The sequence below is a fragment of the Mixophyes fleayi genome, chromosome 9 (genome assembly GCF_038048845.1).
Source record: "Mixophyes fleayi isolate aMixFle1 chromosome 9, aMixFle1.hap1, whole genome shotgun sequence".
Classification (NCBI taxonomy): domain Eukaryota; kingdom Metazoa; phylum Chordata; class Amphibia; order Anura; family Limnodynastidae; genus Mixophyes; species Mixophyes fleayi.
In genome coordinates, this window is record NC_134410.1 from 43,315,686 (window position 1) to 43,387,774 (window position 72,089).

The 72,089-nt window shown below is 40.6% G+C and overlaps 2 protein-coding genes across 6 annotated transcripts in view; both read left to right on the top strand.

The window, feature by feature from the left end:
- The window catches only part of AFF2 (ALF transcription elongation factor 2), a 422,546-nt gene extending 422,005 nt beyond the window's left edge, over positions 1–541 (top strand). For all 5 annotated transcript variants that reach the window (XM_075187324.1, XM_075187326.1, XM_075187329.1 and 2 more), the window contains one exon: positions 1–541. This exon is cut by the window's left edge and continues 1,050 nt beyond it. The gene's annotated coding sequence lies outside the window, so the exon portion shown is untranslated.
- A 13,414-nt stretch (positions 542–13,955) lies between these two features.
- On the top strand, positions 13,956–49,912 carry LOC142101822 (uncharacterized). Its single transcript, XM_075186262.1, has 3 exons — positions 13,956–15,913; positions 17,978–18,470; positions 49,698–49,912. The coding sequence occupies exons 1-3, from the start codon at positions 13,979–13,981 to the stop codon at positions 49,910–49,912; spliced, it is 2,643 nt and encodes an 880-aa protein (XP_075042363.1). The 5' UTR covers positions 13,956–13,978.
- The last annotated feature ends 22,177 nt before the right edge of the window (positions 49,913–72,089 follow it).

Below are 72,089 nucleotides of genomic sequence, written 5' to 3' on the forward strand. Positions count from 1 at the left end.
GTTGCAATAATTCAAACAATATCTATGAAAATACCACATTCTGCGCATTGATGGAGTAGAAGTTCACAGCCCCATTACATCTCAGCAAGCTTTTTCTTTGTATATTAATTATTTTCTAATGTATCATTTTGCCAAAGTGTCTCTAGAGATGTAGAAATCTGATGTGTTGATAATTTAAAACTAATTTATTAAAACAGTATTTTCTGCTATGTCAATAGTTTGCTACTGATTAAGGAAACAAAAAGAGGATCTGACTGGGTTTAGTTCAATGACACTTTCAATAGCGTGTTACATCTTGAATTCCTTGTAAGTTATTTAAGTCTTTTTATATTGGCTACCTCTCAGTAGAACATAAAAACAATGCAAGTGAAATAAATTAGTACAGTAATTGTGTATTCATAAATTACCTCAAACTTCAGTTTAAAAACCAAACGTTCTTGATCCCACATTTATGTCTGTTGTTTGTTATAATACCTTTTTAAAAGAGAATCATTATTGGATGTGTTATTGAAAAACAAATTACAAAGTGTTTAAGGGTTGACGTGGGCTTGTTATATATTCAGTTTTTACATTCATACTTATACTATCACAGTATGTATAATTCCGTTTGAATATTCAAATTATGAAGCCATACCTGTTTATACCAATTAATAGACATTTCTGCAGCTTCCAGATAAGTGTTTGTTTATTGTAGCAGTGTCACTTAATGTTTAACTCATGATTGTAGCAATGATGACATAAAAAGTCAATAAGGCTTAACTTTCTCTTTGACCAAGGGTCCTAAAAATCCACGGAGACCTGCACTAAACTCTGATGTCAGCAGGGCTGATGGGCAAGCCTTCACTGGGGCTGACTGCATACTGGCGCCTGTAGGCAAAGCATCAACAGGGCTGGATTTAAACTGTTGTCTCTACATAAGGTATCAGCAGGAACGGATTTACACTGGTGCTGATAGGCAAAGCATCAGCATGGCTGGATTTATAATGGGGTCTGTAGGCAAGGCATCACAGGGGCTAATTTATACTACTGCCACCAGACAAGGCATTAGCAGAGCTGGATTGACACTGGTGTTTCTAGGCAAGACATCAGCAGGGACTGATGAACATTGGTTCCTCGAAGCAAGACACCTCTGAACTCTGCACAGCTCTGCGTATGTACACACAATGAATTGAAAGCATTGATATTATTATAAAATGGACACAGAAGTAAAAAAATGAAGTCATGTAACTAAAGAGACTCAATTCTAAAGGAAAAATGTAAATAATATTCACAGATGTGTCTGCATAAGTTCCAGGAATCTATTCCTGATTCCGGATATTTGACATATCAGTCATAGCGGAGAAAGATTTGTTCCCTGTTTGGTATTGCACATTACACTTCCTGCTTGTAAGGCTATTAATGTTGTCTACACTTGGGGCCCAAAATTCCTACTGTCAGCTAGCTAATTATCGTGCATACAATGTCCAGTTCTGTGTTAATGTGATAATTTTACCTGCATGCTTGTTAATAGCCAGTCCCCAGCATGAGCAGTTCATTTCTAGGATGGAGTGTGACTTTCAAGTATATCTTCATCACTGGGTATCACAGTTAGGCACTGGGCTGGCTTGTTTCCGCCTGTGAAAATAAGAGATATGAGTTTTTGTTGTTGTCCCGGGTAGCATCATGTGGTAGTAAAATTTTAAATATGGTCTTGGGGAGAGTTCTACTGCAGTGATATAACGCAATACAGCGCATCACGTTTTAGTGAGGCCACTTCATTAAGAATCAATGGCACTGGTAAATTTGGTGATGTAAGAAAGTTCTTCTCCTGCAGACATTGTACTGTAGGTCCTTATGTGCCTCCACACACACATCTTGAGTTTCAGCTAAATGCGTTTGTCACCTCATGAAATATACTATTTGTATTAAGCTACACCAGAGTTAAGTGCATATCTTCTGTTGCATTACTGGCTACTGTGGTAACCAAAGAGATAATCACAGCAATAGTGACATTCTTAGAGACTGTTTGAGTAACTTGTTTAGTACAGGAAGTGCCTGTGCATGTAGAAGAAAATGAACCCCTAATCTGCTGGATAAGTTAACCATGTTTATTATGTATTCTATAAATAGCAGTTTTCATTATTTCATACATTTGAGGACTACAGAAATGTATTTCATATAAGCATGTATATACTTAGGTGTAATTCTGTACTGTATTCTGGTATATATCATGATGCAGATAGTACAACGGCGCTCTAACCCAGAGTAACCGATAAAATACTAGTTTGGTTCGGCCTTAGGTAACATAATGAAAGCAGGTATTTGAATTTCTGGAACAGGACTTTGCTCTAATTGTAGAATTTAAAGAAGCTTTTACTGTTTTATGGTTGCGTCATCAAGCATGTGAAAACTACGCTCCATACCTGGTTAGTGTTCATCATTGTGCTGATTACATGCTTGGTTAGTTACTATTTACCATGTTAGTAACTATTTAATATCTGTAGTATTTATGTCAGTATTAGGTATCTAGTATGAAACGTTCCCTTGCGAGATAGCAATATTACGGTTTATTTCTTCCATATTAATATAATAGTGGAACATAGTGGGCATATTGTGAAAATAAAACGGTGCCCATTATACTGCCATTAGGTATCTTTGTCACCTCTGAGAACTTGTCAAATCGTTTTATTGTGGAATAATTAACATGGAAATGACATGTTCTATGTATATTTGAATTGTTGGATTCTGGTGAGCTAAATCAAGAGACATCACTTTTAGGCCCGTATGAAGTTTTAATACCCAATGAAAGACAGCTTAACAATTTTTATGTATAAGATTCGCGTCCACTGAGCCCTTGCCTTCATCTGCCCAACCCTCTCCACATACTGTATACAGACAGAGAAGTTGATTGTTGGTAGAGAGGCCTTAATGAAGCCAACAGCCAATTTCAGTCCATTTCAGATCTAGGGGTAAATGTATCAATCTGCGGGTTCTTCAACACCCGCGTGTTCAGCCTCTTCCGCGATTAAATTTCAAGCGGCGCTGCATTGTAAAGGGAAGTTCTTGTACACAAGAATAAAACATGTGCTGGATTTCATACATATTTGCTACTGTAAAAATGTGTATATTATAATGCTTAGCTTTAAATAGCAATGGGTTAACTATAAACTGGAAATTAAAATTTTGTACCTATGACCCAATTTGGAAGCAATGAGGGACATTTATGAAAACTGCCGCAAAGAATAAAAGTATGTTTGCTGATAGCAACCAATGTGATTTCGGCTTTTATTTTCTAAACTTCACTATAAAATGATGTTTAGAATCGGTTTGGTTGTTATTGAGTACACTACCTTTTTTCTATTGCACCGTTATCAGTGCTGCGTCAATGATAGGTAAATTATTTAAAATTTACTGTAATCCACAGCACTTCTCATCTCACAATAACGCTATAACATAGGCAATTAGTCTGCGTTTATAAATGCAAGTATTATGCACCTGTGTTAGTCCTTAAAACCAAAAACTTTCAACTTGTAATTTAAATTTTATCACCTCATTTTTTACATAAACAAAATATACTGTACATTGTAGCACTCTCTACTGGCATACAAACAAATCACAATGAGTCGCATATTATCAATGTCTGACAGAACTATGGAAGAGCCACCAGTAAACTCCATTTACAAGGACCCCTGTACTAAATCAGGTATATACCATAAATGCACAATAATCTACAATATAGATCTATCTAGGAAGATAATAATCCACAACATGGATCTTGGAGGGTTCCCTACTCTCCTAGGAGTCCGGGAGGACTCCCCAAAAGTTGACAATCTTCCGGGGGTACCGGGAGAGAAGGCAAGTATTGCGTTATTCAGTATTATTATAAACGTTTTTAGTGAACTTTGTTTATGGTTTTGTGAACCTAAATCAGGTCTGAAATGGAGGGGCATGGTACAGGACAGAATTACTATGGTTGTAGTAGCGACAACCACGAGGGAGTATACTACGGGTTACGTGTATGCCAGGGAGGTGAGTCAAGAAGGGGAAGTGGGGTTATTGGCTGACAAAGCTCAATCTCCTGTTCTGCAGTTCATCACTGCAGGTCTGGAGAACAAGCGCTATCAGCCAATAGTTACAGCAGCTCATAGTAGCACTATCACCTGTCAGGAACACTTGCTTTCAGTATTGAATACTGGGCCTGTCTGCTTTATAAACTAAAAATCAGGATGGGCTCAGGTTTTTATAGTGACCACCAGATTGGGCTCAGCTTGATATATTGGTCAGGAGGTTAGGTTCAGCTTTATACTAACTACAAAATTGTGATTAGCTTTAAATTGTAGCTAGCAAAATGTCCTTTACTTTATCTACTAGCTAATATAATGGTTTCTAGTTTATATACTAGTCACCTAAGGTCTCTAGTTTATATAGTAGGCCCCGGAAGGTCTCTAGTTTATATAGTAGGCACCGGAAGGTTTCTAGTTTATATACTAGGCACCAGAAGGTCTCTAGTTTATATACTCAGCACCGAAAGGTCTCTAGTTTATATAGTAGGCACCGAAAGGTCTCTAGTTTATATACTAGTCTCTCAAAGGTCTATAGTTTATATACTATTTACCCGTAGATCTTTAGTTTATATTCTTGTCACCGCAATAGTCTCTAATTTAAATACTAGTAAACAGAATCAATGTAGTAAAGTATATGGAGGGGAGGCACAGTCCAAAACTTGCATTGGTCCTTGCACCTTTTGTTAAACCACTGGCTTAACATATGAAATCACATAGAAGACCACCCCACAGACTATATAACCTTTACTTTGTCATTTTTCAAAAGCTAACAAATAAACTAATATTTATTAAAAGAATGAAATGAGCACAGGATTCTGATAAACCTCCAAAAGTGCTGTTTAAAGCATAATTCCCATTAATTGATAACAGTTCACTAAACTATGCGAGCCCCGCCAAAATAGGTTTTCCCAGGGATATTTTGTTCCTGTGGTATAGCACCAGTAAATCTGTTTTTCTCACCACTTAAAAATGACTGCTGAAACGTGTGTGAGTGGGAGAACCAATAAGAAGTTGCAATCTCTGTGGTTGCGGTTTCTTATTGGTCTGTGTGGTCACACCCCCCTTCACAGCTATACATTGCTTTTCGACTGACTTTCCCCTCAGGCTGTGATATGACCAACTGAGACCCCCCCCCCCCCAAAAAGGGCTGCATACAGGGGGCTCATGTGAGGAGAGTGGCAGGTAGGGTGATTTTTTTTTTTTTTTTTTTACAGCCTACCTGATAGTGCAGTTTTAAGCTAACCTTTGTGTGAATTTAGTGTAATATAAACAGTTAGTTCTACTATGGTTTATGTGTCAACTTGCTTAATGTAGAGGGAAAGTGACTTCAGTCCCAGATGTTTTCTTTTTATACCTACGTAAATTCCCTTGCATATACCCAGTACAGTGTCTGCAATTCCTGGTCCTGCATTGGCAAAGTATATAGCCAAGTAATATAAATCACTAAGTATCTTAAAAAGTCATTGTTCCACAAGGAGCTTGTTATTTTGTTTTATGTATAGACATTCTTGAACATGGATTTAAAAAGATGAAAAGATTTATGGCAAGTTGAACAAATTGTACAACTACAAATACAGAGGCATACAGCACATTAGTGTGAAAATTGAGAAGTAACTGCATTTCTTCAAACTGATATTGTAGCTTGATTATATTTGTTACTTAATTACATAAATGTGCATGCTAGGATATAACACTTCTTTATATGAAGTTAATAAAAAGTAGAAATCCTGCACATTTAATAGAAAGAGATCCATACATAGTTTGCCCTAGTTGTATTATTGTTTAGGATGAACCTTCGGACACAGGTCATTAAAACTATTGGAAAATGGATTTCACTCCTGTAGATAGTTTTAGCAGTAATTGGAAAAAGGATATTAATTTTACTATTAAATCGTTTTGTTACACTTTTATTTTCCAAACGCTGTTTGAGTTTATAAACTTTTAGAGTATTTAACAATTAGATACAATTTGGTATTGTTTCCTGTTGAGGTGACACTTTGAGGTTAAATTATAGTTATATAATCTTGATTTCCATTCAGCAAGAAACAATTGTACTATGATTGAGTTTTACAAGAAAAAGATAGGTAGCATAGTAATAAGTCTTTTGTAGAACATGCTTTTTCGATATTTAAGAACAAATTACAATTTAGGTAATAACAGAGCTGTTTTGTGCTTTTTGTATATGAGGCCCTAAGAAGGGAAGTTTAACTTTGTGTTCATGTGTTAACATTGTGGAAATTAACTGTTACTTTTGTAGTTATACAATGACTTCCAGCATTACATACCGAGGGCTCATGTTGAGCGTGCGCACAAGCCACTAGTTTCGAAAGTAACACTTTGTGTGCTTGCGCAGAAGTAAAAAAATATTATATGCCAAAACACAATTTGTGTTCAACTCAACATGAACCCCTGAGTAAGTACCTTTAAAAAAAAAAGCCATAGTTCCTTTATTTAGCTCACAAGAAGTTTCACATAGTGTATATGAATAGTCCTTGTTTTAAAAAGATGACAAGGATTGGACAAGGGTAAAGAGAGGGACTGATGTGATTGGCTGATATAGGATGATAGCATCCAGCAGCTGGTATTACTACCTAAGCATTTACTACCCCAACCATAAGATTACGTTGCCTCCGCCTTCCTCCAAATTGGACCTTTCATTATCCTTATATTGAACAGGACCACGTGATGACTTTATTAATATAAGAAATGCTGATTTATCATGTTTTGTTGCAGCCTGGATGTTTTTGACATATAGGCAAAATAGTTATAAAATTGTTTTTACCAACCACCTATTTGGTCCAGTGAAAATAATATGAGGAGTGATTATTGACTCCCAGAAGGTAGACAACCTGTGACTGTCAAGCTGTTGTGAGACTTGTAGTTCTCCAACAGCTATAGCCACCGGTCCCTTAACCCAGCTCTATACCAAAATAGACAACATGTATCTCTATCTGTAGCTGGACAACATTAACAAGCTATATTTTGTGAGCTCTGCAACAGCTGAAGTATAAAATGCTACTCTTTTATATACTGTGTCTGCAAGAAATACTTTTTTGTTCTTTTCCTCCAGGTTTAAAGATACACTATACATTCATTTTTTTAAATTATGGTTTAGTTAAGTCTACATATCATGTTTCTCCTGCCATAGAATGTAAGCAAAAAGTATACCGAATAATTGAAGTTTACAAACTGCGAAAGGTTATGCTTCATATTTTTAACCAATGGCTCTGGTGACATAACCGGATAATTTTTAACAAAGAGAAGCAAAATTTGGGTTTGATAAAACATACATGTATAGGTAAGGTTTGCCATAAGCTATCCCCTCAGTAAATTTAAATAACATTTTTAGGTATGATTGTAAGCTTGCGAGCAGGGTCCACTAACCTCTTTGTTTGTTGTTACCCAGTCTTGTTTTGTTGCTGTGTTTGTGCCCAATTTTAAAGCACTGCAGAGTGGGCTGACTATATAATGAAATATTAAAAATAATAGTAATAATGTATTGTGCTATGCTTCCCCCTATCATTGGTATTTCAGCGCTATGTACCGCTAATTTCTCTGGTCTCTGGCTCCAAGCTCCTTGACAGCAGTTAAGTGTCTATGCACAGTATGTACTAAAACAATTGGTTACAGCTGTCAAAAAGTCAGAATATTCAACCCTTCAGCAGAGGGCAGGTGGCACTGGATTCCAGTAGCACTTAATGCCAGGTCACAGCAAAATCGATACAATGTCTTATTGCTTTGTTTTAACTAATGATGTCACCATCTGCGCATTTATGGTGGCATCACAAACTCCACATGCCTCAACTTCCAAACAGTTGAACGAAAAGTTCAAGGGCGGTCATTAGGCTTACAAGATATAAACCTGTACCCTTCCAAGAAGTGAAGGATGGTCATTTAGTAATGGCAAAAAATGTGTCACAATAGCTTTTCTTTTCCTTTTGCGTTGTGTTGCATCTGAGTTAGTTAGCTCTGTGTGCATACAAGCCCACGCACCCAAAATCGTTTTTTTAATTTTCGAAATTGGAATTATAACCTCTGCATGTTTTCCTGTAAAGAAAAGTTACGTTAAAGCGCTGCCTACTTGAGTTTGTATCAATACCAGTCTTAGTAGAGCAATTTTCATAAATGCCTACAGCTTCCCCAATCTCATTGGCCAGCCAAACTACATCTGTACTCTCAAAGCTGGCATCTTTACATGCAAAGCAGCCATCTTTTGGGCACCGCAAAAGCAGACACACAATGAAAACATGATGCATTCCTTCACAAACACAATAGCTCTCTTGTGTTGTGTGTGGCACAGTCTAGAACAGTTAGCAGAGCATCTTGAGGAATGTAGGTTTACAACAACAGAAGTTCTGAACTTAGATCTAAGAGTTAATATTTTTTACTAGAACTGTACAAAGCCATCTCAACTTTTATAGCTATATAAATGTTCATGTTTAAATAACGGATACAATAATACATTATCCGCTGAAGTAACTGTAGCTGTAGTAGTAGTGTTAGATACATACGGAGCTGGGAAAAATGTGATTTTCTAGAGAACTGTTTGCTTCATTTACCTGCCATTGAACTGAATGCACCTCAAATGTCCCTCAGTAATATATCTATGAAAGAAATTGTGGGCAATGCATGATGGGTCATAGGTCTAAACAATACTAAATTCAACCTGTATTGCTTTGAACACCTTTGTGTATGTCCCTTGGGATTTTAAAAGCCTCATTTCAGGTTGCATTCATGTTCTTGGTCATGCCAGGGGAATAGAATGGAGCAGTGTGGGGGAACTATCCATATGCATGTACAGTCTACAAGGCTGCATTAGCAAACTCATCTCTGGCTGCCTGCACAGACATGATTAGAGCATGTACAAGTGCAGATCATAGGTTTTGCATGCCAAAGAAATACTATTCTTTTTTTTTTTCTTTACAGATGTACACACATTTCAAATTTATATAATTGTTTGTCACTGTTAGTTGTTAATGACCTCTAACTGTACAAATAAATTTTAAATCACTTTGTCCTTATAAAAGAACACACCAGCGATTATAATAAGGTGAATTTTGTACATAGTATAAATATATATGTGTACATATGTGCATGATTGCAGAAGACATTGTCTAGTCATAATACTATTCATCAGTTTAATTGTGGGGCCATCAATAGGCCTATTGTATTTTTTTACATGATTGTAACACCTAATTTAGTTACAGCAAATTTGCTCAGTTACTTGGTAACATAACTGCAGTGTAAGAAGTAGTTACATGAACCAGCAATTACTGCTGATTCTTGTAAACAATGAAGAATGAGTACTCTGACAGGTACCAAAAATAGCTGCATATAATAATCAAACTAATGGAACTCTAAACTTTTTTGTAGTCATAATAATACTTAATGAATCTTTGAAGAGGTTTATGTTTTATTTTATTTTATTAAAGTGTTACTATTGCCACATTTTTTACTGTCACTTTTTTTCTTCCATTTATCTATTTCAATAAGAAAAAAACTTTGTATTTTTTTAAGCAGGATCCATATATACATACTCTAACAATTCCGCAAGGTATCCTTGTTTTAACGAGCATGTTATTCTTTGTAAAGGTTTCGTAAGTTAAAATGTTTTGTACAGACCTTAACTGTTACAATGTTGAAGCAATTAATACCATGCTGTGGTTCTAATGTATGAAGTTCCATTTTTATTTGCAATTATTTTTCTTTATTTTTGCTTTGAATGTATACAATTGTAACCTGCCTGATTTTTTTGCTTTGTATTTAATGTGTTGCACAAATTACATTTTAATCTTTTATTTTGTTCATGACAAAGAAAATCTGTAATTCCAATGTATAAAAATGTAATGTTTTAGAACAGGGAGGTGATACACCCTCATGTGCTAAATGGTCTTACCTTTCTGCTGCTGCAAAAGGATCCAGCAAAGCTTTTCCCAAATTAAGCGATGCCGACTCCTTTGGCAGTTGGGGGCTTAAGTGCAGTTCTGATGTTTTTAAATACAATGTCTATGTATAAATAATGTTGTCTCACCTGGTATGTCTAAATCTCTCATAGAGGGATTAATTATGCTACCGGAACAACAAATTATTTAAAAAAAAAATGGTCAAATAAAATTTTTATGAAAAAAAACAACCTGGTATTTAATTAATCATTTTCGGAATTTGGTTTATCACAGTCCAACTTGTAATTGAGTTTTGTAATTAGGCACCTAAAGCACCTTCCTTAAGGCACTTGTAGCAAGAGCTCCACACACTCTATCACTAGCACCACCAATTTGTAGCTAACTGTACATACTTTGCCACATCACCCTCCTGCCTGACCTCGGCTATTTGGATTTAGTATTGACACTAGTGCTTCCTGGAATGACTTGCCATGGCTCCATGCATTGAGGTTGGCAACGTTACTTGCCACATAACTAGAACTATCTGTAGTAGTAGTGACGAGTGCCGGATCAACACTGGGCTCATAATTGTACTCAGTATATAGGATTAAATGTTACACTACCCCTGAAGCACATAAGACACATATGACAATAAGATTTTGGGTGGAAATGGCAACATTACAAATGAAGTCACATTGTTAGAATGTTAAAAAATGGTCATAAATAAGTAATAAATAATTTTAAATAAATACAATACATTCAGAAGCACATTAATAACTTAAAGTAGCCCTGGAAAAAATTCTCAAAGTTGCCTCATGTAAGCTGGGCCAAATCAACTGTCGGAGAGGCCAATACAAAATTAGGCATAGTTAGCGAACCATTATCCCTGGCCACATTGGTAGTAGGCAAGGTCAATGCAGCAAGTTTTTAGCACAGACCCTACTAATTACCCTGCAGCTAATTTCTACTAGTCCGTTGACTAAATTCAAACACTGGTATTGTTTAATTTTGACCAGTTTCTGTGGTGAGAAATGAGCTGCAGGCTGTCACTGCAGCATGCACTGACAGACGTTTTCGGGATTTCTGTGCAAGTCTGGCATTTTAGGACCTATATACAATGCAGAGAGCATCCTGATGACCTATATACAAAACAATGAACATCCCAGAGACCGATATACAATGCAGAGAGCATCCTAGTATCCCCCATACAATACAGAGAGCATTCCATTGACCAATAACAATACAGATAGCATCCTGGTAACTGTCATACAATACAAAGAGAACATAAATTATATGTTAATACATCTAAGTGATCAGCATACAATACAGAGAGCGTTCTAGTACTGATATAGAATACAGAGAGCATCTAAGTGAGCTCCATACAATACACTTTACATACACACCAGGTAAGGGGTCGGTATTTTCATGTATGCATTGAGTAGAGTCTTGGTTATGAAGATGGCTATTGGTGTCAGAGACTTATATCTCAGCAAACATAATGATCAGGGTGTTGCAGGAGACATAACCCTTCTCTCAAACACTTATTTGAGGCCAAGGCCATGCAGATGCTGATGTTCTTCTCAGCCTGTTTCAGGCTCTTTCCTTTGAGGCCTAGTTGCACAGGGGCAATGGCGGAGGCCCCATTAGTGCTGAGGAACTGGCTTTAACTAAGCAACCTGTTAAGAGTGAGACAGTTCTTTGCTGGAGGATTTCCCTTTTGGGCTGCCAGGCAGGAGGAAGAGGGAACTCTGAGGCTCAAAAGTTATTCCATGGGTGAGGGGATGTTTGTCAGATGTGGGAGGTTGGAGAATGTGGAAACCAGTTACCTTGTCATCAGCGGCCATGGTTTATGACTAACGTAGGGAAGGATGGGGCTGGAGAGATATTTCTGTGCTATGCTCCTCCAGAGATCTTCAGCAGATCCAAGCAGCGGTTCCCAGTTCTCAGTCTGTCTCTCAGCTCTCATCCTGCCACTTAGAGCTGCTTATCTCTCAGCTGGTGTCTCTAACAGCTCTAAGCTCATTTCTCAGCTTTTCTGTCTCTCAGCCTGTTTTTATCACATAGGTCTCTCTCACAGCTGTCTCTCTCTCTCTCTCGACATGTCTCTCAAATCCACCTCTTTCTCAGCTCTCAGCCTGTCCCTCTCATAGCTGCCTCTCTCTCAGCCTGTCCCTCTCAAAGCTGCCTCTCTCTCAACCTGTCCCTCTCATAGCTGCCTCTCTCTCAGCCTGTCCCTCTCATAGCTGCCTCTCTCTCAGCCTGTCCCTCTCATAGCTGCCTCTCTCTCAGCCTGTCCCTCTCTTAGCTGGCTGATCCCTCTCAACCTGTCCCTCTCATAGCTGCCTCTCTCTCAGCCTGTCCATCTTATAGCTGCCTTTCTCTCAGCCTGTCCATCTGTCATGTGCAAGCTAATTTTTAGGCATAAATCTGCAAATATATGTTTGTGAATTACTTCCTAGAAATAGTGAGACATGGTTCTCTTAGGAGCTGTTAGATCAAGGGGTTTTGTGTATGTTAAACCACCCAGGGGGGCTGGTAGATAAGGGTAGCACCTTATACCATTTATGGCAGGATGGCAAATGTGAATGCCTTTGAGGAGATCTCTTGCAAGACAATGAAATCTCACACATGTTTGGGAGGCCCCAGACAGGCCGACTGCAGAGACTGGGTTGTATGTTAATGACAGATTTAAGCTGAATAAGGGCACAGGAGAAGATCATATCCTTTTCTCCAATATCATACATACCAGAGGCATGTGTGGTATGCAGATGAAGGGAAACTTAGGACCTGTTGTGTGAAGGTAAAATCATGTTCGTAAACCATACTGTTGAAAAGTTAGGACGGTGTAAAGAAAACTTGACTTAGAGGTATTCAAACAGCAAAGTCATAAGACCCTAATTTGCATTCTTCCATCCTGTTGGTTCTGACCTCACAGGGAAGGGGGCTGGGGGGCCCTGTAGCTTGACTTTAAAACTGTATTGAAAATGTAACCCTGGGTTCTTCTTCTGAGGGAGTTTAATTGAAGAGGTTCCATTTTTTCCTGCTCCTCCCGGCACCACAAACTTGATTCTAAGTGAGGTATCAATTCTGTGTTTTATCCTTTTTATTTTATAAGAAACAATTGCACTCTATTTGTATGTCATTTTATTATCTTTTTATCTTAAGCATTGTGGATGTATTTTCCATATTAAATTACACTTAATAAGTTCTAGTCTCTGTGTTCTTATGAATTCACGCGACAGTTTGGTCCAGACGCTACCTAATTGAAACTGTGCAAACCTTGTGGTTTAAGTAAACTCTGATTAAAGTAAATTGTGTTGGATTAATGCTAGGGAGAACCGAAGGCTTCCTAAATAAGAGTGTCAGCTCTTATCCGAAACAACCTTGGTGGTGGTAATTAGTATCGCAAAGCTAGTGTGTGGCATAGATAGGGAAGGATTTAATCATTTTAGACAGACCAGGTGGTTGTCTTTGTGGTTGACCCTGTGTCACATATGCGTCACGCAGACTCAGGTGAGTGCTGTTCGTGACAAATTGGTGGCAAGCTTGTGGGATATATTTTTAATTTTTTTTTAAGAATTTAAGTGAATTAGGGTTGTGTGATCCCTGAGAGAGGAAATACAGACTAATTCACCAGAGACTGAACTCAATGCTTAAAACATTATAAGACATACAGCAATTGTTTCTTTCCCTCCCCTTCTCTTTTTTTTCTTATCTTTTTTTATTTGGCATTAAGCGGAGGAGATGGCGGCTGCATATAAACGCTTGACAAAGGAGGCGCTGATTTCAGACTGTGAGGATGGAGGAATTCCCACCAGTGGCAAAAGCAAGGAGCAATTGATTGAAGCTCTTGTGCAGAGGGATCAGCAACTCACAGCTGTGTCCGAGGAAGAGAATAGCCAGAACTCAGAAGTGGACCTGACTGTGGGTATTCCTCAAAACCAGGGACTGTTAATTTCGGATGATTCTAATGGTTCATGTGTGGACACTGCTATGGATGTTTATTTGCAAACTGCCCTACAATATTTGGGCCCAGCGGACATTACAACTAAAATGCAACTCATACAGCAGTTCCAGGAGAAGGAAGCTGCTGACCGTCAGGAGAGAGAGAGACACGCTGCTATGGAGGCAGCAGAGAGGCGTGCTGCTATGGAGGCAGCAGAGAGGCACGCTGCTATGGAGGCAGCAGAGAGGCGCGCTGCTATGGAGGCAGCGGAGCGCCAAGCAGAGCGACAGGCAGAAAGAGAATCTGCCGAGCGAGAGGCAGAGAGGAGATATGAGCTGGAGCTTGTGAAGCTCAAACGCCAGCCAGAGACCAGAGATGCTGGTATTAGCAGGCCCCGTCCTGAGAATTTCCCTGTATTGGAAAAAGATGGGGATTTGGATACTTTTTTGCGGGGTTTTGAAAAGACATGCAGACAGTATGGACTGGCCAAAGATCAGTGGGCACAATATTTAACCCCTGGTTTGCGAGGTAAAGCATTAGAAGCCTTTGCAGATCTTCCACCTGAGATGGACGGAAATTATGAGGCAATCAAAAGTGCCCTGTTGCAACGCTTTAACATCACCCCAGAGGCGCATAGGCAGAAATTCAGAGATTTAAAACGCAGTGCCTCTGACACATATTCAGGACTTGTGGCCCAGCTGTGTGCTTCATTCAAACAGTGGGTTGGAGGGCTACAGATCACCACCTTTGATGCTCTGCAAGATTTGATGATCCAGGAGCAGTTTCTGACTTTGTGCCCAGCTGAAGTGAAGGAATGGGTAGTGGATCGTGACCCTGCATCATCTGCGGAAGCAGCTAGACTGGCTGACAAGTACACTGTCACCCGGGCCCCTGCAGCTAAAAGAGGAACTTTTGTGCCAGGACAGTCTGCCTGGAAAGGGGAGCGGCCCGGAGGAGCACCTTCACCTGCTGTTGTTTCTTCATCTTTTGGGAGGGTGGGGGCCAAGCCTGTTCAGGGAGATACCCGCCGTTGTTTTATTTGCAACAGGACAGGGCACCTCAGTGCCGCCTGTCCAGACCGAAAGACATCTACAGCCTCCACTGTGGGGCCACCTCCTCCCCGGTCTGCTCCAGCTGTCCTGTGTGTTGCGGGATCCCAAGTGAGCCGGAATGACAATCTGCAAACGGTCACTGTCGGTGACAAGGTAACTGTGGGGTTAAGAGACACGGGTGCTGATGTTACCCTGGTGCGTTCAGAGTTGGTGGGGTCATCGGATATAATTCCAGGGAAAACTATTGCTGTGCGCGGGGTGGGAGGGATACACCCTGCTGTGCCTATGGCCCGGGTCTATCTGGACTGGGGTGCTGGAAGAGGTCTAAGGGAAGTCGGGGTATCGGACAATATTCCTACAAATGTTTTGCTTGGAACTGATTTAGGCAGGATGTTATCTCGTTATGTTGCTAGTAGTGATGTTGTGGACTCTGAACGTAACCATGTTTTTTCCCAGGTATCAGGATGTGACAGGGAAAATGTTTGTTCAGTTGTATCTGAAGTCTGTAAACTAGGATGTGAGAAGGAAAATGATTGCTCAATTGTATCCGACCTAGGTCAACTGTCTGTATCCAAGGAGTTAGGGGATGTAACTATTTCCTCAGTGTCAGTGGTCACACGTAGGCAAGCAGAGAAGGATAGGTCCTCACAATTAACTCCTGAGAGAGAGGTAGAAAGTCCCTCTGACCCAGAAGCTCCCCCTCTAACCCCCCTCCCTCCAGCACCTGCAGTTACAGACGCCTTACCTTTATCACCAGACACTGAGCAGCAAGTGAGAAGCCAGGCTTTTCAACAAGCACAGCAGACTGACACTACACTGGAAACACTGAGGTGCCTAGCAGGCAGTCCTCCCACTGAGTCTGATAAAGAAAGAGTGTTTTGGGAACAGGGAAGGTTGTATAAGGAAAGTGTAGCCAGAGATGTACCTGAGGCGGGGGTGATGGAGAAACGGCTAGTGGTACCCCTTATGTATCGGGAAGGGTTACTCAGGGTAGCTCATGAGGTCCCGCTGGCAGGGCATTTAGGCATAAAGAAAACTAAGTCTCGCTTAAAGCAAAAGTTTTACTGGCCAGAAATGGGCAAAGATATTGCCAATTATTGTCGATCTTGTCATGCCTGTCAGATGGTGGGGAAGCCTGGTGATGTGGGACACGCCCCTCTAGTGCCCCTGCCAATAATAGCAGAACCCTTTGAGCGGGTAGCTGTGGACATTATAGGACCCCTTGCCATTCCCAGCAGCTCTGGAAAACAATTTATTCTCACTGTGGTGGACTATGCCACACGGTACCCCGAAGCGGTGGCCCTCTCCTCCATACGGGCTGACAAGGTGGCCGATGCCCTCATATCCATTTTCTCCAGGGTAGGATTCCCCAAGGAAATGTTAACTGATCAGGGCACACAGTTTATGTCTAATTTAATGCAAAGCCTTTGCAAAAAGATGCACGTGGAACACCTCATAGCCAGCCCCTACCACCCACAGACTAATGGCCTGTGTGAGCGTTTTAATGGTACTCTCAAACAGATGCTCAGAACCTTTGTGGAGTCCCAGGGGAGAGACTGGGAGAGGTTTCTGCCGCACCTCCTGTTTGCGTACAGGGAGGTGCCGCAGGAATCCACTGGCTTCTCCCCCTTTGAACTCCTGTATGGGCGCAGGGTGCGCGGTCCCTTAGATCTGATCAAAGAGGATTGGGAAGGGAAATTAATCACCCCCGAAACCTCCGTGGTCCACTATGTGGTGCAGTTCAGGGAGAGGATGCAATCCCTAATGGGGATGGTGCATAGTAATCTGAAGGCTGCCCAGACTAAGCAGAAGCAATGGTATGACCGCAGTGCTAGGGAGCGTATCTTTGAAGTGGGTCAGAAAGTTCTGGTATTGGTTCCTATGCGGCAGAATAAGTTACAGGCTGCTTGGGAGGGTCCCTACTTGATAGTTCAACGCATCAATGATGTCAATTATGTGGTAGCCAGGGATGAGGGACGGAAGAGGCACAAGGTATATCATGTGAACATGATCAAGGCCTACCACGAAAGGGGGGTCTCTGTATTAGCTGTATGTAGCTTACCTGAAGAGGACCAGGAGCCAGACCCCTTGTTAGACTTAGTAGCCTCTGCCAAGAGTGGGAGATCATTAGAGACCACCCAGCGTAGTGAGAGCTTGACAGAAGTACAGCTAGATCAGCTGTTTGTGACATTGAGGCCCTATCAGAATCATTTCACAGGGAAGCCAGGGCAAACACATCTAGTTGCTCATCATGTAAACACAGGCGATCAGCCTCCCCTCAGACAGACAGCTTATCGAGTTTCCCTGGAAGTGCAGACAGATATGAAAAGGGAGATTGAAGAAATGTTGGAGTTAGGGGTAATTAGAAAGTCCCACAGCTCCTGGGCTGCACCAGTAGTGCTGATCCCCAAAAAATGTGGTGGAACCCGGTTCTGTGTGGATTATAGAAGGTTAAATGAGGCTACTGTGTTTGATGCCTATCCCATGCCCAGGATAGATGAATTGCTAGAACGGTTAGCCCACGCTCGCTATATAACCATTATGGATCTGAGTAGGGGTTATTGGCAGATCCCTCTGACGCCTGAGGCTCAGGAGCGGTCCGCATTTATCACCCCGTTTGGTCTGTATGAGTTCCTGGTCATGCCCTTTGGGATGAAAAATGCCCCTGCCTCCTTCCAGCGACTTGTTGATAGCCTGCTAGAGGGCCAAGAGAGGTATGCTGTAGCCTACCTAGATGACATTGCTGTGTTTAGCCAGACCTGGGAAGAACATTTGATCCACTTGAGCAGTGTGCTAGCTAAAATAGCGGGGGCGGGTTTAACAATAAAACCTGAGAAATGTCAGATTGGTATGAATGAGGTGCAGTACTTGGGGCACCGAGTAGGAGGAGGTACCCTGCGTCCCGAGCCAACTAAGGTAGATGCTATTGCTGCATGGCCCACCCCTAAGACCAAGAAACAGGTTATGTCCTTTTTGGGGACCGCTGGATATTACCGAAAATTCGTGCCCCAATATAGCTCCTTAGCTAAGCCCCTAACTGACCTTACAAAAAAGAGGTTGCCCCAAGTGGTGACTTGGACCCCAGACTGTGAAGAGGCATTCACCGCATTGAAGTCTGCACTTACCCAATCCCCAGTATTGCAGGCTCCTGATTTTGACCGGAGGTTTACAGTGCAAACGGATGCCTCCAACTATGGGCTGGGAGCTGTACTCAGCCAAGTGAATCAACAAGGGGAAGAGCACCCCATACTGTACCTAAGTCGGAAGCTGCTTCCCAGGGAGGTGGCCTACGCAGTTGTGGAAAAAGAGTGTTTAGCTATAGTGTGGGCCTTGCAAAAGTTGCAGTCCTACCTGTACGGACGGGACTTTACGGTAATCACAGATCACAACCCTCTCAGCTGGTTGCACAGGGTGGCTGGGGACAATGGGAAGTTGCTCCGGTGGAGTTTGACCCTCCAGCAATACACTTTCACTGTTCAGCACCGAAAAGGGAGCCACCATGGTAATGCAGATGGATTATCCCGTCAGAACGAAAGCCTTGTGTCAGGTGAGCAGGGAAAATCGTCTTGTAGGTAACAATTTCCCTGCCACCCTCTAGAACGGGGAGGTGTCATGTGCAAGCTAATTTTTAGGCATAAATCTGCAAATATATGTTTGTGAATTACTTCCTAGAAATAGTGAGACATGGTTCTCTTAGGAGCTGTTAGATCAAGGGGTTTTGTGTATGTTAAACCACCCAGGGGGGCTGGTAGATAAGGGTAGCACCTTATACCATTTATGGCAGGATGGCAAATGTGAATGCCTTTGAGGAGATCTCTTGCAAGACAATGAAATCTCACACATGTTTGGGAGGCCCCAGACAGGCCGACTGCAGAGACTGGGTTGTATGTTAATGACAGATTTAAGCTGAATAAGGGCACAGGAGAAGATCATATCCTTTTCTCCAATATCATACATACCAGAGGCATGTGTGGTATGCAGATGAAGGGAAACTTAGGACCTGTTGTGTGAAGGTAAAATCATGTTCGTAAACCATACTGTTGAAAAGTTAGGACGGTGTAAAGAAAACTTGACTTAGAGGTATTCAAACAGCAAAGTCATAAGACCCTAATTTGCATTCTTCCATCCTGTTGGTTCTGACCTCACAGGGAAGGGGGCTGGGGGGCCCTGTAGCTTGACTTTAAAACTGTATTGAAAATGTAACCCTGGGTTCTTCTTCTGAGGGAGTTTAATTGAAGAGGTTCCATTTTTTCCTGCTCCTCCCGGCACCACAAACTTGATTCTAAGTGAGGTATCAATTCTGTGTTTTATCCTTTTTATTTTATAAGAAACAATTGCACTCTATTTGTATGTCATTTTATTATCTTTTTATCTTAAGCATTGTGGATGTATTTTCCATATTAAATTACACTTAATAAGTTCTAGTCTCTGTGTTCTTATGAATTCACGCGACAGTTTGGTCCAGACGCTACCTAATTGAAACTGTGCAAACCTTGTGGTTTAAGTAAACTCTGATTAAAGTAAATTGTGTTGGATTAATGCTAGGGAGAACCGAAGGCTTCCTAAATAAGAGTGTCAGCTCTTATCCGAAACAACCTTGGTGGTGGTAATTAGTATCGCAAAGCTAGTGTGTGGCATAGATAGGGAAGGATTTAATCATTTTAGACAGACCAGGTGGTTGTCTTTGTGGTTGACCCTGTGTCACATATGCGTCACGCAGACTCAGGTGAGTGCTGTTCGTGACACCATCTTATAGCTGCCTTTCTCTCAGCCTGTCCATCTTATAGCTGCCTGTCTCTCAGCCTGTCCCTCTCATAGCTGCCTCTCTCTCAGCCTGTCCCTCTCAAAGCTGCCTCTCTCTCAGCCTGTCCCTCTCAAAGCTGCCTCTCTCTCATCCTGTCCCTCTCAAAGCTGCCTCTCTCTCAGCCTGTCCCTCTCAAAGCTGCCTCTCTCTCAGCCTGTCCCTCTCAAAGCGGCCTCTCTCTCAGCCTGTCCCTCTCAAAGCTGCCTCTCTCTCAGCCTGTCCCTCTCTCAACCTGTCCCTCTCATAGCTGCCTCTCTCTCAGCCTGTCCCTCTCTTAGCTGGCTGATCTCTCTCAACCTGTCCCTCTCATAGCTGCCTCTCTCTCAGCCTGTCCCTCTCATAGCTGCCTCTCTCTCAGCCTGTCCCTCTCATAGCTACCTCTCTTTCAGCCTGTCCCTCTCATAGCTGCCTCTCTTTCAGCCTGTCCCTCTCATAGCTGCCTCTCCCTCAGCCTGTCCCTCTCATAACTGCCTCTCCCTCAGCCTGTCCCTCTCATAACTGCCTCTCTCTCGACCTGTCCCTCTCAAAGCTGCCTCTCTCTCGACCTGTCCCTCTCATAGCTGCCTTTCTCTCAGCCTGTCCCTCTCATAGCTGCCTCTCTCTCGATCTGTCCCTCTCATAGCTGCCTCTCTCTCGACCTGTCCCTCTCATAGCTGCCTCTCTTTCAGCCTGTCCCTCTCATAGCTGCCTCTCTTTCAGCCTGTCCCTCTCAAAGCTGCCTCTCTCTCAGCCTGTCCCTCTCATAGCTGCCTCTCTTTCAGCCTGTCCCTCTCATAGCTGCCTTTCTCTCAGCCTGTCCCTCTCATAGCTGCCTTTCTCTCAGCCTGTCCCTCTCATAGCTGCCTCTCTCTCAGCCTGTCCCTTTCAAAGGTGCCTCTGTCTCAGCCTGTCCCTCTCATAGCTGCCTCTGTCTCAGCCTATCTCTCACAGCCCTCAACCCGTGTCTCACTCAGAAGGCATTGGCTAGGCATAACTGTTCACACCAAGAGAAATAGATGAAGCAGGCAGCCTTCCACAGACAGGCAGACATATTGGAGGGAATTCAATTAGCCGCACAGTCGTGAAGACATTTCAAGGCGATGTAACATCACAGATTTCTCCTCACACCTCTATAAATCCACAATGTTGAGGTTCTGTAATACCTGAAAATGTGGACAACGTAATTAAATTCCCCCATAACCAATAAATCTAGACTGTAGGCTCAGCAATTGATTACAGGACCTGCTGCAGCTCACCATGTGCACAAAAAGCGGACAAAAAAATAACGCTTTTTAACCACTTAGAATTGTTTAAAAATATATATAATCAAATCAGGATACATTACTGTAAAATCATAATATTTATTAAAAAAAATTAGATATATAACCAAAAATTTAACATAAAAATAAAAGAGCAAACATATCAAAAAATACCTTATACTGACCTGTAAGCATATCAATGAACCATTAATTCACTATATACTTTATCTGCAGAAAAAAACATTCCACCAAATGTTTACAATAATGGCAATTGGAAATTATGACACTTTATAATGGTGTCAACAGGTTGTATAAAACATTTCCTTTTATAGCTGTCACCTTCAATAAATAGAGGAAAGGTTTTTTAATAGCAATGTCAATAGCTAACAAGCTGTATGTTAGAAATATCAAATTCTATTCACAAGGTAAAATTACCACTTTTTCTGCTTTAGGAATCTGAGAATCCCCATATCATTAGGAGTAGATGCAGAACCACGGATCTTGCTCACCGAGCTTGTCAGCTCCATGTTAGTCCTGTTCTTCGTATTTGTCTGAACCAATGATTGTTATTTGTTATCAACTGGCCCGTTTCCTTTTTAGGAGTACTGATCACTATAGAATTGGCAGTGTCAGTGGAAAACAATCTTAGGGCACAGCAGGGCTCAATGGTTGTATATTAATTCTAATAGTGTTAGTGAGGAAAGTGCACACAGCCTGTCAATGGCTCACTGCCTCCAGGCTAGCCTCAAGAATCCCTCGACTTTTCAGGAAAAATCCCGGTAACGTCTATGACCAATCCGTCTCTGAATACATTTTAAATCGGAGTGCCTGTGTAACTTCCACATTGCAAGACAATGACATAGAAGGAGCTGTTGAGCTTATCAAGTCCACATTCACGTAATTAGCATGTTTTCGCTATTTATCTATATAACTCTCATGTAACTACACACCTCAATCACTGTTTCTGGCAATAAAGACAATATTTTTGTCTATGTCTGAGAAATGCTGTCTCTCTTATTACAAGGATAAAATAAACTTTAAGCACCTTTTAAACATATTTTTTGTCTTGACACAATCACCACTGGTGGGTGGTTCCATAACAAGACACAAGATGAGCTGCTAGCAATGTCCGTTCTCACACTGTATTAAATTGATGGGCAAGCTTTAGCTAGCCTATCCAAGGAATGGCGAATGGGAGCATGACCTGAAGTTACCATCTGCTCATCATAGAAACTTTATCGATTTCACAGAGGCACCACTTTTGTGAGCCGTTTAACTAATCAGTTCTGAAGCCATTTGGTAACTTTATGGGCAAATGTAACCATATCAAGAGGAGTAAGATAGATGAGATGGAGATTTCTATAAGCTAGAGCCAGGATGTCTCCATCTGTTCACCAAATAAACTTCAGATGCATAAAAGGAGCATTTTTATCTTTTACACAAACAAAATATCAAGGTATTTGTATGACACTGGATTTGATGTAGACCGTCAAGTCAGTTGTTAACTTGATGAGCAAATGATAACTAGAAAACCCCACAAGAGGACTTCTAAACCCATGCCTGGAAGTCACCATCTACTCACCAACAAGCTCTACAGCCATGAAAGGAACATGTTTAGCTTTTTATAAATCACTACCTCAGGGTACTTATTTACAGGATGAGCTACTCAGCTCTTAAGTTGATTATTAAATTGGGCAAATGAGAGCAAGTCAACACCACAGAAGGGCATATAAGACTGTCTCCACAAGTTACTATCTGTTCACTAAACTAGCCTAAAATCTATAAAAGGAACATTTTAGCTATTGTAACTTGCTGCTCTTGGTGGGTGTACTTTTAGGGTCTTTCAGAGGGAACCTCTGAGCAATCAGTGTTGTGAGTTTTATTGTTGTTATTGCCATTTCTGACACAGCTTTTACCTTACCTTTCTTGTGCTTGCTGTCTGTAACTACTGGTTTGTCCATAGTCCGATGCTACCTAGTGAGGCAAACGTGGTGATTGCAACCTGTATGTGACTCACATGAAATATCAACACCTTCTTGCAGTAATATTGGTTGAAGACCAGTTGCCCATTAGATTCTAGAACTAATGTAAGCCAATGTCAATCACTCACAAAACAATGGGTGCATGATACCTGCTTCAGTCTGTGACAGCTACCAGCACTACCTCCAAGTACTTGTATGACAAATGAGCTGCTAGCCATGTCATCCATCAAGCCATTTGTTAACTTGATCGGGGTATATGAGCTACTCAACCCCACTGAAGGCCCAGAATTCACCACCTCTTCAATATCCATAAAGGAGCATTTTTCAGCTTTTACACAAGCACCTCATCAGGTTTCTTGTATGACACAGAGGCAGCTGATAGCTTTGCCAGTGATCAAGCCGTTTGGTAATTTTATGGGAAAAGTGAGCTAGTCAACCCTACCAGGGGACTTATCAGACTGGGCCAGGAAGTCAACATCTGTTTATGAAATAAATGTAATACATTGACACTAAAAGAACATTTATCTTTTACACAGACACCATGCCATGTCAGCCATCAAGCAATTTGTTAACTTGACAGGCAACTGAGAGCTAATTAATCATAGAAGGATCACGTTTGTAAATCAACATCTGTGACCAATCTTTTCATGTGTCCAAACTTTACATGTCACCAAACGTTACATGTGAGCTAGTTAAACCAATGAAACATTAACATTATTTTACACTGATATTTTAACATTAATATAAGAGGTAAAACTAATATTCCAACATGGAAAAGAGAAGAAAATACCCCTTAAAATAGAAGAGGGAAGTTGGGGGCATTTCAATGCTGTTTAAATTCAAAGGGCTTCCAGAAAATGCCAAAAAGCAGTAGTGATAGCTCTATGGTGTAAGTCGAGATGGTCACTGACCCCGTGTTTTGGTTTTGGATTCGGTTTTGGATCTGGATTACCGTTGTGTTTTGGTTTTGGTTTTGCAAAACCGCCATTGCGATTTTTGGTTTTGGTTTTGTTTGGTTTTGTTTTGCTATTTTGTTGGAAAATCAATGTTTTTGGGCCTAAAATAACCCAATTTAGTGCTCCAACTGTTTCATAGATAAGTAATCTAATTGTAGAGGTAATAAATCATCCAAAAAACAGTTTTATTCCTGGTAGGTAGGCCTTCATTTATTCTACACACAAAACAGATTGTCTTCCTCTCCATCTATGCATATTGGCAATGCAGCCATCGTCTTTGGATGTATATTACACCCTACACTTATAGTTAAATATGTAAAGAAATGGAAAAAGGCAGTTTTCTTTCTGTCTCTATAGGCCCCCCTCCAATTGTTTACAAAACCAAAAAATTCAGCCGTTATAGACTGTACAATATTAATTGAAATGGACAAAGCCAGTTTGGTTTCTGGCTCTCTAGGCCCCCCTCCACTTGTCGAAAAAAACAAAAAATTCAGCCGTTATAGACTGTACAATATTAAGAGAAATGGACAAAGCCAGTTTGGGGTCACTCTGTCTATGACACCCTACCCTTAAGGATAAATTGCCCAAACAGCAGCCTTTCAAGACGGTACGTGATATGGAAATGCCGCAAGTACCTTTCCTCTTTGGGGGTAGATTGCACCCTACACTTACATAGAAAGTTTTAAAAAGATGTTATCATCATCATCTTCAGCTTCACCCTCATCAGTGTGTACGTCATCATCACAGACTATCAATTCATTGCCGTTTGAATCCGCCATTAGAGAACAGTCAGTTCTTGGATGGTGAAGGCCTTCCTCGTGGAAGATGTAGTTCATTTTTATAAACATCATTTTCTCCACATTTTTAGGAAGTCACCTTCTACGGCGATCACTGACTAAATTCCCTGCTGTGCTGAACACTCGTTCAGAGTACACACTAGAGGGTGGGCAGCTTAAGTATTGCAAAGCAAGTTTGTACATGGGTTTCCAAATGGCCTGCTTTTCTTCCCAGTAAGGAAAGGGACTGTCTGACATTTCCATATCAACTACCTCTTGAAAGTAATCCTCCACCATTCTTTGCATGTTTATACTCGTATAGGATGGAGTTATGGGCAAAGTGACACCTTTTTTTGAAAAATCCTTCAAACCAGCCCAGATGTTAAATTGTTCTGGTCTGCCCCCTGTGTCTTCCCTGCTTCTTTTTGGGAAATTTTATTTTTTACGAGCAGCAGCAGCTTGAGAAAGTGAAGGAGGACACGTCGTCAAGCCGAGTCCCAGTTCAGCGGCCAACTTGCTGAGCAATAGCTCCTTGCAAAAGTTCACATCTCGTTCATTTACAAGTAAAGACTCAATGTAGGTCTTAAACCTTGGATCAAGCACAGTGGCCAAAACGTACTGATCCGAGTTCAAGATCTTAATAACTCAAGGATCATTGTGAAGCAAATGAAGTACTTGATCGACAAGGCCAACATACTTGCTGAATTACTTGCTTTCAACTCCTCCTTTATTTTCTCAAGCTGCTTTTCCAATAGTCTAAAGGAATGACTTGGCTCAAACTAGCAGAGTCTGCACTCACCTCACACGTCACAACTTCAAATGGTTTCAGCACCTTTCACAGCACTGAAAGGATTCCCCACTGTGCAAGAGTGAAATACATCCACCCTCCTTTCCCAATGTCATGGCTTGTGCAATATGCTTGGATGGCTTTGCGCTGTTCCTCCATCCTCTGAAGCATGTACAGGGTGGAATTCCACCTAGTTACCACCTCTTGCTTAAGTTGGTGGCAGGGCAAGTTAAACTGCTCTTGGAGCTGTTGTAATCTCCTACATGCTGTGGCTGAATGCCTGAAATGGCCTGAATTTTTACGGGCCACCGAAAGCATCTCCTGCACCTCACGGTTATTTTGTAGGAAGCTCTGCACCACTAAGTTGATGGTGTGAGCAAAACAGGGAATGTGTTGGAAATCACCCAGCTGTAATGCTCGCACTATATTGTTGGCGTTATCAGAAATGACATACCCTGGGGAAAGTCCAAGTGGTATAAGCCATGCATCAATCACATCTCTCAGTTTGCGTAACAAATTGTCAGCTGTATGCCTGTTAGTGAAGCCGGTGATACAAAGAGTGGCCTGCCAGCTTCATTTATTGTGGAGATTGGACGCAGATCTAACACTAACATTGCAGCCATGGCGTCTGTGATTCGCTTGGCGACTGGGTGACTGCTGTCATATTTGCTTCCCCTCGAAAATGATTGTTTCACAGTTAATTGCTGAAATGTAGGACTGCTCATTTTCTTGACCTGCCTCTGGGATGACAATTCACCCCCAGCAGCAGCAACAGCAGCAGCAGTGGGACTAACACTTTCTTCAGAGGAATCAATAATAGTGCAGGAGTCATTCAGCCTTAAGTGGGATGCCGGGCTAACTCCGAGCGCTACTGAGGATATTGATGAGAATGGTGTGGTGGGTGTATTTTGTAGCCGTCAGTATGTCGGTGACCGGAGGGTCTTAGCTGATGATGGAGTGCTTGTAATTTTTTTTGGAAGAACTTTCAGCTTTTCCCAACACTTTGCCATGAACTTTCGTTAAATGGCGTAACATAGACGAGGTTCCAAGATGGTTAAGGTCCCTCCCTCGACTGACTGTGGCTTGACATACACTACAAATGGCTATACAGTTGTTGTCTGGATTTGGGTAGAAATAATTCCACACATAAGAAGTGGATTTTTTTTGTTTTATGGCCAGGCATGACAATGGCCTTTTTCTTGTCACGTGCCACTGGTGCAGGACTTACACAAACAACCTCATCCTCATCAACATCCTCATTAGCGCCCTCGTCACCTACACAAATCTCCCCCTCATCCTCTTCTAATTCCAAAGTGGCATCCTCAATTTGTGTATCACCGGCTACACTCGGGCTATTAAGGCACACATCAGCAGAATGCTCACGATTAGACATCCCACTGTTGGATGGACTCTCCACAGGGATTGGTGTAATTTATGAATCAGAGCAAACATTATCCTCTAATGCCTTACTGTTATCTTGCAGCTCGGCTTTGACGCATAACAGTAGTTGTGCACCAATTATAGGCTCGGTAACTTTTTGGGATCTGCCACTAATAGCCAAAGGTGAAGGCCTCATTCTCTCTTTGCCACTGCGTGTGTAGAATGGCACGTTGGCAATTTTTTTTTTATCGGCACTTAACTTTTGCTCAGTAACACTTCTTTTTCGCTTCAACACAGGAAAAAAAAGTTTTGTTTTTGTTTTTTGGACTGATTTCGAAATACGGTGTAGTTTGACATCGCCTTGCCCAGATTACGTACTGGGAACACTAACATCAGGACTAGTGACAGAACCTGGTTGCTCATTCTGCTCATAATATGTGGACTGCTTTGAATCCATTCTCAGCCCAAAGCATTTGCAGTGCTAAAAATTATTTGGTAAGATACTGCTGACAGATAGTAATTTTGACAGCCAAAAATATTTATGCACAATTATGGGGGACACCCCAAAAGCACTAGGGAGTGCCAAATATTGAAAAAAAATCCTCTATCCTCCTCTCTTCTCTAGCGATTTTTGATAGCTCAATTGGAATAAGAATATTGTATTCTCTGTCCCTGCTCTAATCAGCCTGTGATTACACCCTGCTCTCTCCCTCTGTCAAATGGCGATGGATTGCTGTGGAGGCATGTATTTATAATCTTCAAGTATCGCGAAAACCGAGCCCCAAGATCCGACGACGTCACACTGATGTTCGGCCTCAATTTGGATTCCTACTCGGCTCGGTACTCGGATACCCAAAGTTCGGGTGGGTTCGGTTCTTGGGGAACCGGACCCGCCCATCTCTAGGTGTAAGCACTGTAATACACTTTTGAAAGAGTTAGCAGTGATGCAGATGGTCAGCTGGGGAATTTTAAGTCATGTATATGATAAATTGTAAGGTAAATTTTTTGTTTTAAATGTCCCCCTTGTTTTTGTTTATACTTGTTATGATCATGTGCTTGCCTCATACCCTGATAACTTAGGAGCTGCTTATGGGTAGGGTGCTGAATTAAAACTTGCCACGGTCAAGTTACAGGGACATGTCCGTTGTTCCTTGGACACTGGGGTATGTAAGATTATAAATGTAAGTACTTTGATTTATTTTTGCGTGTTGGTCTATTTCTCTTTTGGACCGCCCCAACCTTAAATTAAGTGCTCTTTTTTTCAAATAGCGCTGTGAGCGGAGACAATGGAAACTTTGAAAGAGAATGCCTTTGTTTGGGGTTGAGAATGAAAAAGAGAGTCACATACTCAGGTGGACCCACATCAGTAGATGGTCAGGTAAGTGTGTGGGCTGTGCTGACTGCATGACATGAACTTGAGGGAGTGGTAACACGTAGTCATGAGAAAAATAAATGACTTGAGCTCAGGCTGGATTCAAAGCACAGGGCAGAAAGCAACTAGAGAGCATGGATAGCTATTACTAGCTGCACTCCATGTGCTCGATCAGTGTGTGAAAGGAGTTGAAGGCTGTGTACAGTGCTTATCTAAAGAGAGAGATGTCTTTAAAGAATCACATAGTTTCTAGGGAAGTGATTGAAGCAGCTACAGCTCATGTAGATGAATAGGATAATAATTGTTCACCATTATCTCTGAGAATGGTGAATGCAAAGACTTGCAGTTTTCAAATAACCAAAGTAAAATTGAGTCATAGGGGCCTATTTATGAAAGTAAAAAATGTGTTCCATCCCCGAAAACTGACGTTTTCAGGGATTAACCTCAAAATTATTATTTACCATCACTGCATCGCAGTAGATATCATAGATATCTGCTGCTTTGCATATCTCTTTGTTTTCCTGAGCTGCCCCCATAGCAGTGTATAGACACTGCCCAGTATCACTATTTACTAAAGTTTGATAAAAATATTTTATAATTTTTTTAGCTGAAGCTGGCATACATTATCATAATTGAACAGTTTCAGTGCTGTCAGCTCTGCTCTATAGTTGCAGAGAGAGAGGAGAGATGGTTGTGCGCATGCCCAAGGTTTTCAGCTGGCCCATGCGCACTGGAATGAGAAGAGAACCCCGTGGATCGTATACTTCTTTGGAAGTGAAGAGGCCGTGGTAAGTATGTTTTCCCCTTCACAGGAACAGCAGTTTTTTGGAACTGCTGTTCCTGTGTTGCTTTTTTCATGAATATGAGAAATAGTTCAATCCTTATCAATGCGATAAGGATTGAAAACTATTTTTCATTTTATGCAGTGGTCGATAAATGTGCTCCTAACAATCCCAAGATTAATTTGTGTAATACATATTTAAAGGGAACACCCAAAGAAAATAACTTGTCCGCTAAAATATGTGTGTACTGTCAATGAATCAGAGCAATAGTGCAATGAGAAGAATAGAGAACCATTCACTGAAATATCTGTGATAAGGATCTTACATTCAATTTCTGGGGTACAGTGACAGAGGAATATGTTGTTTGAATGGAATATGTATAGTTGGTGATTGTATGTGATATAAATGAAATAAGGTGAGAATATATGGTTATGGTTCATTTAAAATGGACATGAGTACTATGAGATATAAATGGTATATGAGGTTTATAATGTTGTGAAGTTTCTGTGGGCCATATGGAAGTATTATGCTGTGTTATTTGTATTAGGAGTCTCCACCTTGTCTTGAGGGAGAAAAAATGGAGGACGGGCGTTATTTGCCTTACCCACAACCCCCCTCACCACACACTACACACAATGCACACAATGCAAGCTTGTACCCACAACATAATAGGTAAAATTGATTCAGGCACACCGTCACACCACACAATACATGCTCACGTACACACACCCTTAAACAGTGATTCTGACACAAGTACACACACATTTATACAATAATTTATACATTTATAAAGCAGGCAATGAATATATTGTATTGTATTAACATCAATGCTATAAAAACTATGTGAATAGAATAAACAAAATCTTTTGATGTTGTATAATATACTTTGTTTACTGAAACTGTTTTATATTATGCATAAGTGTGTTACAATTAGAATGTTGATCGAGAGTACAAAACATTTTAAATGAAGATACATCTTGCGTGTAGTCATTCTTGAATTTATAAGAATAAGCTTATTATATAAACATTGGTCCTGTGAATGTGGAGCTGAATAGGAAGCCTAATCCTTGGGTTAAACCTGAACTACCTTTGTAAGGAGTTTGTTGACAGTGGTAGTCATAAATACGTTATTAAATGGTCCTCAACGCATTTGCCATTCTATTAGGTAACCCTTCACCCTTTAACAATCTGAATGTTTTCTGGTAATGCCTTATAATTGTTACTAATTATAAAGTGAAATGGGAGGAATTACAGTTAAAAGGATTAACAAATAACATAACTGTGGTGAATAAAGCATAATCATAAGGAATTGCATTGTAAATGCTGTATATCAAATTAATGAATTTTGTAAGCTAAGCTGTAAAATGAGATGCCAGATGTACTGGCCTGTGTTACAAGATAACATTGTCACCTATAGGGGAACTGAACAGTCGTTAGGGAACCATTCCTAGCAGGAGTTTCACATAAAGAGACATAAGCTGTGTGACCATGGCTTGCAATTTTGTATATAGACAAATATAACTGCATTTTAAAATTAACTGCTTACAATCAATATAATTAGCGATCAAGCAAATATTCATAAATAGGATGAAGAAGGGCAATCTATACATCCTATAAAATTTTCAGTAACGCAGAGAATGAGATAAAATGAATATCAACTCAACTAATACACTGGACCTATGCCTGTTTGGTATCAATAAATCAATAAATTTGTATTCAATCTATACATAATAAAACTGGGTCTGTGTGACACTCCCCAGGAAAGATATGTTACATTTTTAGTAATGGGCATTAAACAGGGAAGATGTAAATCTTGGCTGTAAAATGTGTCACAGGCCTCCTTTGGGGATCACTTCACAGTAGGAGGGGAAAAGTGACAAAGTGTCTTTAAAAAGATGAAACCACTTGCAAGAAATTGTTAGTCTTTTTGGAAATCAAGTCAACATTGATAAGCTGTCTATCTTCCAAGCCAATTTCCCTTGTCGCAGAGAATACAACTCGTATGTAAGTTTATACTCTGGAACTTTATCCTTTTATTTTAGATGTTTTGTGTAAATTTTGTCCTCTATTATTAATTGTTTTTATAACCTGTAAACATTCTACCTTTGTATATTAAAGCTAACATTTAATAAGTGCTGTCCTTATTGCTCTAAACAAATTCACTGCCTGTTTAGAATAGGTTGATTGCTTGGCTGTGTTAAGCCTTTAAATACCAGTGTGGGAAGTGTTAACTCTTTAAGCTATCAGAGCGCATAGTGGGCGCAATTGAGTATTTAAGGCATAAGTTTGCTACGGGCCTTATACGTAGCAAATGACAGTTGGGGAGAGGTGTGGTAGTGTATGCTTGTGTTGGGAAAAGGGACCAGTTATATCTTTAGCTGAAGAAATAGGTGAGAGTGAGATTGAGCCTGGAATCCTGTGTGTTGCCTTACTGTAAACTTACAAGTTTTGAGTGCGCTGAGTGCAGTTGGTGACAGGTACAGGTTGTCAGGAGTGGTTTCTTGACAAACTAGAAGTGATATATTGTGTGACTGTTTGATTATTTGATAAGTTATTAGATCAGAGGCAGCTATCCCTGACAGAATACTGTTCCGTTACTGTTTCATTTGCAATTAAATAAGTTTTAACAGTGCAAAATATATTACAGTCCTTTGTGGGCCTGATTGTGTGAGTAGAGTGAAAAATATGGATGAAAACTTTAACAATCTCGCTCCTGTATCCTTTTTTTTTCAAACTCTTTTTTTAGTTACTATCTAACAACGAAAGAGGAGGTTTGCAGAAGGTAATATAACCTTTAACATACAGCTCAGTAAATAAAGCCTATTTCCAGTTCGAAGAAGTTGCAGCTTTCATTTGCTGTGGGCATACCTGTTGCACCTTTACAGATTGTAATATTGGCTGTGGTTTGTGGAGGGGCAAGGCTTGGTATGGTGCTGAGGAAATGTGGAAAAAAAATCAGAAGCACTGCAAACATGTTTTAGATAAGCAATGTCAGGCAGGATCTGCAGAATTTGTTGTAATCATATAGGGCCTGGATCATCTTTGGACATAAGTATCTTGCCTGAAATAGCTCTGTGCATGTGCCAGAATGGGACTTACACCAATGAGGGATATTGCATACAATTCATATCCGAACACAAATGACACTCACAACTGCCTATAACTTCAAGGGCGGACCCGGGGAGAGAAGGGGAGAACTAGCGTAGCCCAGGTACAATAAGTGCGTTCCCACACAGACGCAGCTAATTCCAGTACTGGTAATGTCAGAAGCACGCTTCTTTTCAGTAGGGTTTGCTCCCGCTCCAGGCCAGGTGTAACTGACGGATGATAGTGATGACCAAACACAGCATTGCCTCTCATATTCTAATGGAATGATTGCTAATTTACCTGCACAACTGACTTCACTCTTCTCATCAAACAACACTATAAAAAGCCAATGGAGGGAGACTTCTATTGTCCCCATTTTGTTCATAACTATGTTTGTCTTTTTTTTTCATAAATAGACTTGTATACACAGGACTAATAATAGGTTTGTTTAGAACCTTGGCAAAATGTTAACACTCTCAGCATTATGATATACTTATAAAAATGCGTGGAATACTGTTGGATTATAATAGTGTCATAACATGTTAAAATTTCTCCCTCATTGGTTATAACATGTAGTTACCTTTTAATTCTCTTCAAATGAGACAGTGCTTGCCCTTTCCATCCTAGGGACATCACTCTACATCCATACACAGAACAAGAGGTTGCATACAATGCTGCACATACCTCAACCAGATTGGTTATAGAATGGACTTTCAGGCTTTTAAAAAGCCTGATTCTGTTGCCGTGGTGGACAGGAGGAAGATGATGTTGATCCTGGTCATCCAAAGTTGCAAGAATTTTTGGCCTTCAAGGCATATGTGATTTAAAGTTACTTTTCATGTAAGTACCATTTGGGTTAACTTAAAATTGAATGCTTACAATAGATGTAAATAGATGTTATAGATGTTTGCGGATCCTCCCTCCCCCTTCCCCGCCCTCTCTAGCTGTGCATTGAGCTTATTGAGTTACTGTGTTTACTGTACTGTGCTGTGCTGTCTCCCATTGTATTGTAATTTGTTTGTCCCTGTACGGTGCTACGGACACCTTGTTGCGCCTTATAAATAAAAATTAATAATAATAGTAATAATAATAATAATGTACAGGTAAACAAGGAAACCTTTTTTTTTTCAAAACAATGCATTTTTCTTTTGAAAAAAGGCAAATTAGTGGCACACACAAACACAAGTAAAACACACTGGTCCAATATTCTCAGTTCTACTGGAGATCACAAGGGAATTATAAAGAATATTATATTATGTATAGGTTTGTTATTCATATGCCTTGCACAACATTTGGATGTTTGACAATACTGAAAAAACGTGAACATTTTTAAAATGTATTCTAAGCATAATCTAATTGAAAACATTTGTGTTCAGTTACCTCTTTTTGCCCTCAGTGACAGATCTCCGAATAGGAGCCACAGTGCTGACCCACTCAGTAATATCCTCCCAAATGCAGTGCTGGTGGCACCTCAACATTTTTGTAGCTGAAGTTGTACTGTCTATGCCTAGCGGATGCTTGACTGGGGCCAGGCGTCTCTACCTCTGAATGGGACATCCTACAAAATTACAAAACCTTCTAATTCCAAATTTGAAAGTAAATCCCCAAATGACAGGACAATCCTTGTCTCTACAGCTTTATATAATGTATGCAGAGACATATTCTCCCTCCATTTGTTGTGTGCGAATGCCTAGGCATTGGAACGATCCTAATTGTGTTGGCAAGACCCACTATTCTGTTTGAAGGGATATAACAGGTATTCCAATTTGGACAATTGGAAAAAAAAAGTCTATTCGCCATTTTAGATATGGTCTTGAATGGAACCGCAACTTACATGCTTACGCCCACACATGTCCTGCGAGCCAATCACCGAGGAGAATGTTGAAAAGCCTCATTCACTTGCAAACATGAAGTCTTCTAGCTTTTCATGGCCAGAGCTCCAGGCCCTGACACGTGTCATGGACCATTTTTTGAAGCCAGTACCCCAGTATGTCCACAATGCTCCAAACAATCAAGCATATAGGGCAGTCAAACAATATTTGCGGTGCAGTGTGGGCAGCAGGCGGTCTGTTGCTCAGCTTCAGCGTCACGGGAGTGACCTTCACAGGAGGCAACCGCAGCTCCTTGCGGACATTAGGAGGGAGCTGGCCAGGTGTAAGTTCACAATTGCAAATAAATACATTTATTTTTTTATATTTTTTTTACATTGGTTACATGTTTAAAATTTGGTTTTGTTTTATAAAAATTTTCTGTTCTTAAAAAATTGTGTTTGTGTTTTTTGGAAAGCAAATGTATAATAATAACATATTTGATATTAAAAGCTGTGATAAAGGGGTAATTGTTAACATGGAACAGTGTAGTATAATGAGGTAATGTTGTTAATATTACTTGCCAAGAAATATCAGTGTTTTAGAACTAAAAGGAGTAATTAAGGAAATGTACGCATGTGAGTTCACATATGAATTAGGTGTAAACACACATATAGTGAAAAAGTACAATTGCTCCAAACACAATACAAAAAGATAATATACAGTTACACTTCGATGCGCTTTACATGTCGTAAGTACGTGTGTACTGTATTCACAGCAGAACTTATCGTTTGGATTTGAATATAGGCGCACATGCAGGTTTTGTCCAAACACGAACTAAGCCCATAATGTTGTTGTTTTAACAAAATGCACTGTTTACACTTTGGAGCCACACTTTTTTTATACGTTAAGAAAAAAAAGTGAATAAGTCAACATATCTCAAGAAAGTTGTACTGGAAGCGTAAACATTTAGGACAAAAATGTCTGCAATTTAATATGGAATCGTGTTTTAACTTGTTGCAGAATATCTAACTGTTCCTATGAAATGTTAAACACAGTAAATTTTTAATGGCACAGTTATTGGTTTTATGAATCTTGCACAGTATGGTTTTATCCATCTTTGTATTATTTTTATAAACATTAGCATTTCTCCATCTTTAGAAGATAACTGGGCTTTTCAGTTAAAATTCCACACCAGTTTGTCATGATTCAGCACTCACCTGAGCCAATTATACCCCTACCAAGGTTTGGTTTGAAGAGCTAACATTCCTACTCAGTAAGCCTTCGGTTCTCCTTCTATCTAAACTAATCTAGAGTAATGTATCACAACTTAATTTAATCAGAATGATCATAAACCAAACGCTCTCCCCTGACCCAGAGTTATCATAAACTAAATGATCTCCTCTGTTTCAACTATATAGGGTTCTAAATCTAAGCTAAGTCAGACACTTTAATTCATAAGAACACACTGAACTGAACTTATTAAGTGTGATTTAATAAACAATGAAACAATTAACAAAAAATGACAGACACAGATATTATACAATAGGTTCTTGTAAAATAAAAAGTAGTAAACAAGAGAAAAATGGTACACTTACGAATGATCAGATTTCTGCCTACTTGGAGAGCATGAATTCAATACACCCACTGTCTGAACGTGTTTCAGTGCTGATAATGAAATGTAACCAACAATACACCAGGACAACAATGCACCAGGACATGGGCAGTTTCAATGGCTACCATACTTGTAGCAATGGAAATGTGTCACAATGTAACTATTTAGTAATATAAATATATTCATATAAACAAGAAACAAATGGTGAACACTAATTGACTTTTGGTAATATACAGTCGTTCATAAATATTGGGACATTAACACAATTTTTATATTTTGGGCTCCATACACCACCACAATGGATTTGAAATGAAACTAATAAGATGCAATTTAACTGCAGACTTTCAGCTTTAATTTGAGGGTATTTACATCCAAATCAGGTGAACGGTGTAGGAATTACAACGGTTTCTATATGTGCCTCCCACTTTTTAAGGGACCAAAAGTAATGGGATAATCGACTCAAAACCTATTTCATGGACATGTGTGGGCTATTCCCTCATTATTTCATCATCAATTAAGCAGGTAAAAGGTCTGGAGGTGATTCTAGGTGTGACATTTGCATTTAGAATCTGTTGCTTGTCGACTCTCAATTTGAGATCCAAAGAGCTGTCGCTATCAGTGAAGCAAGCCATCATTAGGCTGAAAAAGCAAAACAAACTCATCAGAGAGATAGCAAAAAAATTAGGTGTGGCCAAATCAACTGTTTGGAACATTCTTAAAAAGAAAGAACGCACTGGAGAGCTCAGCAACACCAAAAGATCCGGAAGACCAGGAAAACAACTGTGGTGGATGACAGAAGAATTTTTTCCCTGGTGAAGAAAAACCCCTTCACAACAGTTGTCCAAATCAAGAACACTCTCCAGGAGGTAGGTGTGTATGTGTCAAAGTCAACAATCAAGAGAAGACTTCACAAGAGTGAATATAGAGGGTTCACCACAAGATGTAAATCATTTGTGAGCCACAAAAACAGGAAGACCAGATTAGAGTTTGGCAAACAACATCTAAAAAAGCCATTACAGTTCTGGAACAACATCCTATGGACAGATGAGACAAAGATCAACTTGTACCAGAGTGATGGGAAGAGAAGAGTATGGAGAAGGAAAGGAACTACTCATGATCCAAAACATTCCACCTCATCAGTGAAGCATGGTGGTGGTAGTGTCATGGTGTGGGCATGTATGGCTGCCAATGGAACTGGTTCCTTTGTATTTATTGATGATGTGACTGCTGACAAAAGCAGCAGGATGAATTGTGAAGTGTTTCGGGCAATATTATCTGCTCATATTCAGTCAAATGCTTCAGAACTCATTGGAAGGCGGTTCACAGTGCAGATGGAGAATGACCCGAAGCATACTGCAAAAGTAACATAAGAGTTTTTTAAGGCTAACAAGTAGAATGTTATGCAATGGCCAAGTCAATCACCTGACCTAAATCCGATTGACCATGCATTTCACTTGATGAAGACAAAACTGAAGGGAAAATACCCCAAGAACAAGCAGGAACTGAAGACTTTTGCAGTAGAGGCCTGGCAGAGCATCAGCAGGGATGAAACCCAGCGTCTGGTGATGTCTATGCGTTCCAGACTTCAGGCTGTAATTGATTGCAAAGGATTTGCAACAAAGTATTAAAAAGTGAAAGTTTGATGTAGGATTGTTTAGTTTGTCCCATTACTTTTGGTCTCTTAAAAAGGGGGAGGCACATATAGAAACCGTTGTAATTCCTACACTGTTCACCTGATTTGGATGTAAATTCCCTCAAATTAAAGCTGAAAGTCTGCAGTTAAAGCACATCTTGTTTGTTTCATTTCAAATCCATTGTGGTGGTGTATAGAGCCCAAAATATTATAATTGTTTCAATGTCCCAATATTTATGGACTTGACTGTATACAAATAAATATTTCTTAACTCCATTCTATAAGATATAATATGCAAAATTAGGGAAAATATATTTTTAAAAGTTTCTGTGTTTTGTAACTGTACAAGGCTGGAATTAACTTTGTGAATAAATAGAACAGTGTTTTAACGTCAGTAGTGATCGCCCATGAACTCTAAATGCAGTTTGTTTCTGTGCTTGCAGAGGAACTAGCTGGGTGATCACTTCATGTAGCAGTTTCGTATACAGTGGTAGCCTGTAACCATGCTTGTCAGCAATTTATTTTTGTCCCCCCTGGGAGACGCTGGAGTAGACATGCACTTCAGCTGCAGAGGGGGACAGGGTGGTAGATTAGTGACAAATTACGTCATGGAGGCCCCCATAACAGGGCACTTCACTAGGACGTAGGCTGGAGGTGGGAGGCTGGCTTGCTCTCCTTGGAAATTGGGAGTCTCCAATAAGGCTGGTCCGTTGTACAATACAAGCACTTATACCTTATGTCTAATGTCCCTAAACTCCTTTAGGCTGTAAGCTCTACTGAGCAGGACTTTCTTACCTTTTATTTAATTATTTGTTATGCTATATTAATAAAACAAATAATAATACCCCCCCCCCCCTTCCAGCACAGTACAGATCTGCATTAACAATTCATTCTTATACACAATGGGGCATATTCAATTAGGTCCGGTGATCACGGTTACGCTCCGGAACGGCTGGTGAAGGTACTACTCAGTAGCGCAACAATGCCAATTTCCCTTTGCCCCCCCCCATAGGGTTTTAAAGAGAAATCCATATTATTGCAGTACATTTTCAATTTACCTCCCCCTCCAATGCAACATAGTCTTGCCAAGGTGAAAAGTTACTGATTTTTTTTGCTTTACTCTCCTTAGTGAATCAGGCCTTACTGTGTTTTCAGCTGATTATTTGGCCAATCAGACAATAAACGACTGTTTGACCTGGTATCACAGTAGTGTATACCCTGGAAAATTGAATGGTTATCGTTTCAATGCACATTATATCGTTGAACAAGATTTTTAAACTAAACTAAAAATCTCATTCAATGATGTTGCTCCAATTCTGCAGTGTGTAAGCACTCTGTGGAATTGGAACGACAATTTAGCTATTGAGTTAAGTTTTGACATCACCTGTCACTGGTGGTGTCCGGGGGTCTGGCAGTCAGAGCTGGTTCCACACGGGTTAGTAAAGTAACAGGAGGTGACGGGATCCGGGCTCTCTGCTGTTTCCATAGGAACCCAGCAAACTCTGTGCTTCCCACACATCCTCCCTGCTCACCCAGAACTCTAGTATGACAGTTTCAGCTTCACTTTCTTCAGCTATACATTGGATGCATTGAATGGAGTTCGATTTCTTACTCTTGTGTGCTGCGGATGGGTCCTATGTCCCCCAGTTTAAGTGTTGTCTTTTGCTGTTCCCTAATATTGCACTCTTACGGATGCATAGGCGGGCTGGACATGAAGACTCAAGCAGTTTACATGAGCTGGGATCTAGCTGAGGGGGTCCAGTGTCCACTAAAAGTGTGGTGAGGATGTGACTGATCTGAGGACTCACAATGATCCAGTGATAGCTTGAATAATGGGGAGGCGACTCCACTTAGCACTCACACATTTATTCTGCAGATTCTCCACAAAACCTGAACTACTAAATGCCTCACATAAAAAGCTGCTAATAGTATACCTTGAGAGAACTGCAGATATTTGACATTGTGGACGTACTTAAAGTCCCAAACTTTTAAGCCGATGGTTATGACAGAGGACAGATCTGAAGGTATATCCCGTACAGTTTGTACACATGAATCAGCATGCTGATTGGGATATTTTTTTTTTATTTTACTGTCGTTTGTCAAATCGTTATAGATAACACATTAGTCAAAAATGTCCGTAGTTTGTGCCCAGCCGTACACAGGTGTGTCATATATTATCAATTCAGGAAACAGCAAGGTTAGATGTACGAACAGACTATGTGCAGTCAGCTGGGGCAGGAACTGAGGTCTTTGTATTATCTCGAATTGGCTGTTTTATTAAATGGAGAATTTACACTTTTTTGCAAGAGGAATTAAGGGTTACTATAACGTGCTTTACAAACATTTGTGTTTGAACTGTGTGAACAGACAGAGATTGTCATCTTAGTCATTATTAGATCTACCAACTACCACACAGCCACATACAGCGAACATACGCTGCTGAGTTTACTACATGCAGCACAGAAGGAAGCCTGTCCATCTCCCAGTGCCAGCAAACATCTGCAAAATCAAGTTTAGCCCTCTGCCCCTTGCCAACCTTCCTATATTGTAGCTCCCATTGAAAGATTCAATGATGTTGTACAATTGTTTTAAAGATTTTCTAGTATTATAGGATTAATTTAAATGTGTAAGTGCTTTGTAAAATGTGTAGTCGTTGTGTTATATAATTTGATAGGAATGAATGTTCTTTTTGCTTGTAACTAATATAAGCGTAGAGAGGTCCTGCTCACATTTTGTTTCAGAATTTCACTGAGAGCTACATTTGTGTAATTCATAATGTTTGTTTCAAATGATAATAATTTTGTAAGCTTAAAGCTAATTCCGGTTGAAGAGAACTTCACCTTTTGAATGAAAATCAGGGACATCATCATTGATGTTATTAAAGCATATGAACATTCAAAGCCTAAAGACAGAGGGAGTATTGCTTTATAATATTTAGTGCATACTGGAGGACATTTGATTCTGGGATATGTACATTTAATAGTGATCAGGTAATTATGAAAGGATTATAAATATAACCTCACTTTCATTTCTCTCAACTGTAAGGTTGTGGGCAGGTTTTATTTTATTTTTGACAATAAATTTAAGGAGAAAATACCTTGCTTTGTGCAGTCTAGCAAAAGATGGAAATTGTGAGATTAGACATTTTACCAAGGATCTGATTATAGAGCTCATTGAGCTCTATGGAAAAATATGTATCACAGTCCTCCAATCCCAGCTGCCTTTTTGTCACTTTCAACACACTCCTTTACCCCCCCCCCCCATCCTGCCACTCATGCTCCTTTACTGACACGGACTTTGACTCCTTTTTCACTTCCAAAATTGAGGCCATCAGACACAATATCTACACCTCCCATCACTCTTCAGTCACCATACACTCCACCCTCCTCTCTCTGCCCCCACTACCTCTTGTGCTCCTTCCACCTCACCAGAGGTGGCAACGTCCAATCTCTTATATAAGGCTTTCCACCCACAACTTGTCCCCTGGATCCCATCCCCTCTCACCTCCTGATCCCATCTTGCTCACCTACTCAATCTGCCCATCTCCGCCTTGACCTCACCTCACTCTCTAACTACCGGCCCATTTCTCTTCTCCCCTTTGCTTACAAAATACTTGAGCGGCTTGTCTACAACCGTCTCAGCAGCTACCTCTCTGACAACTCCCTCCTTGATCATCTCCAATCTGACTTCTGCCCCCTTCCCTCCACAGAAACTGCCTTAACCAAAGGCAATAATGATCTTCTTTTGGCCAAATACAGGGGCCACTTCTCCCTGCTTATCCTCCTGCAACCTTTGACTTTGTAGATCACCCTCTCCTACTCCACACCCTTCACACCATTGGCTTTTCTGACACCGTCCTTTCGTGGTTCACCTCCAACCTCACCAACTGCTCCTTCTCTTTTTCTACCCCTGGTCCAACCCCCCCTATCCACGCTTCCCATAGGAGTCCCACGGGGTTCTGTCCTGGGCCCTCTGTTCTTTTCTCTGAACACTTCTTCCCTGGGTGAACTCATCAGTTCCTCCGGCCTCTAACTCTATCTCATCTGTCTGATCTCTTTGCTAAGAAATAGGAGCTCTCCTGTTTGTTTGATCTATCATGAGTGCTGTTACTGCTACTACTATGTGTAGAATCATTCCTGAAGTTCACTGATTCAGCTGGTTGCTAGGCAAATATATAAATGATTCATTCAGCTTTCAGTCTGGCAGCCTCACGTATGCAATTTCCTACCACACTCATGCAGCTAATCATCCTGCAGTTCTGATTGGTGCTGCTGCCTTTATAAACCTCTTCCTGGCAGCATACCATGCTGGTGATAGTTCATGTTTGACCAAGGTCACCCATAAAAAAAAATATGCGTGTGTATTTTTTTTAAGCAAATGCGTACTAATGTACATTTACAATGATATGATTTTTTTCCTAGAAGGCAATATCATACAAACAGCATACATACTGCATCATACAGAGGTAATGTCACGATCTGCCTCCGGCTGCACTGCAGCATCACCCATAGAGATGCAGCTTGCCTCCTGCAGCTCCTGTCTGCTAGAGCTATGTTTGGATATTGCCTTTATGTAAACCTGGCCTGCAGTACCCCTCTACCACCAGAGGTGCTGCTGTCTCACCATTGCACATCTCACTAGCAGGGGTTATCTCATTCCCCAATCAGCACCCACATCACTTCACTGCCTTTATAAGACTGCCTCTCCCAGGAATCTCTGGCAGTTCCCTGTTGTCTTGCCTGCTGTTGCTGATTCTCCGGAGAATCCTGTGTTCTGTTCCATTCTGACTTCCCGGTATTGATGGACCTCTGCTTGTTCCTCGGCCAAACAGCTTATCTTACATTCAAGCTCATTCCCTGGTTCCCTTCTTTGATCTCCTGGCTTTTGACCCTTTTGCTTGTTTGACTCTACTCTATCCTGACATCCACAAATCGATCCGGTGCATCATGACTTCTGGCAAGACCTCAAGTCCTGTCTGCCATGGTTCACCCGATACCTCATGCCTCCTGAGTAAACCAGGTATCCTGACACCATGGTACATCCTGTGTCTTCAGTCTTCTCTGATTCTCCAGCCTCTGAGCTAGGTCTGGTATCTGGCTACTCTGTACTGCCTCTACGAACTGCTTTACCAATTGTGACTTCCTTAGTTATTCTGCTATATTGCCAGTCCTGCTGTTGTATCCGCTGCCTTGAATTGTGTTGCCATTTACCATTTACTGCACCATTCTCTGCCTGGGAATCGCTGCCTAATAAAGACACTTTACTTTTACATTATCATCTCTCTGGAGTTAATGCTAGGAATCCTGACAATTATGAGGTATGCTCTTAGGGGTGGATTGGCACTAGAACCTACTTAACTTTTACATGTAGGCTGGTGGCCTCAGGAGGCTGCTGAATGTATTTTTTTGAGGGTTTAAAAATAAAATTAAAATAAATTACTTATTTATGGACCGGGTGCCAGCGGCGGGGGCTTTTGGGCGCAATGTGGTAGTAGGTAAGTATTGCCGGGGCATGGGGGAGTTTTCTAAGTTTCATGTACCCATTTTTTTTTTTAAACAGGGCCTCTAACATTCCAGGATCCAGACAAGCAGCAACTTATTAAAGAAACCAGCAGCCAACGGTGGTGAAAGTGACAAAATCAGGTAGGAGAGAGCAGGACTGTCTGCCAACTGTCCTGAATCTGGTTGTGCAGTCCCGAGTTTGGGTGACTGTCTCGCTTAGTTAGGATGTGTTCAGACTGCAAAGACAGTTGAAAGGTATGTCCCGCTTCACATTATACTGCTTGTGAAGGTAGAGCTGCGTGCAACTAAGAGTAATGCACACAGTTTTGCCTGTGTATTTGTCTAAAATGTATCTAAAATGATAACCCCCTTCCCCATTCTTAAGTGCTCCGAGCCCCCCAGCACCTTATTCCAGCTCTTGTGGTACTTTAGTGCAGTATTTCCAAAACCCAGTCTTCAGGGACCCCTAACAGAGCATGATTTCCATATCTCCTTGCTGGAGCACAGGTGTATTCATTACTGACTGACACATTTTGAAAGATTCACAGGTGGTATAATTAATTTACTTGTGACCTAGGAAACCTGCACGGATAGGGGTCCCTACACAAAAGTACGTCTGTCTGCCAGTGAATTAGATAGAGGGGAAAATTAAAATGCAGTGTTCCTTGCTTCAGAATTTACATTACATAAGTGACTTAGTACAGTATTCATCAAGGACCGTATTGCCTATATACGCTTGACCTTGACTGCGAACGTGTGTATGACCGATGTAAGTACGTTTATAAAAAACAAACATTACGTTCGTTTTGCGTTCTTTGATGAATCAGGCTCTCAGTGTCAAAGCATATTTAATAGGCTCTGGAAACGCTTTAAAATAATGACTGTGTGTAGAAGACACTTTACCTGCTGTGATATCGATTTGTAAATTGCCTTATTTTAATAATTCCTCCATGAACAACTATATGCATTAATTCTTCAAACCTTGTTTTTAATAAATAAAAATAACTAAACATTGTTTTACGGGGAGGATTTTGGGCATGCCAGACAACAGCAGGAGTCTGCAGGTTGTCCATCTTTGTTCAGTGTACACACGTTATCACACCCTTTCTGTTTCAAGCTATCACATAGACTTGTCTGATTATTTTTCATTTTACTTTTTTTTTCTAGCAGTCAGTGATTCCCAAAGTGTTTAATTAGATCATTGTAGATCAAAAGTGAAAGGTCCAAAATGCTAAATAATTCCTGAAATGAGTTGTCAGGAAGCTTTTATTTACTGATATTCATATCTTTCATTTACACCTGGCTTTCAGCCAGCATCTCTGACAGCTGAGATTTATTGATTTAATTGCCTCGGGTAACCATGCAATAAAATCATCTCCAAGATAAATTTTCATGGCACTGCACGCCGCTGAAGTAATTTTTCAAGTGATGCAGCTATATTTCTACAGGTACCAGGTGCAAAATTTGCTTAATGAAAAAAATGGCTAATTATGTGTTGTTACTTTCATTTACGTTTACTGTGGCATTTCATTTGCAAAAGAGTGGGACGGAATTCTTGAGAAGCTAAAGATATGCAGCTAATTAGTTCATAGAATTACTGGTAAGAACAAGATCTTGAGGGATTTCAGTAATCCGTGCTATAGCAGTCTCGCTGTAAAAAGCAATCTAACAATTTTTGACTGCTGTCAAGTTGTAGGAGGAATGGGGTTAACTATGGGCGTATTTTCCTCCAGCATTGATAGGGTTCATATGAAAAGGTCTGCCAATTTTTTAAGCTGTATTATCACAGGCCAGATCCCTTGACTGAAGTTTCACCAGTATATTATAGTAGTCAATCAAAATCAAGTATTAACATAAAAATGGGAGGCAGGGATTATTGTAAAGACCCACCCCAAACTGGGCGCTGTAAAGTTCTTTGATTGTAATCCCTGCTTCTGCCTCTGATTGGCACGCGTAATACACTGCTGAGCTCTCCGAGGACCTGATGTAGTGTTGAACGTATTTCACGTAAAAAACACAGACGTAAAATTAAAAAAAGATGCAAAGCTGTGTATATGTTGAGTTGGATGTATCTCAAAATGCATCCAGGTCTGCAGTGGTAGCATATGCAACAGGTGTTGGTAGTCATTTACTCGGCACTGAGAATACCGTCACACTTTAGAACGACGATGAAATACCGAGGAGTATAAGAGTGACAATCTGAAAATCTCCTTTTACCATATAACAAATAACCCCTATTTCCGTCACATTTAATGACCGACACCTGTAAAATGCGACTTGTAGAAATATGTACGGTTATAAATGACATCACTTCTAATGCTCAGAGTCAAAACGGTGGTTTTAAAGCGGCAATGGTCGGACCCAGTGCCTGTATAATGTAATCCAGGCGGCGGGTCCAGCCATTGTCGCTTTAAAACTGCCGTTTTGACTCTGAGCATTAGAAGTGATGTTAAATCTAACTGTACATATTTCTACAAGCAGCATTTTACAGGTGCCGGTCATTAAATGTGACAGAATTAGGGGCTGTCTGTTATATGGTAAATGGAGATTTTCACATTGTCACTCCTCGGTATTTTATCGATGTTCTAAAGTGTGTCGGCATTCTCAGTGCAGAAAAATCATACCACACCTGTGACAGGTTGACGTCAGACTTATAATAAAAGTCCTTGCGTCTGACCTGCATGCGGCCAGCGCAAGATACGGCTATGTGAAGATTGACAGCAGAGCATATGCAGTATTTCTCAATGAAGATAGCTCACAGCAGCTAGCTCACAGTTCATACATTTTTGTCACTTATCTATGTTTACATACACAGTGATGTGTGTGAGTAGGGAACTGGTATGTCAGCAGTGTGTTCTTACAGGTCAAGGATTGTGTACTTTGTGTGACACCTTGTAAGATCCAGAAATGCAAATAAACACACTTTTAGTGTACTCGTCCTATGCTGGCACAATCCTAAGAAGCCATAAGTGTAGGACTCAAATGAGTCTACATATTAATGGAAATGTAAGCCTCTTTTGCATGGTAATTAAATGCATGGTAATTAAATGCATGTTTTGTGCAAGAAAAACATCCATATGTTAAACTCTACATGAGGCCATGGTTGAGAAGTGTCCACCTTACGGCTCATTTATGAATCACAATGTTGAATTCAATAATATATACAATATATATTGCAAATTGCGTTGCACACGAAAATTATATTATTATTATAAATACAACTTCAACAACAATAAAAAGGGGGGGGGGCACTATTTTGGCACTTACTTTTATGTCAAGTCCAACTTAAAGTGCATGCTTTCCCGGTGTTTGGAAACATACCTGTAAAATCTGCACCCACATTTGGGGTTTTGCAGATGCTCTGGAAAATGCACATGGTGGAAAACGTAAAAATAGAACTTTAAAAATCCAACCTACCTCCAATTAAGGACTCCACCCTTCATTACGTTTAATGTTTATGTATTAAACTTCCATTGTCCCATAGTTTGATAGCAGAGCCTTCTTACCTCTTTGTCTGTATTACCCAGTATTGTTTTATTACTGTGTTTGTTCCCAATTATAAAGCGCTACAGAATCTGCTGACGCTACATATAAATCATCATCATGTATTTATTTATATAGCGCCACTAATTCCACAGTGCTGTACAGAGAACTCACTCACATCAGTCCCTGCCCCATTGGAGCTTACAGTCTAAATTCCTTAATATATACACACACACACACACACACAGAAAGGCTAGGGTCAAATTGATGGCAGCCAATTAACCTACCAGTATGTTTTTGGAGTGTGGGAGTAAACCGAAGCACCCCGAGGAAACCCATGCAAACACGGGGAGAATTTAAATCCATGGTAATCCTGATAGTTTGGGGTGTCTGCCTACTGATGCCGTGGAGAGAGATAAACGAGTAATGTTACATAATTACACTAAAAATGTCCATCTTGTTTAACCTTTTATAAATTCTTGCTGTGTTGAGGAAGACAAAACATAAACAGAGTGCGACATTTGATTTACACAGAGTGGGGGAAAATCCTTCCTGGCCCCATAATGTTTGGATGAATCACCCCAAAAGCTCATTCTAATATTTATTGTGGAAGATTTTTATCATCTTTTATTTATACAAAACCAATATATTAATCAGCAAAGTTTTGCCATATGTGCACCAGTATCTGGCATATATCTCGATATTAGATGTGATATTGAAGCGTGTACGGCCAGCGTAAGATCATTTTCTTAGTTATCTTACCCGTGAGACAGCCTATGCTGCAGGTGTACCCAGGGCTGCCATCAAGGGAGTACAGGGAGTACAGCAGTATGGGGCCCAACAGTAGAGTGGGGCCCCATCAGCCTTGGGTCCAAACAAATTTATTAGGGGAGGGTGCCTATGCAGTGAGTTAAGGGAGTAGTGGGCACCATTTCTAGGCAGCAGCTGATCCTGAGATGTGAGAGGTGATGTGGGGAGAGACCTCTGCGCATAATTAAGGATGTGTCAGTGGTCCCTCTTGTTGGCAGCATTTCTGCCTCCACTCCCAAATTTTTTGGGGCCCCACAGCTACTGCCATTTGCTCCAGAATGAGCCACTAGGTGCCCAGCTCCCGGACAGAGAGCCACGACAAGGCACAGAGACTCCCAACAGCATTGCTGAGGTCATGTAATTAATAACATCACAGCGCTGTCAATAGAGAGGAGCTGAATGAAGACAGCAAGAAGACGCAGAGAAGTAAACTACTACAGGGGTTAAATGGGACCGGGGATGGGGGGTGACTGTAGAGAATGGTGGGGGGGGGGTGGGATGAGAATAATTTAAAAAATGAGGTTGGTGTGAGTGAAGGAAGCAAGGGGGCCCTGCCTTTTGCATTTGTACTGGGCCCCGCAATTTCTGGTGGCAGCCCTGGATGTACCTATAAGGATCTAAGAAGATAGTTAGATTTTTGTTTTCAGCTAGGTGTGTTAATACATCTAGTCAAGGAGGACTTAGGACTGGGCTGTGTCTCTGGTGAGTGTGGACCAATGCAGACAGGGAAGCATTCTTTTTTTTACTGTAAAAAATGAATGTTTAATTATTTGCCATCTTACTTACTAATTCTAAGTTGAATTATAAGTCAAAAGAACCACAAAATGTTCCCCAGAGAATGTTTGTAACACCCCTAGTTCTAAAGCACCATATGAGATGTGTCGGCTCCTAAGACACAAAGGAGGGCTTCACAAAAATCTAAATAAAATCCCAGCCCCTCTACCTGTACATGTAGTGCTGTACTTACCATATCGTCATTTTATTATAAACTAAGAGTAGCAGTTTATGTGCTGCCACTCATCATGTATCACCCTATACATCACTTTGTACTCTGCTGCTACTACCATCTGGTTGCTTGTCAAAATGTTGGACATTTCAGTAACTCCCATATTCACATATAACAGGAGCGGCTTTAGATCGGTTTCCCCCAAGCATACTCTGCTGCTAAAAAGGTAGATTATCAAACAAGTCTTAAATATAACTATGGAAATGTATAGTGAGCCACTAATATGTGAAACAAAGTAATTTATTAAAATGTGAATTACTAAAATTATAATTTAAAAGTTGTACATTTGTCATGATTTGAACACAAGCCACAGATGAAAATGAGAATAAGAAAAATATGATAATGTGCAAATGTTTGCATTAATTTCTAATGTAAGTCATATGTTCCTTTAAAATCTGTATCAACCATAAACTACAAAAATGTATAAAGGAATATGTAACTGTAAAAAACAAAAGTATTTTAATTTATAGAATGTAACTATAAGCAGAACAAGTATTCAACATTTACAGGTCCATCACCCTGCTTATTATGTCTTCATACGTAATGGTTGTCTGGAATGTTTCATGCATACATATGCCTTAAAAATGTAAGAAGTAATGGGAAAGTGTTCCATGTATTACGACAATTCTGGCAGACATATGTGTATCATTAAATACAATAACGAGCACTACATCTGTTACTAGTGTAAACATACAGAAAAAAATCATTGTGCAGCAACTAACTCTCAAAAATCAGCAGCTCTCTGAAACCAAGTATATTGATTAAAACACCTTTCTAGAATGTGTAGGAGAACCATTTGAACAACAGTGTTCACCATTCATGGAGATAGGTAATTAATGAGGAGGAGAGTGATGCTCTGACATGGCCTGCATCAGCGTTGTTGATACCACACTCTTCCATCTACCCATGCACTTCTCTGCAGGGAAGTCTGAGAGCAGGGGTGGATTTGTGGAAAGATCTTCTAATAACTTGTAGTGCAATGTCTTACAGTTTACCTGACTACCTCATAAAGCAGAGACAGCTATTTTGTGAGAGGAACCAGTATATTCGGCCTATCAATTTACTTGAGACTAGTCTGGAGAATAATGCTGCAAGGGCTGTTTGGCTTTGGTAAATTTTGTCCTAGACAAGGGCTCTGTTTTATCTTCTGTGCTGTGTAAGTTAGATGCATTGATCATCAATATTTAATATTCAATTGAAATGTATTATGACCATATTCTGCAGTCAAGCAATCTTGCACAAGTGTAATGTCCTAAATCTGAATAGATAATTCAGTAGACAGTGTAGGTGTGGGTGAGCAAAGACTGGAGTGACATCTCTCAGGAGTGAAACATAACGTGTTTATTCAGCACAACATAACTAGAATGCAGAACAGAGAACAGGAACTTCCCAGCATGCCTAGCCAATGACCTCACTTCCTGCCAGGCCCTGGCAGGTCATACATTTACATTGTTCCCTTCAAAATACAGATAATGGGTTAGGCCTAAAGTGGCAATGGGGTAGGATGGGCCAAGAAAAAGAGAAAAGGCCATATAAGAATTACTACTAAGTTACATAGTCCTGGAATTTTGGGTTAGACTTGGACACCCGACTAGACCTTGTAACGATAGGAATTATCACTGGTTGATTATTTCCCAAAAGTCCACCTGAGCATTTGGGCAGGTCAAGGAATAGTCTTTAGTCAGAATGTATGGTCGTGGGCCTAACAGATGTTGACTCCCTTAAAGTGTGAATGAGTTCTGGGTCAACCATAGTTGGATTGGTTGCTGGAGGAACTTCCTCAAGCACAAGGTGCCACGGATACGCTCATAGGAGGCACCCTCGGCTTGTACCATGTACCTGTTGGAACGAGCAGCTTCTCGGAGGATGGTGGCAGGTCTATCATATCCACAAAGAGTTTGCACTTGAGCAGCTTCAAGATGTGGAAGACGATGTGGAAGACGAGATATTCGTGTGTGCGCTCGATTAGGCTCATTCAATGATGGATGTTAACACAATGCAAAGCAGAGTATTAGAATAGTGACACATTTAATAGCAATAATAGTAGAAAAAACCTACAGCAACGTTAACATGATGACTCACTTTTCGGCTATCCCGATATGGATGTGAAAATGGCTTGATGTGTTTCCTTCCTTATGGAACTTTTTCTAGAGTGTAGTGAACTATGCTTTGTAAGGAGCTCACACACTGATACCAATAAGCAACAGCCGCCGGACGTTTGAACTGTTTCCACAGACTTTCACCTGTCATATTCGCAGCGGGACGCTGCGGCTACTCATCGGACCGGTCTAACCCAGAAGGCATTAGCTGGTGCCAGAGGCGGAACTGCATCTCTCATTCAGGGCCGGATTAACAAAAGGGCTTTCTGGGCTACAGCCCAGGGGCCTTGTGCAGCTGGGGGCCCCTAGATATTTTAAAATGTATTTTTTTTTAAAAATAAAAACGTCGGATTTTTCTTCATTGGGTTGGGGGCCAGGGGCGGATTGGCCATCCATACACTGCCTCATGTGTTTTCAGTACATTTTTTTTAAATTTGTTTTCCGGCGGTGCGGGGGATGGTGGTGGGTGATTGGCAAAATCTCTCATATTTGGTTTGACCTGAAGTGGCGGATCCGGCAGTGACGCTGTCCTGGCAGCGAATAAGGAGGCTGCCTGTCACAGAGAGGGGACTGCAGAGGCTCTCGCGTGACTTCCTTGGCTTCAGCCCAGACGGATGCCTCCTGCATCATGAAGCTGAGCAGCACCAGCACAGGTAAGTAGTTAGCAAATGAATCAAAAAAGTGCGTGATAGTGACAGTGAGAGTGTGTGTCGATGTTCCCTGGATTTTTAAAATGTTTGCAGATATTTAATGGTCACTTTCTATATAGTGAAATAGGAAATCCATGCATAAAATAACACAAGCATAGAAGCTTGGTCGGATTAGATAGATTGCAGGGTATACTAATTTTATTGTAACCCATGAACCATTTTGGTTAAACAGCCCAGACATTTTTGGAACACTGATGGTAAAGAGTAAATAGACTGGTGTGACAGCCATTTGGAGAAGCGACAACCACCACAAGGAGAGAAAAGTCAGAGGAAAAGCACAAGGATATATATATATATATATATATATATATATATATATATATATTGCACTTGACCTGTTATCCAGAAAAAAAAGTGAGCTTTGTGAATATATTCTCTTCCGCAGGCCTTAGAGCCATGAAACACACTGGGATTGTACTTGGTTAGGGTTAAGCTGCAGATTCATTTGAAGTTGGGGTTCATTCATTTGCAGTTTAGTGGTTCCATGGGGGAGCTTTGAGTAGGTAAGAGCATAGGGTTAGGCTAAAAGGAGGTAGGAATAGGTTAAAGTTAGGTTGTGATGAGGTAGGAGGAGGTTAGGTTTAAGATGTGGTGGAAAAATTAGGGTTAGATTGTGAAAAGGTAGACATGCCCAATACGATATTACTGGGGGGGGGCCAATATCGGACTGGGCATAAATTGCTTGACAAATGGGGGCCTCACAGTATCCCTAGCCCAGGGGCCTACAATGTTCCCCATATTTGTCAGTCATATTTAAGCTTGTATATATTCTATTTTGAAAGTAGTCTGCCAGCATGTATTGTTATCTTGCAGACTAGACCATTGTCTCAGTCTAGGCAAAAGGATTATTGACCGCCAGTCCTGTATGACTGTACATCACACTAGGAGGTCTCATGTATTAAGATAGGGAAAAGGCCCACAAACAGAGCTCTATATTTAATTACAGAGGACTGCATTGTGTATTTAAATGTAAATGTGTCTGGATTATGATCTATCCTGTTTAAACAAACTCTGCTGTATAGCCACAGAACAATACCTGTTCCTAATTAAATCAGGAGTGACTTGTCTGCTATCCCTTTGTTTGTATGTTTACCTGTGAAAAGGTAAACACAGAAAAGGACAAATCAGGCAGGTCCTGAAATTGCTGATGAGGTCATTGTGGGGCTTAAAAAAAGAGCTACAGAGAATAGCAAATTGGCATTCACTACCAAGTAATAGCTGAAGTCAGGCTGGCGTTGAAATATAGATCTCTGCCCCTGACAGGAAAGGTACAATCGTTCCCTGGAATACTGCTGTTGCCCTGATCTACCTCTCCAGGTCTTGGGGAGCTGTGTGTCCGCTGAAAGCGGAGTGACAGTGACTTACACTACATTTGCTGGTAGTCTTAAAGAAGAGAGGGGAGAAGCTAGGATTGATAGACAGCAGTCCCTGAAAGTGACAAGGATGCTGGCGAAGTGTTTTCCTTATACCCTGTATGTTGTCTGTGCCAGATTGTAGTGTTATTTGTTGCAAGTTATTATTTAAATATGTATATTGCTGTTTGGTGCTACCATTTTGTTAAATAAACGTATTTGTTTTATTTTGGATATTTGCCTGTGTGATTTTGAACCTTGGATTGGTACCGGGTAGGCCAGCTGTGCGGCGCAGAAGGTTACGGTAAACCCAGTATTCTCACAATTATCATATCTGCTACTTACCATATATGACACCATTTGTCTCTCTTTTTGTTATACTATTGAACTACGATTATCTGCATCACGGTATTGGAAGATTCATTCATACAGATAAAGACTGTGCATGCTGGTTTTAATTATATATACAAACATTTCAATAAGAGGTTCTTCTGCAGGATACCTGTCATTTTTTGGACTATGATAATAGTCTTAATAGAACACCATTGACATAGATTGTAAGCTTGCGAGCAGGGCCTTCTCACCTCTTTGTCTGTTTTACCCAGTTTGTTTATTAGTTTATTACATTTGTCCCCAATTGTAAAGCGCTACGGAATATGTTGGCGCTATATAAATAACTGATGATGATGATGATGATGATAGTGTCTTATATTCACATTGATTGATTGTTTATTGCATTTACCTTGATCTGAGCGCTAATAGCATTTTTGTTATTAAATCTGTAAAGAAGGTTTGGGATTGCTACGCTGACAGCAGCTCTCAAGGTAATTAGAAGGTGTCCATTCAATTGATGCGCTGAAGTATATCCTTTTGTCAAATTGATCCTACACATAGTAGTAGAGGTAATGGCACAGATGACAGATCAAGCAAACAGGAGAGATCCTTTTTTCAAAACAGCTACAAGACTTAAATTTTGCACTTATAAAACCAGTTGCGAGTTTTGGAGTTGATAATGATCACTGACTCATCTTTGCCCTGGATGCATTTATATACTAGATTTAAGGTTGCTCATTTCTTAAGAGGTGCGCAACTCAAAATGGAAATGTGGAAACACATATAGTAAAAAAGATATCTTTATGTTGAACTATAAATCAGGTCTACAATATGCCAGAATGCAATATGCACTTACCTACCTTGCTTACACCTCCCTACAGACTTGAAACGTATGGGCCTGCTGCTTATTGTGTTCAAGTACTGGACATGTTCCCTCCGTATCTCTAAGCACCATCTAGCTCTATCTGAGGAATCCAGCAATTACTTCTCACTGATTGGTCCAATAATACCAAGTGACCTGTGTATGGGGCTCTGTGAGTTGTAGTTGTGTCAAGGCTGGTGGTGTCAAAATTTTGGACCTAAGCTGGGACAGAAACAGTGGAAGACTCAGGAGTTCCACTGCTTCCCAGTAAGTTTAGACTATGTACTTGGTTTCCATGACACCCTCTTAAAACACCCTCTTACTCAGCTGCTGTTCATTCATTAGCATTGCTAGGGTTGGACATATTGGTTTGTTTTGGATTGGTACAGTGGGTTTATTAGGCTCTTAGTGTCATTCACTCATTGCTAGTTGTCATATCTGCTAACCTGTTGTTTGTACTCTGTATAATTCTAGTCTTCTTGTGTTTTGACCTTGCTAGTTTTTACATGTCCCTGTTTAGTGTGAACTGTTTGCTAGAATAATGTTAAGATGCAGAGGTACCTCTGAAGCTAGACTTTAGGATATTAAGAACGGTATGTTTTTAAATGATAAGCTAAAGGTTAATCTGTTGTTTAGTTTACCTGTGAGCCAATATACTCTTTTAAATGTACACTCGTTATGATTAACTTACTAAAAAAAGAAACTAGCCTGGGTTTCCATTCTAGAAATAAATGTGCTGGTGGTTTCTAAAGCTAGCTACAAAGTGGTGTGTGTTTTCTGTATTTGAGCCTGAGGTTGAGAGTAAGGGGATAGAGGGTTTCTTGGTCTCCCTCTGGTGTCACTGAGCAAGGGCATTACCCCGCAAAGAGCTTACTGTCTGAAGACCAAGGTGTGGGCACTGTGCAATGAGAGTAAAGATAAACTATTGGGCCTGGAACCGAAACACACCCACACACACCCATACCCATACACGCTTTAATCCTAGGAAAAGAGGGGGAGTTACAGATATAAAAATATACTTGTCAGGCACCGCCTCCGCACTGACAGTAGGTGCGAAAGGCAGCCGCCTGTGAGTTCCGATTTCTTCCTAGCACTATGCAGGCATGCGCCATCACTTCCGCATCCCATTGCTAGACAACGAAATGCTAGGCAGCTTTCGGATAGCGGTCAGCGTCTCTGGCCGCCGACACCCCCCCACCTATCAGGGCTTTAACAGGGGGTATTTAATAGAGGCTCTGGCACCACTAGGGTGCCAGATAGTGATGCCAGAGTATTGGTTTCACCCCGCTCCAGTACCTTGTTAGTTCCTGTTATTGCTCCTGTTGTAACCTGGCATTTCTCCTTTTACCTTCCTTTGGATTACATTTTTGTACCCTGCTGCTTGTTCTGGTTTCCTGACTCCTGGCTTGCCTTTGACTATTCCTCAGATCTTCCCTCTAACCTTGCCTGATGAAGCAGCAAGCGAAACGCGTTGGAGGAGAGCTGTTGCCCACAACTCCGTTATCTACTACTCTCAGGACGGAGTTCGGAACAGCACTTTCAGTTCACGTCGCATACGCATGCGCTGTTCAGTGTTAGCCGCGGCCGCGACTACACCAAACACTTGGAGACTCCTATTCACCCTCTGCGGCTAAGAGAGCATCACATCGGGAGAACGAGGCAGCGCTTTGACCCCACAGGGGTAATTGAATATTCCACCACCACTCTGCATTACTGTAACGGATGTTACTTTATTGACTACTCTGGCAAACGATTATCGATCGTGAGCACAGCATTTGCCACTTACCATAGCGCTAAGACTTTTGCATTAGCCGGCATATGTTATTTACTTTTTGATCCACAACGGCCTGTATTTATACCAACATCAGTGTGAAGCAATACCAGCTTACACATTCTGAGACATTTATTTATGTGTTTATACCATTGGGACTCATTTTACCTATCCAGTTTCTGGGACCTCCGTGTCCGACTACACAGGACTTATGTGAACTGTTTAGGTCTGAGCCTTGTCATATCTATGTTTTTATGCATATACAGCTGGATTTGTGGTTTGCAACCTTGTATTGTTTAACCATCATATAACGTGTCACAATAAATTCTATTATTTACACCTCTCTTACATTTGTGCGTTACGGGGAGACTACTTTTTTGTATATCTACATAAGGGTTAGAACTACCCTTATTTCTTTTCCCCTAAAGCAGCCCTTTTTCGTCCACCAACATCGGGAAGCGCTCACCAAACCCCGCCATTTATACCTCTAACCTTGCCGCCCGTTTGGTTCCAACCCGAATTGATTGACTGTGCCTTGTCCACTCTATTGCTACACTGGTGGCTGTCCTGGAGAACCGCAACCTGTGCACCCACTTGCAGCGAAGCCCAAACTCCCTTGCGGGGTTTCCTGGTGAATACCGGTTGTGCGTTAGACTCCACGCCTCCTGGTTCAACTGAGGCAAAATCAGCTAGTAATTCCTCATTGTACAAGACAATACTATTGCATAAGACCTGGGAGCAAAGTAGTATTGGTGAGCATCTATATGAAATAAGGGATGCTATAGGTGAAGACCAGAACTTCAGTTTTATAGGTTTATTTATAATAGCTGCTGGCATATGTTATAGACAGCAACCAAATACTGCATGCTACGAGATCTGATCACATAAAAATAACATTTTGCCTCACTTTCAGATCTGGGTCATGTACACTAGGAATTCCGAGTTCATTTGAGGCTCGACTATATAAAACTCATACTTGTCAGATTAACCTGAGCCCGAAGCGCTCATCTGTAGTATATGTATATCCCTGCAGTGGCACAGCAGTGGAGGGGGGGGGGCAGTGATAAATTGCATATGGGTGCCTGTCTATAATGAGTGCTGACATCAGCTGATAAGATTCCACAAATTGTCAGAACTGAAGCAAGGGGGGGGGGGGGGCCACAGGAAGCCGCCGACTGTTTTTTGTAGGGGGGTTAAAAAAAAATTATGCTTAGCCTGGTTAAGTACCTGGTGCCAGCAGGCGGCAGTGTGGTGACCGCGGATCCCTCTCTCCAGTGTGGCTGCCAGATGTCACATGAGACGTGCACCAGGAGAGGAATCTCCAGTGTTACAAGGTAAGTGTGAGGGAAGGGGGGGGGGGCGCCCTGCCTACTGTCATTGAGGGAGGTGGGGTTGCCTTCTGTCACTGAAAGAGGTGGGGCTGCCTACTGTCATTGAGGTAGAAGAGGAAGGTGGAGCTGCCTGCTGTCATTGTGGGAGAAGAGGGAGGGGGGCTGCCTGCTGTCATTGTGGGAGAAGAGGGAGGGGGGCTGCCTGCTGTCATTGAGCGAGAAGAGAGGGAGAACATTGCTGTGGTTGGTTGGAGGGAAATAGATCTGTTTATTGAATGTGTATACTATTATTTAAAGTCAGGACTGGTTGGAGGGAAATAGATCTATTTATCATATGTGAGTACTATTATTTTAATCTTGGGGCTGGAAGGAGGCATTAAACGTACACGCTATTGAATTAATGCTCTGGCTGGTTGGCGTCTTCAAAATTTCATGTACCCATTATTGTTTCCTAATAGTGCCTCCAGCATTCTAGAATCCAGACAAGCAGCAACTGGTCTAAATACACCAGCAGCCACATGAAAGTGACAAGAACAGGTAGGAAAGACCAGGACAGTCTGCCAACTGTCCTGAATCTATTGGAGCAGTCCTGAATTTGGGTGACTGTCTTGCTTAGTCAAGGTTTGGTCCGACTACAAGGACAGTTGGGAGGTATGTCCTACTTCACATCATACTACTTGTGAAGGTAGAGTTGCATGCACCTAACAGTAGTGCACACAGTATTGCCGGTGTCTGAGAATTTGTCTAACATGTGTTTAAAATGATAACCCCTCTGTTTTATGTGCCCCAGGCCCCCCAGAGCCATATTCCAGCTCAAGTGATAATTCTGTGGTTCTTGCATTGATTCCATTGCCTGCCTTCTACCTTGCACTGGTCCCATTCTCTGATCACTTTGTTGAACATATTTACAGCCTCCATTGCACTAATAATATCATTAATCCTGCCTCCTTTGAACTTAGTATATCACCAGCAAAGCCTTGGAATAGCTCTCCCTTCACTTATGCCATTGTCTGCCAACCCTCCATACACTGTTATTAATTCAAACCACCACCAATCAATGGGCACATTTGGGGCTCATAGTCATACACAATTATTACAAAATAAGTGTTTTCTTGCAGATGCTTGAAGCATTTCACCTTTGTGGTGAAGACACTGGATAGTCAATTTATTATAAGGATTATTTTTAATGCATTTTCTTGAAACACACATAGTACACATATTTATATATTATATATATATATATATATATATATATATATATATATACATATATATACATAGAGAGAGAGAGAGAGATTTGACTGGTAGTTTTCATTTCATGACATCAGGGAAAGATACAACAGTGTGGTGAGGTGTTCATATGCTGCTCTGGCAGACTGATCAAATACAATTGTGCCAACATATTTTGTAATAGTTAAACTTATTAAAGTCAGATAAGTTTCTATGAAGGGAATATTGGAAGGATGTGTTTGTATGCAAAAGCATTCATGTATTTATATAACAGAGGATTGGCAGCTTTTTCCTGCATTGCTTTAGAGATGACCCACTGTTTCTTAAGTCATCACATCTAGGGATTCCTAAATGTTACTACAAACAAATTCCAGTAATTCTAAATCCCTCCTACTTTTGTGTTAGCCCCATCTACAGTTTTGGCCCTGCCCACATTAGGTCATTTTTTCCAGGGCCACTTTATGTTCCCAATCCACCCCTGGGTACAATGTGCTCCAGTCCCCCTGCACCCAGAGGCTCACTGTCCTCCTTAACTCACTTAGACTGTCACACAGACATGCAGGGTGGATATGTAATTGCTGTGCATGTGATGGATTAGACATGCACATGATCCCTCATAATGACGTGACTATAATATCAGGTGATGACGTGCACACGTGGTTTTTCCCTGGGCACCACTTAATCTTGCTATGCATCTGGAAAGCTTCTGTATTCAGCTGCAAACAATTTACACTTTGAATGATCATGTGCCCAGAATCCGAATGTAATGATTCCTGGCCAAAAACCTGGACCATTTGACACCCAGGACCCTGGTATGCTTACCTGCCAACCTGTCATCAGTGGAAAGTAAAGCCCACCCACCACCAATGTATATTTTTCAAAAGACAGGCAGGAATGGTTAAGGACATGCATTCCTCATGACACTGTCTATACTGGTTCTCATCCTACTTATTAAATCGTCCCTTCAAAGTTCATTTCCCAGGATTCATCTCCTCTCCGCCTCTTCTATCAGTGTGACTACCACAAGGCTTGATCCTAAGCCCTCTGCTTTCCTATCTATACCACTTTTCTTGAAAACTAATAAGGTCCTTTGGATTTCAGTATGACCTCTATGTGGATACCACCTATCTCTATCTATCCTCTATGGATCTTGTGTAGCCCAACCTTACTGAATATGTTTCTGTTATTTCATCTAGGATGGCCTCTCACCTCTTCAAACTTTAAATGAAAAACATTGGGCTAATAATCTTTCTACTAGTGAACATATATCTCAAACAAGCACTGCAAACCATTTTAATTCATAGACTCATACTTTCTCACATACTGCAGTTCCCTTCTTCCCCATATCAGACTTTCCTCCACACAATATATTTCACACTTTTAGACTAATTTTCCACACAAAATGCTCTCACTGCTGCATCTCTCTGCCATTCCCTGCATTAGGTGCTTGTACTATACCACATAAAATGAAAAATACATTATGCTAATATACAAAGCCATTAACAAAACTGCACAAACATCGATAAGTTCACTTGCCTCAAAATATCTCCCAACTAGACTCTCCGCTCTGCCAAAGAGCTGCTCCCCCAATTCACAGGTACGCCTGAAGGGAGGGGGTTACAAAATACAGTCTTCCAGCATGCCTGGGGTAAGGGTATGTGCAGGAGCTGCCTCAAGTATTTCAGGTTTTTTATGTGTGTCTTTAATTTTTTTCTATTTGTTTGGCATTATGATGTGGCTGCAGGTGGTATTATGATGTGGTAGTGGTGGTAGCATGATGTGTTTCGGGGTGGCCTGATGTTGCACAAGACAATGCAGGTTTTTAATTTGGAGGGGATGGGGGCATCAAGCGCTTCTAATGCAGAGGGCATGCCCCCAACTCAGCCACACCCCCAACATGCTGTGCCCACCTTCAGTGGTGAACAAGCTCTATCACCTGTGGAGGAGGCCGAAAGCAGTTGATGTACCAGGGCCTGAAGTTTCTCTTTTGTTGGCCCTGTCAATCCACACTCATTACAAGCTCATATTACCAGTTACATTACTTTTTTGGGCTGCACCCACACAGTGAAATTCGCTAACTTGTACAACAAGACATCCCCCTAGCCTCCAAACCTTCAAGTGTTATCTAAATACTCACCTTCATAAAGGAAGCTTTTCAAATTCCTGAACCACCCTCCTTAGCATATTCTATACGATTACACCCCTTCCCCACAGTACACTTAAAAACATCTTCCCAGACTCAGACAACTTACTGACCCTCAAACTAACATTGCTGTTTGACTGGATCATATATGGTAATCCCGCTAAGCACTTTTTCTCCTTTGAGTATGGAATCTGTGGCATTGCTTATACCGCACAATTTTCCCATGGATTGTAAGTTTACCAAATGGGCATCTTAACTTTTTTCTGTTAATAGTCCTGTTTTATTACTGCAACAGCAATATATAAATAAATATTAATAATAATACAAATGTAACATTTATGGAAACTGGTGCATAAGATGAAGGTGCTGTTACCCATAGCAAATAATCTAATTCTGATATTTTTCCAAGTAGTTTAGAAAATAAATCCAAACATCTCATTGTTTCATAAGTTACACAACCTTTTTTATGTGCACCAGTCTTCATAAGGGTCCCAGTCTGTGCAGTATTTTTGCTGTGTGAGCTTTTGCAGTCCACATTATACTTAACATTTAATTGCTCATTTCACACTCGGTACATTTAAATGACAACAATTACAGCTAATACAATGGAGTTATTGCATTCCAACTAATTACCTCTACACATTGGTAAACAAACTACCTATGTATTCAAGTTGAGGAAGTTTAGAAGCTAAAACAACCAACAGAATAAAACATTTTCAAAACACATATCTAAAACAGAATCGTATGTTATAGAGTAAGGGTTAAACATGTATGCATTTACATTTACACAAATATGATGGTTGTTGGACTGTCTGGAACAGCAAAGTAAAAGGCGTAATCAATTATGTCAATTGGAAAAGAATTGCAAGAAGAAACACCAGCTGATTGACCAGAGGATAAATTGGAAGGGAGCCTAGAAAACTGCTGCTCTGTGCAAAGCTTCTCTGAAATCAAACCCTTACTAGGAATGATGAGTGATCACTATGAGTAAAGTACTGAACGTTGATACAAAACAGATCAATGGATTGAAAACAGAGAACAGCCTCACTCCAGACGTGAATCCTGCTTCCACATAGCGATAAACTTACTTTAACAAGTGTGTGCGTGATCTTGCAGTTCTATAGGGAACAAAACAGACTGCAGAGTAATGATTTCATATTGACTTAGACACATTATTGCTCAACTGGAAAAAAAAAACTTGTGCTGTGACTCTGCAGTGACACATCCTGTGAAATAGAAAAAGTCATGTATAAACAGATTAGAAAGTGGAGAAAAAAATAGCATGTGTTCAGTTTTAATAGCTGTACGGTAATTTAACAGTAATCCATAGCCTTTTATTTCACATTTAGAGAGAGCTGAAGATTACAGGCAGGTGTAGAACAGAAGTTGATGTAAGTTTTAAGTTACTGTTGGACTTATTGCTAATATTGCCCCCACACACTGCGATACTGTTGTTGATACGATATCAGGAAATTGACCTGAGCTGTAGCCTGAACCTGACCCCGATGCCTGAACATAATGAACTCTGATGTTCCTTCTCTCTTTAAACAGGAATCATGCACAGAGCAACTCACAGAGGAGGTAGAGGAGGCCGACAGGCATTAAGATAAATGAAGGAAGAGGAGTAGTGGGAAGTGAAGGAAAGGCAGAAATGTCCCTCCCTATACATCTTGGGGCTACCATCTAAATTTTGCCTTGGGCAATCCCTATGTTCTAGTTACACCCCCGCCCTTCGTGAACTTGAAAAAACAAAGCAATTCTGGTATTTGCTCCACATTTCTATACCATTTGACAGTTTTCATTTACAGTTTAGAGTTTAGGAAGTGACAGCCACATGAAGGTGTGAAGAAAAAGTGCAGAGGCCTTGAAACCAGAATGTATCAGATAAACTGTGAAGTATGGTGTAGGCTTTGGTGTAGCCAACAACCTCATGACAGCAAACAGTCAGCCTCATTTACAGCATGTTGCCTACTCTCCCAGAATGTCTGGGAGACTCCTGGACTCTCAGGAGAGCAGGGCAACCTCCCGGGTCCTGGACACATTTAATTAATTAAATGGTGGGGGTGAGGCCTATGATGCGAATCATGCATCGTCGTGGCCCCGCCCCCTACCATAATAGGCTATAACAGATGATGTGTGGTTAGGTGGAGTGGCCAAATGACATAAATTGCCGATCCCCGCCCCCACACGCCCGTCTGCCTCCCGCATCTCCCGGAAGCAAATTTGCCCAACTTGGAAAGTATGATTTACAGCAAACCCTCCTCATGGAAAATACACACAAATACTGAGAAACTTTATCTTAATTTAGAGCTGTGCTAAGACAACCCTACTTCTAACCTTTCCTCACATTTTAAATTTGACCCTCCCCCTGTAGTTTAACATGGTTTTGCCTAAGTGCAACATTTCACTTTCTAGTGGGATTTACTGTAAACTTTAACTGAGGCCCAATGTTGGCAACATAGAATTTTTTGACAGAATAATGACACAAAAAGCATACAAAGGTATTTTCAAATTAGATGTAATGCCCTCATTAAAAAAGCTCTTATTGGGAAGAACATAAGTTCTTGAGTAAAAGCATGATTCCATACCAGGGCTTAGTTAGCAACCAATCAGACACTTTATTTTATTGTTTAACTTGCACTAGAGCAGTGGTCAGGGAACAGGGGTAAATTACCCCAAATGGGGTAAAAATGAAATTCCTGGGGGTAATGCTGCCGATGCACATGCTGTCAGTTGGATTGTAGACCCTTTTAAATGTGAAATTGCTGTTGTACCAGAAGAGCCTCAAGGGTTGGCAAAGGCACTTCTTGAGCTTCGATGCAATAATGAAGCACGTATTGCATTTGAAAACAAAGCAGATCTGTCATATTTTTGGATGTCAACAGCTGCAAAGGCATTCAAAATTGCACATGAGGAAGCAGTCAAAAATTTGCTGCCTTTTGCAACTACCTTTGCAAACAGGGATTTTCCACTCTAACGAACAAAAAAACAAAGCAGAGTAATCGATTGGACGCTGAAGACTGTATCCAAATTGCTCTGACATCAAAATGCCCCAATATTGATGCTCTTGTATCAAAAATGAAGCAACATCTTTTCTCCAAAACCTGAAGTCTTGAAGTTGAAACTTTCAAAGAAATTTTGAATAGATTCAATAAAATTTTGAATTCCAATAATTAATAATATATGATTTCCTTCCTTTCAAATCAAGGGGGTAACGTCGGCGTATCTAAATATATATTGGGGTAAAAGGTAAAAAAGTTCCCTGACCCCTGCATTAGACAATTCATTGGAGAACCCCTTTAAGGCAAGTGGCTACAGTAAAATGAAGTCTTACCTCACAGTTTGAGAGACACTGTTGTAGAGAAGACTCCACTCTTATCACCATCCAGACAGACCACGGTGGAAATTGTACTTCAGTGAAAGTCATTTATTTATCACCAAGACCACATTAAGCTGTTATATAAGGAATAGCAGAGAGTATGCAGCAAATGCATTTAGTTACAGTCAAGAGCTCTATTCATAATGCCTTTTAAATGACTTGTTTATTGACTTTTGAAAGGCAGACAATAGCATTGTTACAGAAATTAGGATGATTGCACAGGCTTGGCACAGAACTGACAAAATACAACATGCCTCTGTTGCACTTCCTATTATGTGAGCCTTTTTATTATTATTATATTTATACTATGCCCCACAGTAATGTAAAATCAATTCTCCTAATTAAACCCATGCCTTTTAGCCAGTGCACAATGGTGTTCAGTCAGAATGGGTACCTATTAAGTAGATGGCATGTATTTTCTATCTAATTGCATACTTAGGTTCATTTAATGCATACAAGTGCTTTGTTTTCAAAAAGTACTATTCTTATTTTTTTCATCAGATGTTTTAAATGTTTCATTGATTCTTTCACCTCCATGAAAAGAGACCAATTATACAGCTCTTATGCTCCTCTTTGAAAGGCAGGCAGCTTTCAAGAGTAAAATGTTAATTTAAAAAAATATATTACTTGAAGGCATCTAGAGAGGCATTCTCACGTATTCGTGAAATTATATGCAGTGAAAAGAAATTTGCATAACAAATGTGACAAGTTCCTTACTTAAGAAATTGAAACAGGGGTGAAAAAAATACATAAATACCTCACATCTCTCATTATTATTCCGAATGAACACTAATTTTAACAGAAGCTGTGAAACAAGAGTGGTGCAAAGTATATTATTACATATTTAATGAATCTCCCCATGTATATTGTTAATGAAGAAATTGCAACATTGCTGTATTTAAAGAGCGCTGAAAATACACCTGTTTATTCTTTCATTTTCTGGGTTAGAAATGGAAATATCTTGAAACATTGTCTTTTACAGAGATCCTGTGTAATATTAAGCTAAAATGTGCGATATTTACTTCTGAACCTAGCAACAGAGAAAATATATGTAATTGTCAGAGCAACATTTGCCTGTTCATATTCTGCAATGCATCACTGTAAATACATAGGGCCTGAGTCATTAAGGCAAAAAAGGAGTAAATGTTCTCTGGGACAAACCATGTTACAATGCAAGGGGTGCAAATTAGTTTATTATTTTGCACATAAGTTAAATACTGGCTGTTTTTTCATGTAGCACACTAATACTTGATAGCTTTATTATTACACTGAAATTTAAAGTTGATCTAGGACATGTCCTACCCAAACTATAAATCTGTCCCCACATTTTAAATTTACCTCCCCCTCCAATGCAACATGGTTTTGCCCAGGTGCAAATGTTACTCCTTTTTTATGCTTTGCTCTCCTTAATGACTCAGGCCCATAGTCTCTAAATAGATGAACACTATGGGGCAGATTTAGAGTTGGACATAAGAGGAAGTGGTTACCCAAGTTTTCCTGTTTAATAAAGTTGTGGAGGAGGGGTTTTGGGGGGAGGGAGTGTCTTTATTTAAATAAAATTGTGTTTAGCACTGAGTGCCTGATTCATCTAACCCATATAGGCAATGTCCAGAAAGGGCATGCAAGGTTGAGGACACAAACATTTATCTATTCAAGCTCTGGGCATCTCTTTGGTATGTGTTTGTTAGCCGCATCACTTGCACCAACTACATGACAGGTGTCAGTGCTGACTGATTGCCAGAACATGTGTTTGTAATTAAGAGAACCTATACAAATGTTATATTGCATTCTATGTACAGTACACATTACGAACATTCTGAATTATGTATATCATGTGAAAAAGTTGTATTAATGAATATAGTATTAATAGTTGTACATTTTATTCTTTGTGTATCCTGCACTGTGTCCTGTCTCTGTATATGGCAAGTAACGTATGGCCATGTTCAAATGGAGATGTTTCTTGAGATCCGCTTGTACTTGAATACAAAAGTACATGTTCCTCTATAGCCACTAGAAGCCATAGGCATGCTGGGGCTTGTAGTTCTGCAAGGGCCAGCATGCCCAAGCAACTGGTTTGCTTGGACATGTAGCTCCACAACACAAAACAATACCATTATCCTGGCTCTCACTGCAAAGGTGCCAGGAAAAGCTCCAGTACTCTTAAAAAATAGATTGTGTGAAGGAAACAAGAAATCAGAAAAGTGTAATGCAGGTACTCACACTGCCTAGAAATAGGTGGGACACAGTCCAGGAAAAGATTAAGGCAGGTAGCAATTCGGACAATAGTCGGCATCGAGGCAAAGGTCAAGGCAGTTTGAGAATTTTCAGTGTCCAAGCAAAAAGACAGGTCAAACAGCAAGCCAGAGAATGGTCGAGGTCAGACAAATGGTCAGAACCAGTGAGGAATCAAGGAAAGCATGATACAAAGAAAACACTTGCAGCCAAACGGTGCAAAGCAAGTACAGTGCTAAGCACCTATAATAGGCAGTGGAACATTGAGCTGCCTGCACTATAAAGGAAAAAGCCAATCAAAACACTCCTTGGGAGCCAAGCTCCCTCAGCCCCATTTAGCTGTAGTGTGATCACATGATCACAACAACTAATTGCCCGGTTTGCTCTGAGGCATCCATAGCAACCACGCAGCTGGTGGGAATGAAGAATTTTGTGTTGGAGCGTGGCTGCACCTCCTGCTCTATAACATCTACAGCCACATCTATACACTGGATTATGAATGGCACAGATCTTGAGATACTTGTAAATCAAAATACACAAGTACAAATGTGAATGTTCAAATACAATCAGCCCAAGTCAGAGTCCTATTAGCACCATGGAAATTAACACTAATAAATTAGGGCCCATTTAACACCATAACAACAATGAAACCCACTTCAAATAGTAATACAACTGGATGATACTGGCAGTCCCAAGGCTCAAGGAAAGGTCCAGGAGGAAATCTGATTAATGTTTTAGGGTCATTGCTATGTAGAGTCCCTGTGACTGTAATTTTTTTCAGTTCAGTGATGCCTGTGTGTCCCCATATTTCCATTGAACATTTGCATGGTTGCTTGCTCTCGAAGTGTTGGAAAGGCTTTGTGGCTTTGAAGCATTCTTAAGGGATCTTTATGTGTGGAACAAGGCTCCATTAAAATGATTGGAGTCTTGAAAATTGCTTCAAATGCACCTTTCAGCACTTCACAATCTAACACGAGTTCTTGACAAGCAGCATGTTTTTGAACTGCTTTGTCACAATTTAAAATGGAGTGCTGTTTGTGTAAAAGCTTCGTATCATAAAGTGGTATACAATAGATGTGTGCAATGCACCTCTATATAAAACAATGCTCAAATTATTGTTCCAAAGCGATGGAGTTTGCAAGATGAGATTCATTCTCTGTGAGTAGCTATGTATATATAAGACTTTCGTACAGTCAGGAAAAGGCTGGCATTTTGCATGGGACTCTCAGTGTCCCATATTTCTTAGGCCAATCCCTTTCCCTCTGAAAATCTTTAATTCTAACTAATTTAAATGGCCATTTATCAGACACCTATTCTCCTAGATCAGGCCTGGCTAAGCTGTGGCTCTTCAGGTGTTGTCAAACTACAAGTCACAGCATAACTTGCCAGCTATTGTCTGGCTATCAACTGGTAAAGCATGCTGGGGATTGTAGTTTTACAAAACCTCGAGATCCACAGGCCTGTCCTAGATGAACACAAGTCTACACCATTTTCCTACATCTGAGTCATGGATTGATTTTTATGACCTGATCAGATTACATAGCACATAGTTATCCTTGTGTTATTGTCAGGTGCCGTCTCCACACTGACACTTGGCACAGGAGACGGGCTCCTGCGCCTTCCCGACACCTGCGCCCCTCTGCCTAGCAACGGGGCGCTCCCTTGTTCCTTTCACGCCATGCATGCACATGCTCAGTTCACTGGCGATCCGTTTCTAGGCAGCGGGATGCTATCCCTGCTCACCTGTCGGCGGTCAGCGTGTCTGACTGCTGAATCTCCATCACCCAATCAGGATGCACCTTACTGTTTATATAGCATTTTCTGACACCAATAGGGTGGAAGAGTACTGGTTAACTCCCTACAACAGCATCTCCTGAACTTCTGATCCAGTGTTCTTCGGTTCTGACTCGGTTTGCTATTCTATTATCCTGTGTTACGAATTGGTACCTTGTTGCTCGGCTGGTTCAATTATTTGGCTTGACCTGACTACTCTTTGGATCCTCTCTGTGTGCCGCTCTGCTCGTTTGGCTTTGACCTGGACCATCTGACTACGCCTGTGTACTACTGTCGCCACACCGGTGGCAGTCTTGGAGAACCGTGACATGCATACCCTCTGCAGCTAAGCCCAAACTCCCTTGCGTAGTTCCCTGGTGAATACAGGGGGTACGTTAGACTCCACGCTTCCCTGTTCAGTTGCCCTAATACTGGTTAGCGCCCATCTCCTCAATTCTGTGACTGTTATGTTCCAAATACAAGGCATCCCTACCTAATCATAATTAACTGGCCCTCAAAGTAGGCAACTGTGGCTGAATTAGTAAGGTTTGTTCAAAATAAAAAAATTCCTAGGAGGCAAATAGACTACAGATGCTCAGGCTCGATTCCTCGGGAACCGAACACACCCGAACTTAGGGGATCTGAGTACCGAGCTGGCTCGGTACTGTCGCGCGCCCTCGGAATTGAAAACGAGCCAAAACGTCATCATTACGTCGTCGGATCTCGCGAGTTTTGGATTACTTTTTAAGATCCAAAATAACGGTGGGTGGAAAGGAGGGCGGAACCCCCTATTTCTTTTCTGCCACTGCTGTGTGCCAATGTGTCCTAGATGTGCTAGGAACTGCCGTGTGTTTGTGTCATTGCTCTGTTACTTAGCATCCAGCCAGATCGCTGCAGTATTTGTCTGAAAGTGTATGAAAATAATATTGTGATCTGTGAGGTGGTCAAAATTGACTGCAAATGACTTGAAATTAGTGTTATTGAGGTTAATAATAATGTAGGGACAAAAAAAATTCAAAATGATGAGATTTTAGCATATTTTAAGATTTTTTCTAAAAAATCCAAAACCAAAACCAAAGCACACGAGGGTTTTTTTTCCAAAACACGAAGCTAATCCAGATCCAAAACCAGTTCACGAAGGTCAGTAAGCATCTCTAAAATAGACCCTGTGCCAGCCCACGCCTATATTTGGGCCCTGTTACCTATACTCATCAGCAGTACAATGTACTGAAATACATAAGTATCTGTGTCTACCTAGCACATGCCTCAGTTGAATTCACTTGTCTCCACTGGCTGACTGCTGTTTTCGTAGTTCATAAAGTGGTTGTCTAGCTTCAGATGACATTTTAGTTGGCTTGTACAGTACATTGCCTCCTTTAAATTATACTAAATACATTGTTTAATCTTTCTTTCTTCTTCTGTGCTTTTTACAACTATCTTTACGTTATTAGCAGTTGCTTAATTGTTTGTTGCCCTGTACTATGACATAGTTCTGCTGTGTTACTATTGTCTCCAGAGTGCAGACTTGTGTCATACTGAGGCCATCACAAATAAACAATTTATGATGTCTTTAATGTATCTAGTAAAGTTGGCAGGAGAGCAAGTCAAAGCCAATATGATACAGTCATCTTTCCATGGAAAATCCCTTTGAATAAATTAATCTTGATAGCTTTGTAAAACTAGGTTTCAATGTTTTTTTAATTTATGACATTGTAAAGAATGCTTATTTATTATTAGAACTTTAAATTATAATTCTCTCTTACATCTGTTTATTTGTTATTATAGTTTTAGCTCATAAAATCCTCTTCAGTGGATCCATTTATGAATGTCTTTGCTTTCCTAATATATAGCTTATGATATGTGACTTTTATTTTAAGAATGAATCCTATCTGCTAATCCATTTTTCAAAACAAATGAAATTTCAGTTAAAAAAAGACAATAACTTGGCAAAAGCAAGTGTGCTATTGTTCTATATTGCCAATAAATCTTTAATAAAATAAATGAAATATGTATGTCCCTTTGACAGTTATCTTCCCAGTAGCAGTACTTGATCATCAAACTCCCATAGTGCACTGAGATGTGTAGCAAAGAACTGCAAACTCTTGTGTACAATATGGCTATATTTCTGACTGCAGCATTTTTCCTATGGATTTATCAATGTATATTATTTTATTCCTGCTCCATTGCAAGACACTGCACTAGGTTTTGCAAACTACAATGATAATATTTTAAAGATTCCCCAAAGAGATTTTTTTAAAATAGTTTTTAACTACTGTAAAAGGTAGAAGCACAAAATGTAAAAGAAAGAAAATTAAATGTATATTAATATTAATTATATTGATTATATTCTCATGTAAATCCCCCTTTGGATGTTGTGTTTGTGTCTTGCCCCTGGAGTGTTGTGGCATTAATGGAACCACATCTGAGGTGATCTAGAGAGTAGTGGTAAGACTGGAGAATGTAAATGGCCCATTCTGTCAACTCCCTTCTGAAGTTGATCATCATCATCATCATCACCATCATTTCTTTTTATAGCACCAGCAAATTCCGTAGCGCTGTACAATTGGGGACAAACATAGTAATAGACAATACTGGTTACTACAGACAGACAGAGAGATAAGAGGGCCCTGCTCGCAAACTTATAATCTATGGCTCAATGGGATTTGGACACATGAGGTTAAGTCTACATACTGCATTACGGTCTATCTAGATTACAATGGTAAAACGTGATTAGTATGCTATATGATCCAGTCACACAACAATGTTGGTCAGGGAGTCAGAGGGTTGTTGTCTTGTGTCAATTGTGTAAAGGGTGGTAATAGGGTAACCTAGAGAGGTTAAATGGTGAAATGGTTGAGAATGGTTGAGAAATATCATAAGCTTGCCTGAAGAGGTGGGTTTTCAGAGAACGCTCGAAGATTTGTAGACCAGAAGAAAGTCTTATTGTGCGAGGGAGGGAAATCCATAGAGTGGGCGCAGCTCAAAAAAAGTCCTGTAAACAGGAATGGGAGGATGTAATGAGAGTTGATGCTTTGAGAAGTGACTACTACCACACCTTGGAGAACAAGTCCTTAGATTCTGAGTTTAAAATCTAATTTTGGTTCTATGGCCTTTACTACTAAGTACCCTATCGACATAGCAGGTGTCAGAAACAGTAAGAAACATGTTAGCATGAGTATGGAGAGGGAAACGGTGGGACTCCACTGCAGTGGGTGATGCATTAGAGTAAAAGAGTAATGTTGATGTAAATTCTGATTGTTATGCCATTGTTGTTTTACATATGCATTATTTCTGTGTAAACTCCATCCAGTGGCCAGCCTAGTATCAGCTTAACTGAACACTCAGGCCTTCGCAGTTAGTTCTAAGTGCACCTTGGTAAATGCAAGTCAGAGATGCAGCATATTCTCCCCTCAGCACAGCATCGATGGTAATATTTCTGTCAAGTTGGGCAGTTATGTCATGTTTTCATGTTTGCATTGCATTACATCTGTTCATACTTTGATTGCATTCTACTTTCTATTTACAGTTTTACCACTTGATCTAACATGTTCTTTGCTACTTAAATAAATGCCATACCTAGGATCTTCACATCTAGACTGGCTTATTAAAGTAGGAGCGGTCATGCTGTCTGTCTGATTATACTCAGGCCAAAGGGAAGTTTATAGTGAGGACAGAACACTGATATTTGTTGTGCAGGAACAGAGGTGCAAGCATTCTAGGTGTTGTTTGTCCAAGCTGCTTCCTGTTATGCAGGAAGAAGGAGAGAATGCAGGAATGGAGCAACATTGGTGCCCAGTCTGAGAAGCTCTCCAAGAGGAGCATGTTGTAGTGACTGTCCACACATAAATACCACGTGGGACAGATTTGAAATCAGCTAGAGAGACGAGATACTCAGTAGAGATGACACCAGGAGAACATGAGAGACCTTGCTCTAAATGTGGGGAGTGAGATACAGTGTACTTACCCTAGGGTGAGAAAGTTTAAGGTCTGGGTTATTTTCTTTATAAAATGACATAATTAGGGACCATATAAATAAGTATTTTGCAGGAGGAAAACATTTAAGAAAAGGATGATTTATTTTATCAGAGAGATGTGTGTGCTCTACCATACCTGTGTTATTGCCACACATTTAAACTACACAAATTACTAAATATGCACATGCAGGGGCACCTGTTTGTTTATCTACCCACTTTCCCTGGGATAAAGAGGATTTAGCAAGACCTGGATGACGAGAAAGAGGATCTCCACAGGTACGGAAAAAAATAAATATCCAACGCTACACAACCAGTGACAATGAAATTCTATGTTGCATTACTCTTTTGACCACTATTCTCATAAGGAAGTGCCAAAAATTAATACAATGAAGCAAAGAACAGCACTATAAAGAGTATACCAAAATAATTAAAATAATAGTAATAACATGTACTCATTTGCACATTAAGAGCAAATAGTTTATTAAAATGTGAAAGGGAAATAATTGGATGAAGTAAACTAAAATAATTAATATTGTTTTACCGTGCGATTGCGAATAGTACGCCATGTGTAATTACGCAATCGCACGGATTAATAACACACACATTTACATTCGCACTTACACTTGTAAATAATACACATTTTTTAAGGTTCCAATCCACATTTATTTATTAGTAAAATGTATTAGAGATTATTTATGCATAAATTAAATTATATTAAAGGTATCAGGATATAGGAAATGTATCATGTTTAGTGTCATTTTGATCTGCATATTACCATCAGGAATCCGCTACTATCCGAGAAGCGATCGCTTCCTGCGATCACTAGTTATGGAAGATAAAGGATTAATGCTCAAAATGATATCACAGTGTTTGAAATGCAAATAGGTTGGTAAAAACTGGATTCGGTCAGTTCCCTTAGGCACGACATGTGCTCAAAGTAGGTGTCCTTCCTGCGCT

What these genes read in the sequence shown, in the direction of transcription:
- LOC142101822 (XM_075186262.1), top strand. Translation starts at nt 13,979, where the DNA reads ATGCAACTCATACAGCAGTTCCAGGAGAAGGAAGCTGCTGACCGTCAG. An exon ending in ATCGGGAAGGGTTACTCAGG is followed by an intron (nt 15,914 to 17,977) that starts GTAGCTCATGAG and finishes CTTACAAAAAAG; the next exon opens with AGGTTGCCCCAAGTGGTGAC. An exon ending in GAACGAAAGCCTTGTGTCAG is followed by an intron (nt 18,471 to 49,697) that starts GTGAGCAGGGAA and finishes GGTCAACCATAG; the next exon opens with TTGGATTGGTTGCTGGAGGA.